Below are 72,089 nucleotides of genomic sequence, written 5' to 3'. Positions count from 1 at the left end.
AAAGGCTGAACAAGGGGAGTGTGGGACCATTGCTGAATGAGAAGGTGATTTAGTGACAGCAGACATGTACAAGGCTGAGGTACTCAGTGCTTCCTCTGCCTCAGTCTTCACTGACAAGGTCTCCCAGGTGTCTGTGCTCAAAGCGTTGAAGGAGGACCATCAAGCAGTAGCACAGTTTGCCACAGAGAGATTGTTTCAATCTCCATTCTGGGAGGGTTTCCAGACCTGACTGGACAAAGCCCTGAGCAACCTGGTCAGACCCCATAGCTGGCCCTGCCTGGAGTAAGAGGTTAAACTAGAGACTTCCTGGGGTGTCTTCCCTCCTGACTTATCCTATGATCCTATAATTTTTTAAAAAAACAACTTGCACAGATGGATCATTAACGTCAGGTCAGAAATATCTCAGTCCACTCAGCCAAACCAAATACCATCTGTTCACCAAAGAGGTGGAGCTGACAGAAACAAGGGTCATGGTTTCAGTTTTCTATACTACGACTACCTGACTCAAATTCACAGTTAAACTCACACATCAATCGGTGTATGACTTGACATACGTACAAGGAAGAAACCTTTGTTTAAGAGTTTACGGATGCCATGAAATAATTCATTTGAAGAAACATAGAGTAAACATTCTTATTCGGAGTTTCTACAAATCTGCATTAATCTTACCAAAATGAAAACACCAATGAGATAAATAAGTATTTTTGCATGAAGTCTGCTATTAATAAAGTCGAGTCTGAGTTCAACTTCATTTATACATGCAATTATTTAATTTTCGGGAGAGTGGAGAGATAGGAAAAGTTGAACAATAAATCCTCTTTAGGATTCCTATTTGTCAGCATGTGTTAAAAATAGTTTTCTGAGGATCTTTTTGATATTTTACTTCTAAATGTATTTAGGAAGTTGATGAAACACAGTATAGCCTGTGTCAATTCACATCAAGTTCTGGGCTGTCTTCTTGCCCTTTGAATTTTATCTTAGCCTTTTGGAGAAGGCTTTGCCACTTTAGATGGATTTTTGGGGGAGCTGACGATCAGTCATTTGCTTTCATTTGGAAATCTCAGAGTCAGTCTCTCTTTAAAGGAATATGCACAACGGTGCCACGCTGTGAATGAATAACCAAGCAAACAAAAATGAGAACTGACTGTTTGTGTGTAGTTCCATCCTCAGTCACGAGACTCTCCTCACTCTCCAGATGGCCCCAACACACCCAAGTTCATCTTTGCTAAGGGTGCCCTTACCCCCCCCCCAGCTGACTTAATGCAACAGTGCCTAGGTTGAGACTGTCTCTGACACCATCTTTACGCAACACTTTCAGACTTCCCATCAGTCCACATAGTGGTGCCAGTGGCTGAGAAAACCAAGAAATAGGCCATTTTATTGGGAAGAAGCATACATAATTTCCTTAGCATCTTAGGTCTTGAATGGTTTTCCTTTCTATATAATTCTTCTCTTAACCAGTACCATACTGGTCTTGAGAAGGTATAATTTCACCAGCAATACTTAATTAGCCCTTTCCAGTAAGACAAGAGGCATTATAGTAAGAGGAAAGGTCACTGGAGTTTTGGCATATATTTCAGAGGTTTAAATGAAAAAAATGTTTGACAAACCACTCAAGAAACATGTTTCTTCCATGCAACTCACAAGCAGAAAACATCAAAGTGAAAATACACAGGCTAAAATAATACACCTTCATTTTTTTTCTTGGTTTCATTCTCTGGCTTTTGGACAAAACACAGCTGTTTCTGAGATGCTAAACAAAAGACAGCTTTGTTATAACTAAATATATCCCAGATGGGAGTGTCTCCATGCACAAAATCCCACACTTGGTGCATGGTTTTGCAAGGACTTCATTTAGAGATGCTGATATTACAGAAGAGTTTATCGCTGGGCTGTACAGCAGCTCCCTACCTCCCTCAAAATTCTCATAAATGCACCAATGCCTCTCATCTACCGCCTTGTTCCTGCAGCCCAAGGAGTCGCACAAAGCTACGTGTGGTACGGGGCTCTGCTTGGCTACACTACAGCGGCAAGTCCTCTTCCTACTCTGAAAATCACAACAGAGTACAACTTTGGAAGATGCTATGTAATTCAAACCTTCAACAGGGACAAAAGACTAATTATTTTGCTCTTTAACAAAACAATACGAATGTTAAACATCAAGAAACCTTCCAAATCGGACAATGCTTAAAATAAATGAGCTGGCTAGTTCATCCCAACAAACTTTCAGTTTACACTGAACACGCAGCTACCTTTCTAGAAGACTGCTATTTGCCTTCCAAGAAGAATTGTCTGTCTGAACAATACACAGTTCACAGCGCAGTAAGGAAAAGCGAGTTCGAGAAGTAAAAACACACAAAACATAAAGCCAGAGGCCACCACTAGGTGGCAAAATGGTGTTTCCAATAACACCGCATCCAGGTTCGCCGGCACCGGTTTTAGAAACCTTGCTTGCCAAAACAGGGATGGTTAGAAATAGATAACGCATTGAAATGTGGCAGCGCGTTTCCCTGTGCTAGCAAACCACCCTCAGTCTGCAGCCGTTCCTCACGCTGTGACTGACGAGATCTCTCGTACTGCGCAGCCAGTCTCTGGCAGAACCCAACAGCAAATATCTGCTCATTTGCATGCCCAGCTTCCCAGTTTGATTTCCATCTGACATAACAAGTTTGGTGAGACAGCTGATACTAATCACTCACAGCCATAGGCTTGCAGCCTACAAACCCCTCTTACATTTTTTTCTCGTCTTGCACAGTACAAGACAGGAACCACTCTGACCTCGGCGGAATTATACAAGTACGAAAGAGGTGAGATGGAGAGAAGAGCTTTCATAGGTAAAATCTAGGTAACATTTTGAAGACGTTGTGAAAGAAAATACAATAAGTTTTGGTACTAGCAGATATATAATGCAGATTTCCTCTCTAAACTGGGATGGGATGCGGTGCTTTGAGCTGCTGAGCCTCACCGCCGCAGGCTCAGAAGCATCCAGCGCTCCACAGAAACAGGGCTGTAATGTGCAAAGAGGGCAAACACTACACTGCAGGGAAGCCATAAAACAACTGCAGTTAATATCTAATCTGAAACTCAAATGAAAAAGGCATTGTGGGACATCCTTGAATACTGTTAAGGCCATAGGACTTACCACTGCTTATTCCTCTTTCCTCCTGGCTCCTAGTTGCTGTGACAATGGAATAACCTTTTCTCTGCAGACTGTTGGCCAGCCAACACCAGTATGTTCCCATTTATTCCTTTACAGCGTGCCCTGTCCACTTCACATTTGTCTGTTTTCTTCTTTTCAGTCTGTATTGGTCTTGGGTCACTCCTTTATCTGTTCCACAAACTAAATTTGCCTTTATAAACCTGCCTTAGCTGCTGAGACCTGGCTTTCTGAAGAATCACCATGATATAATAGACTTACAGACTACAGAATAATCTGCAAAGGGAAAACCGTACTAAAACGGCTGCAAATCAAACAGAAGCCAAGCACAGCTTTCTTGGCCTATGAAACTTTTTTTGTTCACCAAGAAGTTAATAATTAAAGTAAACAGGAGGACGTGAGTTTGCTCCAGTCTGCGGGATGTTCCCTGCCTGCCAGTGAGACGACGGGCACGTGGCAGCGGGCACTAACCAGGCCTGGTCTCAAAGGCAACTTCTGTCTCAGACAGTAAAAACCCTCTGACATCTTGTCTACATGTTTTCCATTCTGCTGTGCCCTGTGAAATCAACACAGTGTACTAAAATGAGAAAATATAATGAAGAGTATGCATTAAATATGCTGTGGTTCCAATGCACATCCCACAAGAAATACCCTCAGCTCTGCTCTGCAGCCAGTGACGTCTTATCAGCCCCATGTACAGACATCCAGCGTCACATCCCACAGTCCTTCCTGAAGTCATGAAATTAGGTCATTAATGGATGGACAAGTGCAAATGCTGAGAATCAGGAAGATGAAATCAAAATGAACTGGCTGGAAAACGGAAAAAAAAACCTCCCTGTGAATACTTCTTCTGTACCTACTGATTCAAATTAGTTAATGAAAGATTGTCATTTTGCAAATTCTCACCAAGATATCATAATTATATTGTTGGCTGGCATCTGTGCCTTTGGTTTATACTATGAATCTCTCATAATAGACTTTTAAATTAATATTTGATTCTATAATTACAGTCTTCAGGGGAAAATTCTCCTTCTACGTGCAATAGAAGATAGCTGCTGTTTTGGAGTGGGGACTGTATGCTGGGCTAAGCCTGTATGTTCTGTTACTGACCAGCGGCTATGACACACTGTCTCCGTTTTAATTTGAGGTAAAGCCTCATTCACAGATCATTTTGAACAAAACATTAATGAACCCAAAGGTAACACTCAACAATTTTTTTTCTCTTTATTTTTCTTGTATTTTTGGATTTAATTCCAAAGCTTAAATATACATCTATACAGCAGAGAAGCAAGACCCATGTTTGATCTGCTTGTGAAGAAAAGTCAGAAGATAGGACGCAGATGAGTAACATTCAGTTTCTGGATTGATAAATGCACATAATTTTTGCAGAAATACAAGCAATGTTATAGAGTCCATGGTTCAACTTCAATATACATCCAAATTGTTTCCAAGAAGACAAAGAGAGTTTACACGACTGTGGCATGGTAGGTAAATGATTTTCAGCATATCTACCACACTTGCCAGTATATTTCTGACAGTATGTTTCTGAGAAACAAACTGGAAAACAACACAAACACTGATAAAACTTCACTAGCCCCAGGCAGGCTGTGTCCTGTGTCCCAGGAACAGAGGAACTGCTGTTATTTATGGAGTACTCACATTACAGAAAATCAAAGGAATGACGGTGCAGTAAAGACTGCACTGACAGATGCAGAGCTAAATCAGTCAATATTATTGTATATAATTAGCCTAAAAAGTCACATTTGTAATCTAGTAGAAAACTCTCTTAATTAGGACATGCTAATGTAGAGGCTGTTCTCCCTTGAGAAGGTATACTGAATAAAAGACTTTTTTTTTTTTTTAAATGTCTGGAATATAAAAATGCAAATGAAATAAAATACTGACCTTCCTGAAAATAATATTGACTACCTTATGACCTAGCCTGATGTTTTGCTTTTTCTACTAATCCAAATCAAGCAATATCTTTGCAAAAGCTGGAGACTAAAAATGCAGATTTCGTTCTTATTGAGCATCTGACCTAACATCAGCTGATCTCTTGGCATCAGCAGAATGTATGTGCATTACACTGAAATTATGTCAGTAACGGAAAACAGTGGTTTTGATATACTCTAGGCACTTCACTGATATAACGCATCATGGTTATCACGGGGTGATTTTTGTAGACGTCTGAGTTTTAGGCCTCTGTCAGAGCAGCTCTGCAGAACCCAGGCACAATTTAGCTGGTGGTCTCCAGAGCCTCGGAGGTGACAGGGTTCCAGCTCCTGATGCCAAAACTATCAGGCTGACAGCAACCATAGGCAGTTTTGAGCAAAAACAATTAGCACAGAGCTGGTCAGAGAGTAAGAAAGAATCCTGAAGTCCCAAATCCAGGTGAGATCAAGGGATAACTAGTTCACAGCAGCCTGGAAGCTTCCCCTCGGACTGGACGGCATTTTGCGTGTGCCACACTGCGTCACACCTCGGCACTGCAATGGACAACTTGTTTGGCCTTCTAACAGCACATCAGCTAGCACAGACTTCCCGTGCTGGCTGAAAGTGATTCATAATCTGAATGATCACAGTGAATCACTTTAATAGATATACTTGTGTTTATAACAAAATGCACACAGATAATGTAACACTGCCTGTAAAGACACAACATTGTCCCTTAGTGTTGTATTAAACAGTTGAGTGCTTTCAAAAATTGGAATCTCAGAATATGTGACACTGCACCATTTTATAGTTATGTTGGAGTGAGCATTCCAGCAGAAGTTAATATTTGTTCATTTAAATAAGACAAATTCATACTTAGATGTATCACAGACACAGCTTTTCTCACAAAACTGATAGAAATCAGAAGCTATGGCAGCTGTCGCTTTGTCTGCAGCAGCAAGGTCACATGCAGAACCTTTTGCTGATCACGCTGGTTTACTGTAAACCCAACGCTCCTTGCAGGCCACACCTTGTCCGCACAGATTTTGTGAAGGTGTTTGGGCTGCAGCCTGTTACAGTGCCGCGTTTGGATTCCTTGTCCCTGGGACTGAAGGGGACCATTTCCAACCAAAAAAAAAAAGTAAACTCAGATACTTGGGATGAAAACTATCACACTTCCACACTAATTAGAGTTGCGTTAAGCAAATGAGTTTTTTTATAGAGCTTGCCAAACAAGATTTGTTTGATCAGACTATTTTACGTTTACAGAGGAAGTCAATGACCTATAAATACAATGCACGAGAAAGGAAAGCCTAGTAGTCCTAAATTTTCCATTCTGTTGGTGGCATTCCAGACTAGGCACCCCTCAACCCCTTGGTACAAACATACAAATCTGATACAAACTTTACAACATCCACAGCCTGATACAGAGAACATCTTGAATGTATTTTATTTCCATAGTTTACTCGTGGAGTTGATACTCCTTGAAATCACAGACCTATGCGTTGGCATGCATTTGTACGAACCCCAAAAGCCTGGTCCCTGTCCACCCCGCAGCTGCAATCTGCACATTGCCACAGTTCTGGTGCAGACCTAAAGAGTTCACACAGCTCATCTGGGAAGTCTCAGGATTCAGTCCTGCCTCCTGCTTAGGGCCTCCTGCTCCTAAGCCCTGCCAGCTAGTATAATTCTCTGAGGATACACGGAAATGTGGTTTGGAGTCAGCTACTCCAGCTGGATTAATAGTTCTCATGCTATCTCAGATGAGCGGTGAGGTGCAATCAGCACTCCATTAATTTCTCTGAGAACTCCTTTTCCTCCCTGTGGGGACGCAGGCTTGAAGAATGCAGCCACAACAAAATAAAGACTCTATTCTTAATTTTAAAACCATATCCATATATGCTGCGCGTAAGCACTTAGTTCACAGAAGAAACACGACATTTTCTAGACTGTAAAGCTGAAACATTTCTTTGGGCATGCTGTCAAGATCATCTATTTGAACTAGTGTCAGTCACTGTTAGAAGCTACACAATGTGCCAGTTGTTTCCATTCGATAGTTTACTGTGTACTATAAATAAGAATGCACAAAAGAAGAAAAGATGCAATTGTGTTTAATCTTGGACAGTTAAATGGAGTGAATCATTTCTGTCTTCAGATTTCTCTTTACAGTTTTTATATTATGGAATTATTTTTCTCAAAGCTTTCCATCAAAACACATAGCTCCAAAATGGCAGTTGGCATAAATCAGTATTGCTGTACTTACAGCAGTGGAATTCTGTTTATTTGTACAGTTGATAATTTGCTCACAGAGTTAATGTGCCTAGACATCGGCATCCGTAGCTCGACGCCATTAAAATGTTCTAGAACATTACCAGTGCATATAAATAAAATAAGAAAACATTGTGACTTTAGCTAATTTTGAGGGGTTTTTCTCAGTGGAGACACAAGAATTTGAACACACAGGGTAATGTCTCCACTTCTGGGGTGTACTGTGGCACTTTGTAATAAAGCTTCATTGCACTGCAAACTCATTTACAATGCTTTACTACAATTACATGTAGATCTCTTGTTTTACTACTTCAATTGTTTTACTTGTTAGCTCCTACGCAGTCCTATATTTTCTCTTCCCTCACTGACCACATTTTCAATCGATTTTCCTGTCACTCGGGTTAAGTGGGATTCAGGTCTCCAAGCTCTTATCACCTGAAAAGTGGCGTAATCTAGGCCAGTCCTATAGGTTTCCTCCTAACCTGTGTGGAGGGACTGATAAATCTAGGGGGTGACTCATCTAATCCCCAAATGGTTGAACACAACAGGAGACAAACTGTCTTTCTATCTTTCCCATTGCTTACACAAAGGTAACACTGACTAGATAAATTGCTTAGCTACCTAATTCTAGATAGCTAAAATAAGAAGAAAAAGAATCTTAGTGATGAAAGCAGAGCTTGGACATAGTTGACCTACCTTTAGCCACTGTGGCTGCACAGATACCAGCATGCACTGCAAACCTATTGTTGGTGAAGAGAAGGTTAGCACGTGGGCAGCCCCAGGGTGCTCTCTCTGGACTCCCAGGGTACCAAGAACAGGTCAGGTAACTCAAGTAACTCAAGTAACATCAGCCATGTGCTGCTGACAAGTCTAGTGGGCCACTCAGGAATCGAGGTCAGAAAGACGGAGAGCGTAGGCTGAGACAGACCGGTGGTAGTCAGAGAAAAGTGGTCGTACTATTGCACATCAGGGTTCGCTGACCTGCGCACATCTAGCTTTTACTGCCCTGGGGGAATGTGAGGATTCTTTGTGTTTCTCTATATACAGAATACTACAGTGTGTGTTCACATCTGCTACATGTCAATATGTCTCAAAATAAACTTTGAATAACATAGCTCCTCTTGATACCTTTTGCCTTAAAATGAAGACACGTTAGCAGGAAGAGCCCAGGCTTCTCAGTTATGATCCCTCCTATTTCTTTCTTCACAACCTAGCACACTCACTTGCTCTCTTCCACCAATTATGACAGCAATTAAAGTGAATAGCTCACCAGCTTCTCTGGTAAACAGCATTTGTTGGATCTAGACATGTCAGTGTATTACTGCCCTCAGCAGTCATTGTATTTTCATTGCAGTAGGTTATTGCATCTGCAATAGGAGGAGCAAAAGTTAATGTATGTCAGCTTCTCAACTGCTACAGTTCACTGCCAGCCACGTTTGATTAGAAGGATACTGGGCAACAAGGGGGAGAAAAATGAGCTGAACACAATATTCTAACCACAGCTCTGTCAGTTGTGTTTGCAAATTGTTAAGAGATTTGTATTATTTTACAGAAGAGTAATGAGGAATTCAAATGAACTCTGAGAACTCAGGCTATAAGCCAATAAAAAGGACAAATCTGATTTCTTGCAAATAATACAAAAAAAAATTAACGATGTTGTCATGCTGATTAGCTACAGTTTGGGTGAATAACTGGGACAGAAGAGATGTGTAGAATTTGAGGCTCTAGCAAAAAAAAAAAACCTCAACAACCCTTCCATCCTTCTCCTCCTCCTGCCATCTCCTCTCCTGGGATGTGAGACACGGCCAGTGACAGAATCGGAACCAGGTCATGTATCTGGGGAAAGGTAGCATAAAGCTGCACAAGTTAATGATTAAAAGCCACCTGATGGAAATGGGAAAAGTCACTACAGGAAAAGTATTCATCATCTGGCTCTGCAACGAAAGTGTGAAGCCAGACCAGGTACACAGAAATAGTACTGGAAAGGAATGATTGCAGTCAGAATTTTCCTTTCCCATCATTAAAATATTTCTGTTGTTCAATGGTAAATAATATACTGCGGGCAAGAGCTATATACAGGACAGCAATAGGGTAACAAAAAGCAGATTATACTTTTGTTATATTTGATTCTAATTGACAGAAGAACAATGACAGGCATTTCTCCAGTATTTCATAACTTGTTGAGAAGCAGAACTAATGAGGTTTTCTGGAATCAATAGTGGCAGTCAACAGCACTGGCCCCTTTTGGGCATGTTTTTCACACTAACCATGGTAACAGCGTTGAGTGTTTCTATTAACGGTAACTCTATGTCACTTGCCATACCATGCATTATTTAATGACCTTTCTCAGATATGTGATTGCTTTTCAAAATCAGCAGGTGATTGGTAAGATTGTTTGATTGCATCCCTTGGAGGTGGCTTGTCATACCAGCCCAGCTTTTTGCAGTTTTTAAGAGCACAAGAAGACATGAACTAGCTAAATAGAGAGGGCAAGCGTTCACACAATGCCCAGAGTGGAAACCTGGAGGGATTTCATAGTAATCTGATGCTCAGAGAGCACAGTAATATAAATGACCAGTTCAAAGCCATAGAAACAGCTGTAGAGTTTAGTAAAAGGTCCTGTGGTTGTCTGTTAGCTTCTCAGTTTGCACAGATCATTTCCTGATGTTTTTCCCTGATTGATTCAATGGCTTGATCAGTTTTTAGTGACAGTATTTGATTTCTACATCCTTTTCAAAGTTTCAGTGTAAAATCAGAAGCTTTTTGCCAGACTTGGTTGTTATCCCTCATTCCTTCTTTTCAGCTGTGGCTGTTTATTTATTGGATTATTCCACCTACCCTCCAGCTATTAGCTATATATTGTCTCCATAGCAATCCCTCTCTTCTCCTCAGCACAGAAGCAAAAGGAGAGGCTTAGTAATTGTGATTTTAGATGCAAGGTGTCATTTGAATTCTTTCAGGAGTGTAAACAGCAGGGGATATGGCATTTCTGACACATCCCTGTGTGCATTATTTTTTCCATATTCATGTTTCACCAACCATTTGCAAATTTTCATTTAACTTGACTTAGGTTAACGTTGGCTTTGCTCCCATTTTGTAATTGTTAACAATATGAACTTAATAATACCACATTCTTCTCATCAGGCTGCTTTCCTCACGCAATTTTACATTTACACTACAAATCTTAAGGGCCTTTACAAATTATCTTTCCAATAATGTGGGGGGAAACTACTTGGTTAAACTCGCAAGATAACAGGTGAATAGAACTCTTTCTCCACAAACCTTTGCCATAGCTTTTCTATCATCTTGGCTTTTTTTTACAGCAAACCAGTATTGTTAACATCAAGAAAGTTCACTTTCTCTCCACAGCCAACAACAGTTGGTATACATCATTTTTCTTGCATCACTCACAATTAATCCCACACTTATGGGAAAGAAGATATTTTTGTACGCGTATGTTGAGAACGTCATGCAAGGGATTGGATGCTCTGTTTCTGCTTCATCCAAGTTTCTGCTTCTATGTTCAAATAGTCTTTGTGTACTAACAAGAATGGCACCCTACATTTAGAGTTTATTACAAAGAACTAATCTGAGTAATGTACACACGGATCACTGATTGTAATGTTGCTGGATAGCAGCTGAAACACAGTAATGATATCTATGTCACCATGAAGTCTTTTTTTTATTTTGTAACATTATTTATAGAGAGAATTAAGTGCGGATGTTTTTTTAGAACACAGCAAGCTTAAGGCTATACCTTGGAGAGTTTGCTGTCTAGCACGAGCCTTAACTAAAGGTTATGTAGAAACACAACAGCAGGGGCAGACAGGTTTATATATTATAATGGGGTGGAGCAACTAAAGAGGGTTCACAGAGAGAAAAATTGATAGAACAGGTAGTTACATTTAATATGGGAAAAGCAAGCTGTGGCCAAAAAAAAGGTCAGCGAACTATAACATTTTCCATCTAGGAAGAACCACAGGGGAAATTTAAATGGAGGCTAATGACCCAAAGTGAAGTTTGGCCAGCATCGTTAAGACCTATTTTTGAAAAACACAGCAAAGGTTACTGTGTTATTAAACACTATACTTCTTTCTCAAAGTCTGCACAGGTTCCTTCAACCAAGCCAAATGAAAAGGATTAAACTTGCACTTTTGCTTTACCTTGAAGTAAATAAATCCCACTATCAGATCGTCTGTGTAGCAAGAGCATTATCTGAAGTTCACTGCAATTCTTTAAATATTAATTATGAATTCAGTGGGATCAAGATAAGGGTCTAAATGAGATCTCTATACCCTTTCTGTCAAAAAATGCTACAGTTTGAAGGAAACCTTGCTTTTCTCTCTATATCTTTCAGTTCATTCTCATGCAAGTTCTACCAAATTTTGTGACATTTTGATATATTACAGTTGGAAAGCTCTTTATTAATTGATAAGTATATTAAACAAAATTAAAGAAGGAATCATTAATCTGTCAGGCTCTTGACTATTTGCTGACAACCAGTGCTTGATTGCTTTATGACTTCTTTATACGTTTTTGGCAATGAACTTACTCGATACTACTTTCATAATGAACACATTTCCTACTGTCAAGGACCTTTCGTTCCACAGTTGTACACACATATGCAGAGATGATGCACTGGTTCAGTTAAGCATCAGGTACCAGAGTTCTGTAAAAAGATGTAGTTCTACTTATTTATGTTGTTTCCCTAGCAGTCTATCCATACAAGAGCCCACAAGGAGGAAAGGAACTTGGAAGAGCAGAGAGAGGGTTTGGAAACAAGACATCTTTAACAAGAAGATCAAATTATGGTTTATCTTCACTCCTATTTAATATTACAGAAGAGTTAAAGCTTAAATCTTTGCATATTTACTGTGTTAAGAGATGGAAGTATTTTGGAATAATTCCCTACCTAACTAGGCTTTGGAAAAAAAGGCTCTAACAAAAAACAGCCTCAAGAGATTAATTAGTATCAAATCCAAGATGATCATGTCAGTAACAGGCACCGATTGACAACTTAAGTTATAAAAACATTTCTTATTAAACAACACTTGTTCAATGTTCAGTGCTCTTTTGAATCAAATTTAATTTTCACTCTCCTCAGATTCAGCCTTTTGTGTGCTTGTACCACAGACTGACAGCATACACATCTCAACAAAAAGAAGTAGTAACCAAAACTAGCTAGCCTCGAAGCAGAAAAGACTGCATGACAAGTAATAGAGGCCCTTTTTTTTTTATGATTTAGCATTAAAAAACCTGCTTCTTGATAAAAATCACCACTGTAATTCAGTTTATACATATTAAAAGCAGGAACCTAAAGGCAGATATGGAAATCTTGCCTTTAATACAACTTATAATTCATTTCTTCACCACTATAAAGTATTTTTGTGGCTTTAAGAAGGTTTAAGGAGGAAAAAAAATCAGAGTGAATAATAAAATAATGCCTTAGTCACACAAAATCAAAATACTAATATTTGCAACACCAGTTCGTATAAACAAACTATTTACTAGCCTCACCTATAAAAAAGTTTCCATATTGATTTCTTTTTACATAGTTGTCCATGACAGTATTTTGGAATGTTTACTGGGGAACATTAAGGGCCAGCTCTTCTGAAAGAAGAGATACCACAAAAGGATAATTAATTTTAAATTATATTAGAATTCCTGTATATCAGTAATTACCTATCTTGGTCTCATCCTGGAAGTGAACAAGAGAGTGCAAAGGAAGGTGATAAATTATCCTTAATATCCACACATTTCTCTTCAGGCTGCAGTGAAAAAATAGCAGTAGAGACAGCAAAGAAGCTATAGCTCCCCTGCAGCAGATTTTTACACATATATATATGTATCTAAGGCTCTTCAGTGTACTTTATTTTTATATATATAGAGAGAGATATATATTTGTTAGTAAAGCCTTTGGCTTTTACAGTATAAATGAAGCGCACTGAAACACCAGATAGTTTAAGACCTTATTACCATTGGGAGAAGAGAAAATTCACACTGCTGCAATGTGGTGTTTACCGAGTCAAGTGTATTTTTTCAGATATGTTGTTGATATTTTTCTGTGAAATTACTGTTTTGGCATAAGAAAGAGCAAATAAGCATTAACACAAAGTACTGAGAAACATATTTTTGCAGTGGAAAAAGGAGAAAACAAGGCAGAGGTTGCAGGACGCTAGCAGTGAGTTAAATTATTTGGATTTGCGAATTCTGGAATTCAGTTCTGTAACTAAATTAGTCTATAGCTATTTTAGAGGCACAGGAAAATATGTCTAAATAAAAATACATGTATTCCATATAGATCAATAGCATATATGATCATTAATCCGTAGTTTCATAAACCATTTACTATGTATTACAGACATTTTTACAAACAGGTGTGTGAAAGTTTGAAGACCTCCCAGATTTTTATCTTCCTATTAGTATTTAGCTTTTGGACTACAAACAAATATTTCTAAATTTGAATATTAGTAATTAGAAAATTGATCAGCATACTGAAAATGAAAGCTTTTTTGTCCGTCTTTTTTTTTATTTCAACTTGGCTAAATGCGACTCTCGTTCTGCACAATGCCAAACATTTCTGTGCTGGCGGATCATGACCCATCTGCATTATGTAACTGTCAAAAGCCTGTCTTGGCCTTGGATGATGTTGAAAGCGACTATTGTACGGAGGGTCACTTGCCATTTTTATGTAATTGTCCAGAGAATGTCCTAGTTCACATTTAAATGACTCTATGATACAAAATTTCTCCCAGCATTCAATCAGGCTTTTGTCTTGCTCTGAATAGATCCTATTAAAAAGCAGAAATGTATGAATAGATACCCCACGGCCTGCTTCAACCCACTAGAAGCTGCAACATGCTTGTGAATAAACAATGTATGTATATGTATAAAGAGGAAGTTAAAATGAAAAAGTTTGGTGTGAAAAATAACATTTATATTTGGATAGGCTAGGCTGGTCTGGCCAAGGCAGTACTGCAACACCTGTTCCTGAGAAAACTGCCATGTCTGTATGAGATGGTGATTGCTCCTCGGCCCTGAAATCTGGGTTGTTTGCTCTCTTATTACGGCCTTAAACAGTGCACAGCAAGCTATGAGCATTCATTACTGTTTTGTACTGCAGACACTAGCAGAGGCTGCCTGGGTCACACAGACACTTTCAAACCGTGCTGAGGAGCCAGAGGGGCTCGGGGGCCAGTTCTGCAGTTCAGGCAAGGTACCGCAGTACGCCCCACCTTATGAGCCCCAGCTTGAAGCATGGTCGTGCAAAGCGCTTGTCTTGCGTGGCCCTGTTCGCTCAGAAACTGCCATGCTCCTGACCACTGCATCACCACAGCGTGGCCATCCCCACTGTGAAATAACTCACTATCAGCGCTGGTCACGGTGTCCTTTGTCTCTGTAATCTCCACAGTCACGTCACGTATCAGCATCACATGTTCACCCATGATGCCACAAGTGGAAAGCACTATCTGTTCTCTCCCCAGTTCTCATTGTCAGTTTTATCAATTGCATACACCATCCTGCTTAGATATCAGATGAGAGACTGAAGAGTCAGACTACTCTGCGCAATAACATCACTACAAAGGTGATTTTTTAATGCCAACACAAGCTTTTATTTTCTGCCAGTGTCCAAGATCTGAAGCTTCAATAAGAATCAAAATTCAGCAGCCAGATCCAGTAAAAGGCTTGGTAAACCTGGTAGATAGAACCATACTGCATACTTATGTGCCCATACTGTTCTTTTCCAACCATTTTTGAGTGATTTTAAAACAGTAACATAAATCAGGCTTTGAACTATAGCTGCAAGGCCTATAAGCCGTTAGGCTAACACTGAGCTTACAGAGTTCAAAGGAACATGGAAGTTGCCGGGTATCTCCACCACATTTCATAATGAATTAAAAGGTTGCTTTTACTTAAATTACAGAATTCTGTATCACAGCTATCTGTGGAAAGTCACACAGCTTTATTCTAACTAAGGGACAATCCTGCTGTTTTGAGAACCAGCTTCACTTGAGATCTTGTGAAAGATCTCACTGAGGCAATTTGTAATCTCTAATTAGAAAAGATTTGCTACAGTTCATTCCTAAACTATTCCTAAACATAGGTATACTGCCGTTAAGGAAGTATAAAAACCAGATTATCTAGTTTGATTTTCCATCTATCACTGGCCCCTAAATTGTGTCCTTGTCATCTGAGAGATAAAGTTTTGACGATCTCCTCAGTGCATTGCCTGGCACGAGGCGGCTGCTCTGAACCCTCGCCTTTGTCTCGGTAAAACCCAGATGCGCAATGCCTTCTGAAGAGACTGTGAGACACAGCGCAGCCAGCTCCTGCTGCTGCCACTCACGGTCCTCATCCTTTTTACTAGAGAAGTCTCCCTGGGCATTTTTATGATGACTTACACATTGACTGTAGACTTGCAACTTCCTTTTTTTGGTGCATCTACACTAGCTCCGTAAGTAGTATTTCAATAATGGTCTCATTAAAACTTCAACAAGAGGTAAAATTGCCCCTTTGTACACTTCTCCTTTGTTTAGCTATATAAGCATCTGGGTTCTTTCCCCCAGGGTCCAACATTACAATCATTCTAGGTCACTCTATAATTGCCTTAGCCTCATCATTACTTAATGTTTTGTTGGCCTGTGTGTCATATGCAAGTTTTATCAGATATGGTACGCTAATTAATTCAAAGTTATCAAGCACAATGCTGAACAGAACAGAAACGAGTCCTGTTTTCTGCAGAGCTCTTCTACAAATCCCATCCATCGGTGGAAATCTGGACAAAATATTTAAATAAATGTCACAAATGACAAAAATACACACCTATATAAAGACACAAAATTTTACGTATGTTTTTAAAATCTGCCAGCTCACTTCTCTTAAATCACTCTAAGATCTGAATCATGGGTAAAGCATATTGCTGCATTTTCAATCTGAATGTCATGGAATACATAGCTGAAAACCTTACAAGCTTTCATCAAAAAATTTAAAATATTTATTTTGGGGAAATAAAATTCAGTAAAATGTTCATTGGAATTGATTTCATTCCTACCTTTTGATTCATAAGGAGTGAACTGTATATCTGTTTTCTGTTATTTTGACTCAGGCTGCCCAGCCTACTGTAGCAGGGGATACCTTGGCAGCACTATTGGAATGTTAATGTCATTTTTTAAATAATGTATCATATGTATCTATATGGTACATTATTAAAATCTATCTGCATCAAGAGGAGCGTGGCCAGCAGGTCGAGGGAGGTGATTCTGCCCCTCTACTCTGCCCTGGTGAGACCTCATCTGGAGTACTGCGTCCAGTTCTGGAGCGCCCAGCACAAGAAGGACATGGACCAGTTGGAGAAGGTCTAGAGGAGGGCCACAAAGATGATGAAAGGGCTGGAGCACCTCTCTTATGAGGACAGGCTGAGACAGTTGGGGCTGTTCAGCCTGGAGAAAAGGAGGCTCCGGGGAGACCTTACAGCGGTCTTCCAATACCCCAAGGGGGCCTACAAGAAAGATGGGGAGAGGCTGTTCAGTAGGGCCTGTTGTGATAGGACAAGGGGTAATGGTTTTAAAATAGAGGGAGGTAGATTTAGATTGGATATTAGGAAAAATTTTTTTACAGTGAGGGTAGCGGAATACTGGAACAGGTTGCCCAGGGAGGTGGTGGATGCCCCATCCCTGGAAACATTCAAGGCCAGGTTGGACGGGGCTCTGAGCAACCTGATCTAGTTGGGGATGTCCCTGCTCCTTGCAGGGTGGTTGGACTAGATGACCTTTAAAGGTCCCTTCCAACCCTAACCATTCTATGATTCTATATGTATCATCTCATTGCTACTTTTAAATAAATAATATAATAACATCACATCTGTTTTTGTAGGATGATAAACTCATTTTAAAACCCTACTGTTTACACATTAATTGAACATACTTCAGAACATCTCTGGAAATGAAAAAGCACAATATAGCCCAAACTCACGCCAACTTTGCCTAACAAAAACAAGAGCTGTGATGGGACTTACTGTTACTTTGCTCCAATGTGCAACGGAAACATAGATCGGTGAAAGAGAAGGCTTATTTAACATGAACAAAACCTACCAAATGAGTCAGTTTAGAACACACGAGAATGTTATAAGGTTTTCGGGGTTTTTTGTTTGTGGTTTGGTTGGTTTGGTTTGAGTTTTTTTTTTTTAAATTGCATTTTGTGGATTCCAAACCAGTTTGCTCACAAGCTATCTGGTTTCAGTCTAAGACACAATTCTGGGGGGAAATTGCCCGTTGCTGGCAGGTCTGCTCTGAAACCAGAGCCTCAGGCTCCAGCCCAGCCCACCCCTGGGAGACTGCAGGAACTGCAGTCAGCCCCAGGAGGTGGACTGCAGCTATGGTGGACTTGTGAACTGCAGCTATTCATTGACATAGTAATTCTTATCAAACAGCAAATGAGCTGGTAATGCCAAGATTTGTCAAAGTTTCTGAGCTGACAAGTTTTGGTGAGCAGTGAGCCCTGTGAGCCTCTGAGTTTTCCAGTGATGGGCAGCACATCACCCAACAAGTGCCTGTCCATAGCCTACCTTCCCTGCCGCGCCCGTGGGAGGGGCAGCTCTTCAGTCACACCATAAAGCACACTGTCATGACGGCATTTAAAATATTGCTACATCTTCTTTTTTTTCCAAGGCAGATAATGACCCATTCCGTGTGCCAGCACCGTACCTGCTCGTGCCTCCATCCATGACCAGCTCCCCATTTCTCTGTCTGTTCTGTATTCCTCTGCTCTGACTGGAGCTCACTGCTTGCCTGGACTTGACAGCTTGCCTCTGACTTCTCTGACCCTAGCTATAATACTTTGCTTTCTTTAGAGTGCCCTAGATGTTTTTCTGATCACAATTCTTGTTTGCAACTTGGCCCTGCTAATTTAGGGGATAGTCTGAGTTCTGACTCCCTGGTCTCTAATTCCATTTTCAGCTTTTCTAACCAGTGCTTTGCAGACCACTTTGCACTGCTGACTTGGATTGCCTGACCTTGGACTGAGTTTCTGTTAAAGCTCTAATCATTAGGGCAATGGTCATTCTGCGCACAGCAATAGCGTTCTGCAGTACAACAAACAGTACTCAGTCTTTCCTGTTTAAATTCCTGATAGCTCTTTCTCATCTAAAAACATTTCCTGTTTTTGTTCCCTTAGATAGTTTTATCAATACATAGTTTTCTTAATCTGGGTTCCTCAAATTCTTGCAGCAACGGCTCACAACTCAGTTTTATAGTTCTGCTTCAGTTAGGGAAATATCTGAATCTTCCAAATGCCTCTCACGAGAGAAGCTGAAAGCAGCATCTACTTTCTTGGGAATAAAGCCCAGATACACTAGCCAAAACTCAACACTGCAGAATAAACTGTGTAGAATTGTTTGACAGACCGTTCAATCAGGTGATCTCACGATAAAGACAAGGAAAAATTACTTTTGCATACTGGTGAGCAGAAAAAATTATTTTGTTAAGCAAGGTTTTTATTTCTGGATTCTTTTACCACTTTCTTCAACACTGTGGAATCCAAAGTTACAACCAAGTCTTATGGATATTGATAACAGTATTATTCTTTCATTACAGTGAACCTGGGATTTGGTATTAATAATGACAGTATTGAGCTAATATATATTATTTTTATCGCTAACCATAACATTTTTAAAACAAAAAGCTAATGAAAATATTTTCTTGTTATTTTACAAATAGATTTTAAGCCTGTGTCAATATTGCATATTTATACAAAACATTGTTTGTGTTACTTGATTATGTTCTGTTAACACAATTGAGTCTGTAAACTTTATTCATTAAAAAATCTTGTCAGAATCCTCCTCTGGTCCATGTGATTTTGTTTTTCTTTTTTTTTTCTGTGAGATTTAAACAGATCAACAGAATGCTCCAAGGCAAAACTTTCTAGCTTTCAAAGGGAAGATTACATTCAAAATGTAATTTATAACACCATGCACCATTAGACTTAATGTATTATTCAGCTAAACACCATAATGGTATTCAATTCACGATGAACATTAAAAATTAATAACTTTGCTACTATTGATTTTCTGTATTCTGCACAGATACTGAGAAAAGTGAACCAGTTTATTCGAAAAGAAAGTAGCAGCCCATTATTACTACAAGCTCTAAGGATGTTGAACATGTAAACAAACAACAGAATGAATAACATTACCCAGGCAACTCGGACTAATTTATATAAAAGTGAAGTTAATGCCAAGGCAAACAAAAAAGCACTGAAATGCAACCAGCTACGGCTGGGTTTACTTGTTCCTGTTCGGAAGATGAAGGATTAGAAAAGATTTCCTGTAATGACACTAATACCTGTTTTGCTTTGAGTAATTATCCATTTTATGTAAATCAACAAAATGCAACCCATCTTGCCACAGCAGTAGAGAATATCCTGCATATTCATCCACACCGCTGTGATGATAGGAAGTGTTCTGCTTTTGTTAGGCAATTGAAGGAGAAACTTAAATGAGAGAATTACTCAGTCCACAGAAACACAGAATTTTGAATGGAGATAGAGATTAACTTAGATGTTATGACTTCAAGGCCTAAACTATTAGTACATTTTTCCTCCCAAATTGTTTAGAATCAGATTTTAGACAAAATGTTACAACGACTTTCTTCATTTACCCATTGACACAGTAAGTGTCAGCATAATCTGTCTAACTACGCAAGACTGGATTTTGAAAGATGCTGAGCACCCTGGCTGTAGATCAGGAATGCACTTAAACACATGTGTAACTTGAAGCACTTGAGCAGTTCCAAAAGAGAAAATCTGGCTGTACTGGAGTACAGTAAAGGTAAAGTAACAGTAATGATAACATTTCCATTGACTTCAGCAAAGCCAGAATTTGAATAATGAACTTTGTTGCTGCCACTAAACTGCTTAAAACTAAGCTTTGCTCATAGAAGTAATATATTTTATTTAGATCCACCAGTGTAGCTAAGGAAAAAAAAAAAGACAAGCTTTAGGGCACACAAGCCCTTTTTCAGAAGCAGCAGAGTTCAAAGCTAAGTAGAATCTAAGAGCAAAAGCAAGTATAGATGTCAATGTAACTCTGGATTGAATCTGGGACCTTGTATAACTGAGAATGAACAGGAACTTTCTGAAGATTCAGAACGCATGTAAACCACGGCAAAGCCCTTCCTTCAGACCTGTCTGATGTTGCTGTGCAGCAACAGTCACTGAAAGGAGTCAGGCAGTTTTTCAACTTTGTTCTTTTTGCATCTTCTGTAATCAAAAGAATCCTATAGAGTGATAATAACAGAATCTCAAGGTCTAGTACTGAGCTTTATGTCATCATGCGCAGGGAAGAGAAGAATAAACCCATTTTAATATATATTTCAAAGTTATTTTACTTAATATCTGTTGATCAGTACTCACAGTTATGGAACTTTCTAAAATTGAAAGACTACTGCCACAACCCACACATAAATGCTTGCAACTTATTAAAAATTATTTTTCGTTTACATGTAAATATCTTCTACTTTTCATTTGAAATAAAACAAATAATATTTTTTTTTATAATATGGTCATTATCTACTCCATTCAATCAATAGACTTTACCTGCAATTTATTTTAAATTTGCAATTATTGAAAAAGTTTCTGAATTTCTGTAAGTAATCAGCTGATAGGCTTTGTCACCAAAATGGTTGTTGGATTTGTAGTATATTTATAACTAGGAATTAAAATATTGTATTAATACATTATAGAATCTATTTCTCACAATATGTAATCATAGAATCATGGAATGGTTTGGGTTGGAAGGGACCTTTAAAGGTGATCAGGTCCAACCACCCTGCAAGGAGCAGGGACATCTCAACCCAGATCAGGTTGCTCAAAGCCCCGTCCAACCTGGTGTTGAATGTTTCCAGGGATGGGGCATCCACCACCTCTCTGGGCAACCTGTTCCAGCATTCCACCACCCTCATTATTAATGTTCATATGCAATTTTCAAATGCAGTACATGAAAACAGACTATTCAAGCTATCTACTCATAAGAGCTGCCTTTCAGAGTACATGTGAAGGCACTAGATACAGCAGTCAAAAAGTTGTTATATTTTCTTATAGTTACTCTGTGCTTATGTGAGAGAAAAATGGAACATTCGTGAAGTAACTTTCCTGAAGATCTTGTTTAGTAACTCATCTTACATAGTTGCTTCACTCACTATACTTTAGTGAGTGAATAAAGATGTTTATCTTAAATTAATTAAAAAATACACCAAGATATGACGACCTAGCATCGTAAGAGTCAACACCATACTGATGGATATTTTTGCATAAACACTGATGTTTACTTGGTACAATTCAAAATTGAAACAGTCACTGCAAAAAAGATTTACTAAAGCTTTACACAAAGAGTATTATGTAATTTTTGCTGACGTGACAATTGCACATGAATAAACATATTAATGTATATAATTTTTACTCACACACAATAACATTCACAAACACAGCAGGCAGTGGGTCACCGAGCTGTTTCACACTTACTGTGAAAGAATTTTAACACATCCATACCTACAAAGGAGCAAAGAATAATATAACTGCCCAGACCACATCACGAAGAGGCAAATATTTCATAATATTACATGTTTATCTGATTTTTTGTGGTATATTTTACATATAATTCATTTCTACTATGAGTATGCTAAAGGCATTATGTTCTGAAGTTCTACAGGACTTTGTGCTGGCCCCTTAGACTATGGAAACAAATGTTTCTATCTCTCTCTCTCTTACAAATTAATATAATCGTTATTAATAACATGCTAAATTTTTCAATGACATCTTCTTTTGTTTACTTATACTACGAAATTCATATCATGATTAGTTTCTTGGCAACTCTGAGTTAGAACAGATAGTAGATTATATAGCTTCTTTTGCCATAAACATTGAGAATTAAATCTGACAAAATAATCTTTCAAAAACATGCAGACTGCACAAAAATAAATCTGCCTGCTGAACATTTGTTCCTGGGTCTATTATGATCTAGACAGGTCTTATCTACAGTGTTTTGAACATGAAATAATCAACTTACAGACTCACACAACATGTTGGAAACATGTTTTGGAAAGGTTAACACAACATGAATTAAATGTCAACTTCCCTTCTGCCCCATTGCTGAGCCTTCTCCTAGCAAACTGCATGCAGTCCACCTTCAAGGACTCTGGATTACACTGTATACATACACAAAGCTGATTCTCCTCCCACATTACTGTAATTAGCATGGCCTTCATTTAAATAAACAGAATCCTCACTGTGTTTCAGGGCAGCAGTGAGTACGAGGTCGTACATAGCACTCACTGGCCTACATGCCTCTCTCCCTCTCAACAGCAACATGCTCACATAATCTAGATCTTGGAATTGCCTTGGAATTTCCCAAGGCACTGACAAGAACTACGTGCACCCATATTCACAAGCACCATTAGTGTTAGTATGCTACCGAGTTACAGCTTAATCAACTCAGTATTGTTCAGCTAGGGTGTTAAACTTGTTTTGTGGTTCCAAGAAAAATTTCACTTTGAATTAACCATGCAAAACCTCTTAGTCAGAAAGGCCATTCACAAAGGTGTTGCACATGACATCCGAAGTCTGCTCTGTTATTAGTGACATTGCTGAACAAGGACATTACTGTAGCTAATTAACATCTAAAGTATCCACTATCTATTAATGAATCACATTAATGTGAGAGGAGAATCAGCTTTGTGTACACATACAGTGTAATCTAGAGGTTCTTGAAGATGGACTGCATGTATTTTTCCAGGAGCAGACTCAGCAATGGGGCAGAGGAGCACTTGATGTTTAATTCATATAGTTAATTTGTATTTGCTTACTACCTTTAATGTCTGTTTTACCATTAGTTCATCTGTTTCAATTTCAAGTAGTGTAATACAGCTTCTTACTGTTGGCTGATTTAGATACGGTGCCACATGGGACCACAGCGTCACATTGGAGGCCCCTAGTTAATCTGGAAAAAAATGGGGGTTACTAGAACTGTAAAGAAGTCAAGAAACTGGCTAAAGGCAAAACTGCAATATACACACTTTAAAAGTGAAACAGTAGTATGGAAGAAGATACTTTGCATTGCATCTTGGTAACATTTTGTTTTCTTAGCAGAAAAATAAATAAAATAAATCAGCTAAAATTTTATTTTAGCTTAGGCACTGAGTTATAAATATGCATATAGTTGCAGGCTTTATTCAGAAACTATTTTACCTTGGTCTATTCACTTTTCCAAAGATAGAAATTGAAATTCTTTCCCACTTTCCTCTATTTATTTCATAACAATGATATTCAATTTCTCATATGTCATTTTGTGTACTGTGTCTGGTTAAAGATGAGAGCAAGTTAAGGTGGCTGAATCAGATGATTTAAATTAATCTGAAAAACAGCAAAATAGAAAGGTGAAGGCTGATCATTGTTCCCACAAAACACTGTATATTCCATACCAAACACAAGAAATGCTATCTATTAAGCTGATGCCATAGCAGCTAAAGATAATCTCAGAGCAAAATAAGCCCAAGAGCAGGTGATGAGGACTCAAAAGGAGGTCATACCAGACAAGAGCTATTTGTTGTTAAACCAAGCAAAACAACAAAATCTCTTGAAATAATCCTCTCTCAGGATTGAGGCCACAAAACACACACACAGCTTCTGAGCAATCTCCCAGCTTGTCAGATGGAGGAAAAAGCTGTATAACTTCAGGGATGAAATACTCTGACTCGTATAACCACACTGCTGTGAAGCAACTCTGATCGATGCGTTAGACCAAACACATTCCTGGCATTTTGGAATAAAACTGATAGATGGTGTACTGCCCAGATATAGACTATATTTAACAGTAGAATATTTTAGATTATAAGAAAACACTTTAAGACACCAGAAGTGAACCTATACTAGCTCTGGGTGTAGATTCAGGCCTCCACTGCTCTAGAACATAACACCATGTAAGATATGTTGTAAAGCATTGCACCGACGAACTTTGTTCTGAATACTGGGAGTTTCTTGGCCACAATATTTAGCACAATCATCCTTCAGCCTTCTTGAGCACTATAAAAAGAGTATGCATTATTCCGTGATCCTGAGATCTTCTATTGATGCAAAGGAACTCTAGAATACAATCCTTTATCACATGGGCCATTATTCCATAAGCAGAACTAAACAACTGACATTGGTGAACACAGTTGAAAAGAGCTTTTATTATTTCAAAGGAGACTGCATAAGGAAATAACATTGGTGAATTATACATAACCTGTAATGAGTATTTCTTCTGCTCTTGTGAAATTAAAAATCAATAGAAACTGGCTGCAAATTTCCACAAAAGCAACATGCATGTCAGAGAAAACGTGCAAGCAGATCTTCAGAAGTAGCCCTGTTTTCCGTAATGTTGTCCATGCACAAAAAGGTGTAACAGGACTGTAACAGGACTGTAACAGGAAAAAGGTAGTAGAAAGGTCCTTAATTATGAAAAAAAAAGGTGTTTTTAAGATAAATAAGACTAAAAGGAGAATTAAATCTCTTTATAGCACCACAAAGATGATAAGAGGGCTGGAGCACCTCTCCTATCAGTTCAGGCTGAGAGAGTTGGGGCTGTTCAGCCTGGAGAAGAGAAGGCTCCGGGGAGACCTGATAGCGGCCTTCCAGTACCTCAAGGGGGCCTACAAAAGAGACTGGGAGAAACTCTTTAGCAGGCCCTGTTATGATAGGATGAGGGGTAATGGTTTTAAAATAGAGGGAGGTAGATCCAGACTGCACATAAGGAAAAAATTTTTTACACTAAGGGTGGTGGAACACTGTCCCAGGTTGCCCAGAGAGGTGGTGGATGCCCCATCCCTGGAAACGTTCAAGGCCAGGTTGGATGGGACTCTGAGCAACCTGATCTGGGTGGAGATGTCCCTGTTCCTTGCAGGGGGGTTGGACTAGATGACCTTTAAAGGTCCCTTCCAACCCAAACCATTCTATGAATCTATGATTCTGTATTTACGACTAGCTAAATGTATAAAAAGGCAGATACTATAGAGTTCTGTTTTCCTGCTATAGGGTGATTAAAAGAAAGGGAACTTGGGCCTATTTCACTCTTTATACTTAGGGGTGTTGTGACTGTGTTAAAAGGGTGAGAAGGGAAGAGACAGAACCGTAGCAGACACGTTCAGCTGAAAGTATAAAAACGTGTGCACTAGGCACATGATTAAATGAAACAAAAACCATACAAACTTGGGGTGTCCTACTTGTAGTATGTCCATCCTTGTAACATTTACCTCTCATTATCACATATTTCCATCTACCATAATCTGTTTACCACTTTCTTATCCGTTAATCTGCACACTTTCACTTGCCAACATACAAACCACATGTTGTTTATCTCAGAAATCATTCTTATCCTTTATTTCCAAACCAAGAAACTAATCCTAAGCTTACTGATTTTCCTCTCCCCTCTTTCTGTTCTTTCCTGAGCAGCAGTCTACATCACTACCTCTGCCACTTTGTGACAGGACACACCAGGAACCCAAAAGCAAGACTTATGTGAACTGAAGCGTGTTGTAAAAACTCTTATCCCACAGCAGCAAGGATAAGAGAACACAAAATGGACTGTGTATACGAAGCACTCAGAAGAAATGGCTGCTAGCAGAAAAGCAAATCATACCTTTCGGCTGCCCAGCCATTCTCCATAGCCGTAGCATGATGAAGATGGCCAAATAAAATGTCTCAGAGGTCTAATGAAGTGTTAAGAGTCAATGTTGTTTGGGGTTTCTTTAACAAAGGATTATATACCATACTTTGCTAGGGTCGAGTGCATGCTTACCAACTGGAACATGTTAAAACCATTTAAGTCACAGTTTAATGGAGCATTTTCTATTTCATTTTATATCATTAGTTATGGATTATTCACCATCAGAATTCAAAAACCCCTGTAAAGAGGAAAATCCAACAGATCCAATAAAACCTGAACATTTGATACACTTTTCCTTCAAGATTAAGTATTACAGAAAAAAAAAATAATAATTTACCAGGTATAGTAGTAGCTGAATCTAACTTAAAAGTCTTTGTACTGTAATGCTAAAACACCTGCTGTACTGTAAGGTTCTGCTCTTTTCGAGCTTGTCCTGGGGGCAGAAATTCTTGAGATCCTATAGAAACAAAATATCCTCAGGACTCACTGGAGAAGATGAGCCTTGATTTAACAGATTTGCCTGGTGAACTCGTGTCTTACGAGACTGAAGCTTTTGCTGAGATTCACAGAGTTTTCTCTCACGTGCCAGCTGTTTCATCTAAGAAATTCTGAGAGATGTACTTTGTTTCAAGCTGGCTGTGCTCGCAGGTTTGGGGGTGGTGGTGGTGGATAACACAGTCATGCAGAAGCTCAGCTGATCCTGCTTTGAGCAGGAGGTTAGACCAGATGATCTCTTGAAGTGCCTTCCAACACAAATTTTTCTGTGATCCTATTATAAGGTAAAAGGATCTTTCTTTGGTAATCCAAACAGCTCAACGCGTGTGTGGTGCGGGAAAGAGCAGGGGACACCGTGTGTAGCTTTCTGAGGGATTTTACATTCAAGCACAAGACAAGCAAGCAACACAACACCCCAACACCCGCAGGTAGGATATGGCTATGAACAGTCCTACACGTGAGCTCTGAGAGAGCACCCCAGGCACACGAGGAGAAAGCTGACCAAGTAGTTTTGAACCAAAGGCTGGGATCGCTCTGCTCAACTTTCTCTTGGTGGGGGACAAATGCTGCTGGGCGGCGCCATTCAGGAGCAGAAGGCCCCATGGCTGCCCCAGGCCCTTCCCGGCCTCCCCCTCCTGAGGGGACGCTCTCCCTGCAGCCCGCAAGCACCCACGGCCGGGGCAGGGGCTGGGCCCGAGGCCCTTTGACGGAGCTCGGCAGCGAGCACAAGGCAGGCGACAGCACCGGTAGCCCCAGGCGACGGAAGCGGCACCCAGGCGGGGCCGTCGCTGAGGAGAGCGGCGCCCTCCTCCGCCGGTGGAGCCGCCCCTGCGGGCATGGGTACAGCCCCGCCCGGCGCGCCCCCGCCCCACCGTGCAATGGCACCGCCCGCACGGAACCGTTTAAACTCGAGCCCTCCGCCCTTCCCCCCGCGCCACTGGCAGGTGCCCGCGATGGCGTCACACAGACGCAGCACGAGGCGCAGGAAGCTGCCCTCCTCCCCCGTCTCCAGCCTCATTCACGTTCTGGTTCCCTTGCGCTCCCCGCCTTTCCCCCCCCACCCGCCCCGCGCCGCCACCAACGGCTCGCGGATGCCGTGCGCACGCGCAGCCGCCCCGCCCTTCCCCCCCGTGCACGCGCTCTCCCCCTCCCCCCGCCCCCCTTTCCTCGCCGCCGTGTGGGCGGTGCGCGCGACCCAGCGCCTCCGGAGGGGCGGGGGCGGTGCCGGTGCCGCGGGAGCAGCCGCCTCTGTCCGGTGCTCGGCCTCCGCCGGCAGCGTTCTGTCTGCAGCCCACTGCCTTGCGCCTTCCCCCCGGGCGGCTCCAGGCCAGCCTCCCCACCCCCGGTGTTCTCTCTCTCCGCTCGCTTGCGTGCGAGGTAAACCCGGCGTGTGGCGCCTCCGCCGCCGTTTGCGTTTCAGGTGAGGGAGGGGGGGGAAGGCGAAGAAGAGCGGGGAGGCTCCCACTCCCCCTCCCTCCTCGGCGTCTCTCCGGCGGCCCCGGGCGCGGAACCCCGCCGCTCCCCGGCTTCTCTTCCCGCGGCGGAGTTAAAACAGCCCCCTTCCCAAAATGGGGTGCACGCTGAGCGCCGAGGACAAGGCAGCGGTGGAGAGGAGCAAGATGATCGACAGGAACCTGCGGGAGGATGGCGAGAAGGCGGCCAGGGAGGTCAAGCTGCTCCTTTTAGGTGAGGGTCCCCCTCAAGCACCCCCCACCACCACCAGCCCGAGGGTGAGGTGCCCCCAGCCCCGAGGTGAGGGCCCCGTGTAGGCGAGGGCGGGGCGGATGCCCGCCGAGCCAGTCCGGGGCTCTTGCGGCCCCGGGGATGGCAGAGGAGCGAGGACCCCGTTCCTCGGGCCGGGGGGTGGGGGTGTGTCGTGTCCCCCCCCGCCCCCTGGGTAGGGCGGCGGGGGAAGCGCCGCTCTGCCGCGGCGGGGTGCGGGCTGATGGCCCCTCGAAGGGTTCGGGCTGAGGGGAGGTGCAGCAGCCTGGGAAGGCAGGTGGGCGCCTGGGCGTCTTTCGGGGTGGTTGGAGGCAGGGCCGTTCTGGGGAAACAGCACGGGGCAGTTGGTCCCGCGGGCCACGAAGGGGATAATATCCCAAACTTGTGGCGTGGATTCTGTATGCCTCTGCTCAGAGGAAGCAAATTTTCAGTTGGAGGATGTTTGCTCTTAATGTTTCTTGTAGACCTGAACATCTCCTAAACTCTTGCTGTAAGAATCAAGTGAAGAAAGCATCGAAGGAACACAAGGCGAAGCACTTTTAAACTTTTTTTTTGCGTTGTTTTATTTTTGTGGAAGTTGCTTATATTGCTGAAATCTTACAACGGGAGGTACAACCTTGCTGTGGGTTCTAAATGTATAATAGTGACTCACATAATATGCTATCATGTGTTCTTGAGTTTTACTCACAAGTACTCAAAGCTAGCTTTTTTGTATATTTTAAGCAGTATGCTCATGTGTAAAGATAAGTAATGTAAGATTATTTTTAAAAACTGCAAGAAAAAAAGGAAGCGAGGTTTTTAATTAGAAAAAATTTAGTCTTGTGTGCAAGACTGAAACTACCATAGAACTTGTGGACAGCTGAATGCTGCAAGATTTGCACTGTATTAATGTTGATGGGAGTTTTGCAGTGCATGCCGTGTAGCTGAACCAGACCGGATCCTTCTAATCCGGAGCTAAAAAGCTGTTGAGTTGCATCTTTTCTCGTGCTGCCCTTCCCTCCCAGAGCTATAGTTTCAGGCAAGCTTTTTAAACGATTGGCCAGTCTCTCACTCCCCTCTACATTGATTTTGCTAGATTGCTTGTCTGCAGTGTTCTGTGCTCTACAAACATTGTAGTAGATCTCGAAATAACTTCTTTCTGTTGCTAAATTCTGTAATAGCTCCAGAAAGGTACAGGAAGCTGAAGCACTTTCATATATAGCTGAAGAGATGAAACAAACCTAGTATGGGAAAAGCAAATGTCCTGAAGTGTGTTTGTAGATAGAAGATTTTGCTTGTGAGAGAAACAATTAAAGCTTTTATTTTTGTTTTCCCGGAAGTGTTAGGCTTTTGGTTGGTACTGTGCATGGTCCTGTACACCTTTGGAATCTTCAGACTGTTGCGAGGGAAGGTTATTCTGTATATGATCAACAGCTATACTGCAGAAGATGTTACGGTCTTTCTCAGAAGTAGTGAAGTAATGCTTTCTGTATCTTCTGTCAAGGCATTTAAAATGATTTTTCAGTATTTTGCTGTTCTGTGTGGAACTTTCAGTACATGTAGTTTGGGAGTCCTCTTCATAGCTTTCATCATATTCTGTGGATACAGATAAAGTCTAGTTCTACAGAAAGATGCTTTGAATTTGAGGATGAATTTTGTCCCTATTTTCAGTTGTTTAATGCTCTTATGTATAAAGTTCTATGTTACGAGCTTTTATTTTAAAATTTTATGAATTCAGTGTTTCTAATACAGAGAAGCTTTTGAGGAAAGTATGTTTTTCTGCTGGAATCTCATGAAATCTTAGAATATGGAACAAATGCTCGAATACATGTGTTTTCTCATAGTGTTCTGAACCGTAGCTCAGTTGGCTTAAAATTTGCCCGTTCATTGTTAAAAAGAGATGTGAAAACTAGCAGGCTAACTTATTTTAGGACCAATGCTTCAATAATTATTTAAACAAAAATTTCCTAAATGTTTACTGAACTCAGAATGATATTTATATATATATATGTATGTTTATATACACCCGCTGATGCATTTGCATGTTTCATGTTTCTTGGAATGAAAGTTTTTCCTGTTACTTTTCCTTGAAACTGTGTCAGATGTCTCAAATGTTATGTGAATGCTTTATCTGATGGCAAAACTATTTAAAGTTACTTCCACTAGAGTCACTTTGTTCTCACCGATCACTTTCCTGATTGCTTGTTCAGCCCATATGTCATAGTTTATCATCTACTCAGTTGTACTCCTACATCTATTTATGGACTTGTTCTTTTAAAAAGATACTGAAATAAAAGGAAAAGTACAAATTGTGGTCCGCTGCCAAGAAAATACAGTGTGTGGAGAGGCATCTAAAATACCTTGCTTATGTAGAAAAAGAGCATGTAGCTGTATACCTGTGGACCCAATAAGATAGATTTATTCCAGCATCTTTAAAAACTATATTTTTGTGTGATGATTACAGAATCCTGCTGAAGTTTGAGCTACAATGCTCAATTGAGGGAAGATGTGTTTATGAAATGTCTATTTCTAGCCTTTAAATTTAATTTGTTCCATTATATGCTTTTCTAAAGATTTTTCTGAAACAGGAAATTGCAGTGATTGAATTGAGAGAGATTGATGTGACATTGCTGTAGCTAAACCATGACTTTGTGAACAATATCAGTGAACAACGTTAGATTTGTATTTTGTTGTCCTGTCTCTAGGAAGAAGCAGACACATGTGAGCCGTGCAAAATACAGTTAACCTGGATTATCTAATTTATTTTGTCATATCTGTAAATTGGTGCATCACTTCATACAAACTTGGCTGCAGGTCATCTGGAATAAAAATACTGCATTCTGAACATCATCTGATGTTCAGGTCTACAAGAAGCATTAAAAGCAAACATCCTCCAAGTAACAGTATTTTAGTCTTGTAAGTCTGTGCACTTCAATGTGCTGTCCTAACAGCAGGAGAAGCTTTTCTGGAAAATTTCTGAATGCCATCCTCATCATAAGCTGAATTTGAGCATGTGGTTTGTAAGCCAATGGAAATGCTTGTTTATACATGGAATTTGGTGACGTTATTTTTTAAAACCATTAAATAAACAAGCTCCTTTAATTTCAAATTATTTTAATTCATTGTGTGACAAAGAAATACTTAAATTTCATGGGAACTCAACAAAAAATGTAAGTGCAGTCTAGTATATTGTCCAAAATTTAACATTCAGAAGTACTTTTCCTTAAGCACTTTAATATTTGTGTCAAGTGAACAGATCCTAAACTTCTGTTTCCTAATTGTTTGAAGTAATATTTTATTGTATTTTTTTTTTATAGACAAGCTCATATTTAGTGTGGGTGAGATTATTGAAAAGCAATGTGTAGTTTTGCTGGCTTCCAAGTAGAAAAAGCAGTAGACTCAAGTTGTTTTTCTCTTCCATGGTTCCTCATTTTAACTTTTAGTGTTGAACAAATAAAAATTCCAGTGATGCTTGCAGAATGAATGTAATTCTACTCATGTTGGGAGATGGTGGTTCTGTGTGACCGATCTGTGTGTGCTGCATTAATACACATGTGATCCAGATCAGGTGTGGATTTGCAAGTACATTTCTGTTGAATTAGCTAAAGCACATAAGGCTGAATTTATGCCAACTGTGGGAGAACAAGCAGTACCTCATTTAGTAGAAAGCCTTCTGGTATGAGGTTAACTCATCAGGTTTTATGATTACATTCAAACCGGCAGCATGAGTTTATAGGATTAGTGCTTTGTCTTGTGGATTATCACATTCTTCGCCTAATATAGCAAATTTAGTGTTCAGGTTCTTAGTATCTTGAATTAAAAACGCAATAGATATGTTTTAAGCATTCTTTAGGAGTGGATCTTGGGATTCAGGAGGTCACAGACATGTATTTGGCAACTGTAATTATCTGTTTTCTTTCTGGATAATCACATTTGTAGATTTAAATTCAATGAATACCTTAATACTCATACCAGCAAAGCCACTTTTCTATTCCTGAACAGATCCTTGTAATTCGTATTGGAACATTGACATGTCACCTTCTTAAAGATACCTGGTGTTCAGCTTAAGACAGAGTACTGCTCTTAATCTTTTTCATTGCAGTTCTTCCTGTTCCTTAAGGCAGCAACAAGAACAATTCTGTTCAGTTGTTCTTTAAATCTTCACTTCTTGGGCATCTTTTTCTGGCTGTTTCTCTTTTGTTACAGGCCTGCATCTTTCTGTCTGCTCGGTCAACTAACTCCCACTGCATACTATCTTTTCAACAGCATGATCCTCGCAGTCCTTGGCAATACCTGCCTTCCTTCAGACCTGACTGCACATTAGACTAAAAAAAAAAAAAATATATGCTGTTTGTACCATTACTTGTATTGCCTTTCCTCCAGAGTATTATCTTTATATTTGCAGACAAAAATTACTTTAGAAGCTCTCAAAAAAGCCTTATTCTCACCGAGTATTGCACATATTGGAGATGTTGACCTCATCTTTGTAAGTGATGCCAGCCTAGTTTAAAAAATTTCTGACAAAATATTTCCTATTTTGCCAAGGAGACAACTATCTATAGATGTTTATGAAGTTCACCTCTTAAAAGCTGTTTTGTGATAACTAAAAAGAAGGGGTGGGTTTTCTTGTTTGTCTGCCGCCCACCCCCTTGTGACTTTCTGCCTGTCTGCTTAGATTTAGCTGGAGTTCTGAACTAGGAGCTCTTGCGTTTTGGTATGGTACAGCTGGACTCTGGCAATCAGGATGTTACATATGTGGACTCTTATATCTGACTTTGTTATTAAGTGAAATCCTCGAGTCTTTGTACTAAATGTAACAATAATTTCCAAGAACAAAGTCAAAATTACTAGATTCCCATAGTGTAATAATCCCCCTTGCTTTTGTGAAAGAAGGCTCATGGATGTACAGAAAACACAGCCATTCAGTTATGGTTGTGTTTGTATAATTGCAGTTTGGGTTCTTTTATGCTTGTCTCTATTTGAATGTTGGTGTAATAATTTACATCATAATATTGATCTTTAATGTGTGTATGGGCTTCTTCACTACTTCACAAATTATCTGTAGTGATTTTAGGTCCTCTGTTGCATTGTTATTTTAAATCTTCATTTTTGGAATTTTCTCATAAAATTACCATTTAGGATTGTATCACGATTTTAATTCTTTTTCATTTTTAGGAAGAAGTTACCTTAGTACATGGTGTTTTAGAAAGGGCTAAAGAGAAACTGTACATTTTGTACTGTGTCATGATACTAGTAATGGCGATTTTGCTTTTTTGTCTCTTGATTTGAAAGTGCACTTATGGATGTATAAAAATTACTTTAACTTATCTTTTGCATCGGGCGTTAAGGAAGAGTTGAGTAGTCAGACCATCCTAAAGTCTGCCTAAATATTTTGAAATCAAGCTGTGAGTCTGGCTTCAGGGGGACATGAAATTCTGAAGTCAGTTTTGCTGATGAGCTTGATGGATGTCTGCAGTGTATTCCTGTAATATGCTATCTGGCAAATGTCAAGGTAAAAAAAATGAAAGTAGAAAAGAGATATTTAAGATGTTCCGTTAAATGTGAAGTTTTTCTGCCATGGAAACGCTGAAATAAAGATCTGAACTAACTTGATATTAGCTGTTGAAAGTTTTTTTTTGGTTTGGTTTTGTGTCGTGTCGTGTGTCGTCCCCGTCCCCCCCCCCCCCAAGATGTATGTAGGAGGAGGTATATTGGTGGAAACTTGCTATTCTGAGGTTGAGTCTTAAGTCATTGTCCAGCTTTCCTGAGGTCAGCTGTTCTATTTATTGCCCTTGTTTGCTTAGTGTCCTACTGTTACCTCAGGCTTTGTGTAAATTGTTGGTTTGTTATTCTGTAAATGGAACACAGTTGACTTCATCTGAGAGTTTCTTTATCCAAAAAGTATTTGAGTTGGTAATGTATAAAGAAAGCAGTTAGAAAAATCAGAGCTTTGGACTTGTGAGAGCAAGACATTTTGAGTGCGCTGTTCAGAACAATGCAGAGTTTTTGAAGTGGCTTAACTTAGTAACGTTTCTGAGCAGAAGGACAATTAAGATATTGAAATTTATTAGACTATCAAGACAAAAATAAACTTTTTGCTGAGACACTTTTGTGTACTAGGAATGTGTGCTTTTGCAATAAAAGATTTGAACTAATCTCTTCTTAACACTAAACATATTTTGTTCTCCTTATTCATTGAGTAGGAGCAGACAAGCCAAAGTAAGACTTCTTAATGAGAACCGGAGGGGGAAATGAAGGAATGATAGGATGTCATAGAGTAACCATCCATGTTTGTGAGTGTTCATAACCCTTTCACAGTGTAGCTGTAAGAAGTGTTAGAGTTGGGGATTTGGAAGCTGTTTCCCATCGTCGTGGCCTTGCCCTTGCAATTTGCAAAACTGCAGAGCCAGTTTCAAAATCTCTGGAATTATATGTAGCTTGAATATGTAACAGGGTGTAATATATCATGTATCTGTTTATGCTGTCCCAGCAAAATGGCCTAAAAATCACCAAGTGTCACAGGTACCCATATGCATTATTCTTATGTTATCTGTTCAGGTCAAATTTTGACTTTCTGTTTCACTTTAGCTTAATTAATGGCTGGCCCCTTCTTGAAAAAGCATATTTCTGTGTAGTTTTCAAAAATATCACTTTATATCATTCTTTCAGGATCTCAGCTGATGGAGGTAATTAACATAGAACATTTAAGAACCAATTATTTATACAAGAGATTTGTTGTTAAACATATGATAGGGAAATAAATTACTTTCCTTTCTTAGCTTTGGTAATTGAAGGGTCATTAAAGCTCTGAATAACACAATTTATTTTACATTTAGGTATCAACTTAATAAATCAAGTAGCAGTGTTGACATATATCTATGTATTTATATGGGTGCTGTGTGTTTATATTTAGAGGTGCATGTAAACTGCAATATTATATATACTACATAAATTGATACTGAAATTAGAAAATACATATTGTAAAGCTATTTTTTAAAGGAATCAACATCATTAGAATATAAAGTGCTTCAATTTATGAAATAAACTGTATCTCATTACTTTTTCATATATGCTTTTTAGAAAGACAGTATTGCATTTGAAGTGCGTAATATACTTAGCAAAGGTACCTGATTAAATCTTTAGTGAAATAAACAGTATCTAGGCAACTGGAACGGATGGGAAGTCTTTACAATCACTGCTCTAAACAGATTGCTTTTAAAGAAGAAATCAATGTACTTTCATGAAAATTCCTGTTAAAGCTGCGAAGCAGGTTTATAATTTTTAGTATCTTCTAGAATGTAATATGGTCTGTTTCTTGAAATGAAAATACTGTTGGAATCAAATGGCTACCTGTCTTCCCTTTGCAAAGTTGACAAAATAATTTCTTGCATACAACTGTATGTTTTTTTTTTATTTTACATGGATGAAGCTGTTGTAGTTGTTTGGCTCATAATATGAGTTGTTACCCATCACGATTGTAAGGATGTTCTGAATCTGAGGGGGGTTTCTGTAGTTTCCAGTAAAACTCAAGGGGTTCTTGCTTACTTTCTAAATACATATCAGAGTGCTGGAAATAAGCAGTGCATGTTGTCTAATGCGCACGTGGGCTGTTCTAGAAGCTCTGTGTTGCTAAAAAGGAGAGTGCTCTTGCAGCATGTAACTGAATGGTTTTACCCCCTCCCTGCTCTTTGGCACTTTTAAATGCTTAGTTCAGTTTTGTGCTGGTTTGATAGTCAAATTGGCTGTCCTATTTGGATGTAGTTTGCTGATAAGAGTGGTCAGTTTAACTGGTCTTTCCTAATGGTCTGATGAGGGCTTGAATAAAAAGCATGATGAGGAGCAGATACGTGTTTTATGCAAATAGAGTACTGGAAATGCATAGTAGCAGCTGGAGGGCAAAATGGATGCAGAATAGGGTTCTTTCAATTTTTGCATTTCTGTGTCTACAGTTTATTTCAGAATTGGCTTAGGTGTAATGTAAAATTGTATTCCTCTGCAAGGTCCAGTTGGTAGATATGTTAAACTCTGTTCAAAACCCACTTATTTTAAAACCTCATTGCTGGAGTAGGAGATAGTGCCAGTCTTTCTCAAGGAGTGTGAGGCACTTGATCAGAAAATGGAGGTAGGAGTTTGATTTTTTTGTTCCAAGTCTGAGGAGTTTCAGACCTATATTTCCTTATGCCATTCTAACTTATAGGTCATAGGCTTGACTGGGAAGAATCCTCTTCTACCTAGCACTTTGTGATGAATGCAGGATGGTAGTGGACAAGAAGTGTAGCTGCCAACTCAGCGTCCAAACAGTACAGAGGAGAATGGAGGCGTTAGTCTCCAGTTAAAACAGTAAAGTTGGACTAATATTATAAACGGAATACAGTGTGAAAGTAGTATTGGAATGCAATTTTAAGACTTGCTGTGACTGGAGATAAATGTCTTGCAATAACAAAATTGGGAGTAAACAGGATGATTGTCTTAATATTTAATTAAATAAAATCTATAAATACGTACTTTGAATGCTCATTGATTTCAGAAACTACCAGTGATGTAGTGTACAAGGGTGGACAGAAAATAAACTTAAGTCTCATTTAAGTGTTTTCGGTGTTCCTGATGGCATTAAATGTTTCTTGAAGCGTTTTGAAAGCGGCTTTAGCTGCTGTATGCAGATCCAGTTACTGATCCTTAATAAATCCGGTAAACTCCTAGCAAAACCATTATATGCTTTCTAAACCTCTTAAGGACATTGACACGAGTCCTTCTAATATACTTTAGTGCCTCAGTGTTTGCTAGCAAAGGCTGTCATTTAATTCCTAGACGAGAGACCACTGAAGTTATTTTCTCTGTCTGCTGTTCTAGAACATAGGACCTTGTGGTGTTAGATTATATTGGGCTTTGACAGATACTTGTTTGAGGCCTAATAACCTGCTAAGTATGTAGGTATTGATCTTATTCCTTGCTTCTGGCCTTGTTGGGTGCAACTGCCTGTTTGAATGGATTGAAATTTTTACATGCTTCAAAACTTTCTCAGTTTAATTTGCAATCAGTTAAATACAAAGTCTGTTTAAACAACAACAAAAGGCCAGATTTTTGTTTCAGTACTGTTAACCACAAACAATATTCTGCTTGTAGGTGGCTTTGTGTGGAAAATGCATGTGCATGTAATGAAAGAATATGGTTGAGTACACACATGAATTTTCTTTCCTGGTTCAAATACAAATAAGAGTTCCCAAAATGTTTACTTTTGAAAAAGATCAGTTTGGATAGCTAGATCTTGTCATTTAACATTTCAGTCTGTGTCACTTCAAGTCCTTACAGTTTTTTGGTGCAGATGGAGACCTTTTTGCAGTGGATTTAGTTCAACTATCAGTATGCTTACTCTCTTTATTTGTGTGGATCTTAGTCCTCGAGGTACAAGATGAGAAACACTGTTAAGCATGGATGAAGTCTGAGAATTTATGTGAACTAAAGTTTATTGCACTACTTTTACAATAATGGGCAAACTTTTAGTATAACTGCATTTGCCCTGGTGTAAACTTTGGCGGTACCCCTTTATCTCATTTGCAAATAATGCCTTGGTGTTACAAGATGAGTAGAGCTTTGAATAAAATCAGTTGAGATGTACAAGAGAGATCTTTTTCCTGTTTGGTAGGAGTGCACAGACTTTGCTTTCTGATTTTCTATACTACTATACTGTGCCATCACAGCCATCCATGGAGTTTCCCAACTCTTTGTGCAGTTACGTAGTAATATTGAGGTAGCAGGGACAGTCAGATCTGTCACAATTGCAGATAATACAACAGCAGTGTTGTTCTGAATTGCAAGTGGAGCCTGAGATGAAAATATGCTGTGAATTCCTAGTTCTTTTGTTGTATCTCTCCACCACAATAACCAGAATGAAGTATGCCTTTGTTGCAGTGGGGAATTTTTTTGTAAGTATCTGATTGTGATTGATAGTCTGCTTAGTAGTAGAAGTTCTCTCTGGTATCTGTAACTGAATTTACCATCTTTGCACACCGTATTTATAGCTCAGTGAACCGTAAAAGGCCAACCACACTGTCAAGAAAAATGTCAGGGCACTCTGGATTTCTAGAGGTTTATTAGATATATATTTGGAAGTCTGGATGAGGCATGCTGTACTCTGTTGGCAGAAATTGACAGTAACTGCCTTGGTAAACAACATAAGAGCAAAGTAGGTGATTCTTTCTGTTAGAGCACTCTGACATTTGTCTCGTGTAGTGTGGTCATACACAATATCCGCTCAAACTCATGTTCTGGAAGGTCTTTAATCATGTTCTTTCATATCGTGATTTCAAATTATGTAGTGATTGTTTTTGAGCATACTACTATGTATGGAAGAAGATAACAACTTAAATTTTTTAAAGTAACAAATTTAAATCTAATTTTGAAGAGAAGATCAGTTATTTGCTGTTAGTGAAGTTCCATTAGAAACACTAATAAGTTTCCGGATTTTTACTTTTGAGGAGGTTCTCAAAGCTTTTAGAGGATAGTAGTGTTGAGGCTGGCCGTTGATACATTCTAGTAGTCAACTGATAATCTTACCAACCTGAATTCACAAACATTTTATCTGCTGGTGGTGTGGCATGTAGTAGTCAGGCAGCAAGTGTGATTACTATGTGGTTTTCATCTCTAAATGTACATCCATTCCCTTATTTAATTTCTGGTATAAGTAAGAGGTTTATTTCCAAAACTTTGAGTCTCAGCTTGTCACGGTCCTGCTAGGTTTGGCACCTGACACAAAGGAAGCTATGCCTGTGTCTTCATTGAAGAAAATGCTTTCCTATTTTAAAGTACCGTGGTACTGACCTTATGTAAGGCAATAATACTGTTTTTTAAGAGATCTCTTGTATATTCTCAACAAATACAGTTTTTTTAAAGTAGATTCCATTGCAAAGTGCCATATTTCCTTTTGAATGTTTCACAGAGTTGCTGAAATATGACACTTGGGATCATACTGGTGCTCTCCTTTATAGTGGGACAGTAAGGCCACGGTAATGTTTTATATTAATTGTTTTCTTAAATGATGGTTTATATATAATACATTTTGTTGTGTGCTATTGATTTCAAATGTCTACTAAGAGCAATGCTGGAGACCTAGGAAAGAAATACTGAGTTGTAATGAATTCTTGATTTGTTAGGGAATTTACAAAAGTGACAGTGGTTTATAGGTTTAAATGGTTCTTCCCCTGTAGCCAGCATGCAGCTACTGAAACCTTCAGAATTATCTCAGATCTTTTGTCTGAGTCAATGTTATAATTTTAGAATCTGTCACTCCTGTGGTTTCAACTGGTGATGTAATTTGGAATTCACACTGTATTACTACATGGCTAAGTTACTGAAATATTTTCTTCCAGGTATTATTCACACAGCTTCTTTCTTAACTCATTCAAAGTTTCCTGGCACATTCAAATTCCAGTAGCTATGGAAATTCCAAGACTAATGCCACCCTATAACTAATGAGTACTGTCCACTTTTGGGTGACTATATGAAAACAGTTGGGAAGGGGAAAAGGAACATAAACTCTGTCAGTGGCAGCAGCTGCCCCAGCGTTAGAAGAGTACAAGACTGTGGTAGCTAAGAAGCGTAACTTCTGGGTGGCTTCAAAAAGGGAGAGTGGGCACACAAGACAAAAAAATCTCTGCAAGGAGATAAAGTGGTGTGGGTGCTTGTGTCAGAGAGTGTTTCGTTTAGTGGTCAACTTGTCTTAGTGAATGTGTAGCAACAAATTTCCACTGTGGGTTTCTTGTACTAGCACTGATATATTTTGAATATAGCAACAATGATTAGCAGCTTGAAATCTCATTTAAGCCTCATGTCTGGTAAAGTGTCATGAGGTGATAGATTTCAAAGATTATGCTTCCAATCTATCTGCTTGCCATGTGCTTTGTAAGAGATTACTGGCTCCAAGGCAGAAACAGTAGAAATCCCTGGGTGTTTAGCTTGTGCTGTGACCAGTGGCAGAGGAACAGGCACCATTCTTCTTGTGCAGTCTACTGTGGAATGCTAACATTTGACTGAAGACTGGATAGGAGAGTTGTGGAGAGAGGACTTTACAGTAGGTGAATCAAACAATTTGCGGGTCAACGTCGTTTTATTTTAGATTTTGCATGTATCTGTGTTCAAGTTAATCTGGTGCAAGACTCCTGTTTTACAGTCTGAAAAGCTGACAAGCATCCATTGAAAGTTATTTATTAATTACTCTTGTCCATACTTGAACTTTTTTTCTGGCAACATACAAGACTTCTGTTTGTAGGTTCTGTTCCTTTTTCCAACTTAGTTGGTGGTTCAAAGCCAGCCCTGTTCTACTCTTCAGTTTTCACCTTACGCTTCCCATAATTTTTTTTTTTTTCCTTCCCAAAATTTAGTCTACAATTTTTTTCTGTTAGTGTTGCGAGGAGTATATTTGTGCTGTTAGGAATTGTTGTACTTGACAGTTGGTTTCCTCCGAAGAGTGATACTATGAACTTGGAGTTTGCATTGCTTTTTATTTTGGTATTTGATTAGTTTTGGTATTTGATTAGTAAGCAATTAGCAAATACTTCACAAGTTAGAAATATTACTGTTAAGATCTTGGCACTTACAAACAGCAATTTCTGTGCTTAGGTGCATAAAACATTTGTTCCAGAAATGTATAGTTCTGGAATGCTTGTTATGTAGGCAGTGTGGGGGATAATAAGTCATGAGATACTATGAGTAGTTTAACATTTTTGCTGACCTCTTATTTTTGTATCAAATACATATTTCAATTCTTTTTAAACACACACCTGCTCCATTTGGAAAGTAAGAGTATTGAATCTGTCTAAAATTGTATTTGCTACACTTTCATAATAATGAGTCATAGAATCACAGAATCATTTATATTGGAAAAGATCCTTAAGATCATTGTGTCCAACCAAGTGTATCTTTTTAATATTTTTTAGTAAGTTCTTGTGTAACTGGCCAGACAGCAGCTTGGAGAATCAAATATTGCCCTAGCTATTTCTTAAAATTATTTGAGCTTTGCTAGCCCTACTTGATTCCTTCAGAGCACTATATGGGAGGTTGGTACATTAAATGTTCTTTCGCTTGTTTAGTCCCTTTTACTTAGCTGAGCTTCAGATTAACTGCGCCATGGATGGTGCAGTGGGGTTAGTCATAGGCCTGGTTTATGTGCTAAGTATGAATTCACTGAGTGCTCTCATAACTCATACTGGATCCAGGTAAATGCTGCTTCCACAGTACTAGCTGTGGAAGTATTGACATGTGAAGGTAGAGCATGATTACTAAGCTTTGAGGCAGAAGACCCTTCAGATTATAATGGAATCTATGGGGGAAAACATGGTTCTGCTGTGTCCTGTGTTGAAGTGTGCTGATTAGGTTGGACGTGCTTTGCTTGCACACTTTGTCTGTCTGCATAATGAAGCATAAGGTTCTACCTGTTTTCTGGCAAGCAGATGTAATAAGAGTATTAGACTTAGTTGAAGTTATATTGCTACTGAACTATGTGAATGAAAGTTTTGAAATTCTGTGCTATAAACTGGATTTTCATAGGATGTGTGTTGCCCTCTTTTTTTTTTTTTTGTGAGGAGTGCACAAAGGACATTGTGTAAGAGAGATGAAAATACTTGTCAGTTATTAAAACTTCCTTTTGTCAAAGTGATACCCTAACAGTTAGCTTAGACTTTCATTTAAAACTAAACAAACAAAAAATCTCCACCATTATTTCAAATTTGGACCTGACACAGTTTTTTTCTAGTCTGAGCAGAACTGTCTTGTCTTTTTATTAATGTTTTTTATGTTACGCATAAGTAGTCCCTGAGCCAGTAAGACTATTCAAATTACTGGCTGTCATGAAGCTAAAATCAATTATCACACTTTAGTAGGCAATAAATAGCATCCTGTACTGGATAATTGGGGAGTATACAATCAAGTCTGGCTAAATTTGGGTAGAGTTTGGTTGTGAGAGTACAGCTAACTGACATTTTATATGCATCTGTCACATGAAATATTTAATACTGCTTGCTCCTGTCTAAAACTTTATAAAAACAGAGTAGTTCTCGTTTTGCTGTATAGACAACTTATTCACACTGAGATAAAGGAGGAAAATTTTACAAATGCATCCATCAGAAAACCTGGCTGAGCTCTGCGTTCAGGAGTGCAAAAAATAATGAATCTCCTTTCAGTATGGAACAGTGAGTAAAGTGTAATTATATTACGTACCTCACAAAGATTATTAGGCAAGCTGCAGGGATTCTAGCATGCAGTTAAAAAAAAAAAAACAACCCAAAAAAAAAAAACCCAAAGCAAGCAAATGCAACTGTTTTATTTATTTTCCATTAAATAAAATAGAGAAATACATCTTCCAGGAAGTCACTGTTGATGTTAGGTACTCTGTAATAAATGACTTAAATTTTTTTCATATGTATTATGAGTGTGGTTATTTTACTGAGAGGGCTTTTATGAGAACTCTGGGTGTTTGGTACGTGTGAATTCTAACACAATAGAGGAACACATGTCTGACTTGGGAAGAACTGAGTAGAAAACATATCACAAAATAATTAAATTTTGATACTTTCACCAGCCCTGACACTGACCTTGGTTAGTCAAATGTGGTAATTTTTTAACAGAAAGATCCCTTCACAAGGTGTTATAAATTAAATTCTGTAGTAATATTTCTTGTCATCTCTGAAATTGTGTTGAATGCAGGTGTATATACATTCTTCAAATTGTTTGAATAAAAATATTAACCCAAAGCAAATTATATAATTTCATTAATAAAGCTAATCTTGAAACTTTTATCACCTATTTTTGCTTCAGTGGATAATTAGGTATTTACTGCTTAAGTGTTAATTTGCTTTATAAATGCTTCAGTTGTCCCAGTAAGAAATTACTTTCATACTGGTATCTTTGTTTTCTGTTTATATCAGTGTTCTGATATTGAACTTCTGTAACAGCTTAGAGTCTGAGAACTATTGCTACTCTACAGAGAAACTTCTAGGTTTTTAAAAACTAAAGTATTTTCCTTGGACATTAGTTAAAGATGACATTGAGCAATCTTAGATTGATGTTGATAGCTAAGGAATAGAGTAGGCCTATTTAATTCTGTAGCATGCTAGCCTCTGTTGGTGCTGACACTCATTCTACTGTGTGTTGGAGGAAGGGAAGTCAGGCTGCATCACTAGCACTGCTGGGGAGGAGGTGGGACAACTTTTGGCAGCCAGTCTTAAATTTGCTTGAGCCTGTCATAAAGCTGACAGAGAACAAGATAACTTCCCTCCACCCCTCCCTCTTCCCAAGCTTCACATTATCTCTACTACCTTCCCCTCCTGAGTGGCACAGGGGGGGAAGAGGGAATGGGGGTTGCAGTCAGTTCATCACACGTTGTTTCACGCTGCTGCTTCGTGGTCGGGGGAAGAACTCCTCACATTCCTCCCCTGCTCCAGCATGGGGTCCCTCCCACGGGCCACAGTCCTTCGTGAAACTGCTCCGGCGTGGGTCATCTCTTCCACGGGTGCAGTCCCTCTAGAACAGCTGGCCCAGCTGGCCCTCCACGGGCCACAGCTGCCTTCAGGCATCCACCTCCCCCGGTACGGGGTCCCTCACAGGCTCCAAGTGGATCTCTGCTCCTCCATGGACCTCCATGGGCTGCAGGGGGACAACCTGCTCCACCATGGTCGTCACCACAGGCTGCAGGGGAATCTTGGCCAGGAGCCGCATTACTCCTCCCCCTCCTTCTTCACTGACCTTGGCGTCTGCAGCCGTTCCTCACAACAGGCTGGTAGATGTCTCTCAGGATCTTTTTTACATCTTATTCACTTCTCATCTCCTCTCCACTTCTTGTAGCCGGGCTGGACCGAGTCGGGCCCAGTCGGCTGCCTGGCGAGAGGCCAGAGGGTGAGGCCTGCAAGGCCCATGAGGCCTGCGCCTCCCCCTCTGCGCCTCTGCCCCCGCTCAGCTTCTTCACATCTTCTCTTCTCTCTCTTTTTTTTTCTGTTTTCCCCTTCTTAAATACGTTATCGCAGAGGCGTTATCACGGGACATTCTGCTACCAATTGGCTTGGCCTTGGCCAGCAGTGGGCCTGGCCGAGTCCATTGAACAGAGGGGAGCGACTTCTCGCAGTTTCCTACAGAAGCTACCACCTTAGGCCCCCCCTCACTAACAAAACCACGACACATGTATACCAGCCCCATAATCAATTAAGTGACATTCTACTGTTTTGTGTCTCATTTAGTGGGTGCTGAGGAGGGGAACAGTATGTGGTACTCAGATACAGCATCGTGAATACTGACTGCTGAGGAATAACAGCATCTTTTGTCTTGTTGACTGCAATTTTGCCAGTGCAGCAGTGGTAGCTGTTGGCTGGAGTCAACCTGAACATCCACACAGCTGCTTTCTCGGGATAAGGAGAAAATAGAAGGCAGGCGAGAAAACTCATGGATCAAGATAATGACATTTTGATACAGAAAGCAAAAACTTGCACACATAAGCAAAGCAAAAAGAAGAATTAGTTCCCTGCTTCCCACTGGGAGGCAGATGTTTGGCTTCCTGGAAAGCAGGGCCTCAGTGTGCGTAATGGTGGTTTGAGAAGACAAACATCATAACCACAAATGCCCACCCTTTCTTCTTTCCCTGAGCTTTTACTGCTGAGCACGGCATCATGTGGTATGGAATATCCCTTAGGTCAACTTGGGTCAGTTGTCCTGACTATCTTCTCAGCCTCTCGTCCACCCCAAGCCTACTCACAAGGGATGGGGACAGGGTGGAAAAGAGAGAAAGCCTTGATGCTGTGCACGCACTTTTTAGCAACAGCGAAAACACCGGTGTGTTTTCAACATTGGTTTAGCCACAAATCCAAAGCACAACACCATATGGGCTTCTGTGAAGAAAGTTAACTGCGTCCCAGCCAAACCCAGTGCAGCAGCCTGGTATGTGGTTGGCCTGCAACGTCACAAGGGCCCACTGCTGACTCTTCAGGTTGTTGATCCCCACAGTTGTTTTCAGCAAGGCTGTTCACTAACCCATTAGTCCCAAGTCTGTATTGTTGCCTGGGTTATTCTGTGCCACTTGCAGGACTTCACATTTGTGTCTATTTGCTGTCATGAGATTCCTGTCAGCTCAGTCCTGTAGCTTGTTGGGAACCCTCTCAATAGAACGTCTGTTCTCCAACGCTGTGACCACTTTTTGGCCTCGCAGACTGATGTTGCCTGCAGATTTGATGTGGGTGTATTCCATCCTGGCTTTCAGCTTGTTGATTAAGGTGTTAAACTGTATTAGCCCAGTATCACCTTCTGAAGATTGCCTCGTCTGACTGGCTTTCAGTTAGATTTTAAACTGTTAACCACAAGCCTTTAAGTCTGGCTGTCTAGGCAGATTTTAAAACACCTTGAAGTTGATATGTATACAATTTGGTACAAGGATGCTGTGGGAGGTGGCATCAGAAGCTTTATTAGAGTCAAAGTAAATGGTGTCCATTGGTGTCCTTCATCCCCAAAACAAGCTGTTTTCTCACAAAAAGTTATCAAGTTAGGCACAGTTTGCACTTAGTAAATCCATGCCATCAATTCACTGTCATCTTTTCATTCATGTGCCTGGAAATTATTTCCAGGAGTATTTGCTGTATAGTTTGAGGATCAAGGTGAGACTAATTGTCTCATAGTGCTTCAGATTTTCCTTCTTGCCCTTTTTTGAAGGTGAATACAGCCTTTATCAGTGGCTTCCTGCAGTCACAGTGACCTCTAAAGAAAAGAGTTTTCTTTCTTTGTTTTGGAGTTGGACAACTAGTGATCTGTTTGCATTAGAAACACTGGCAGGCTGTGTAAAGATTATGCTCACTTCTGTAAAAAGAAAAGCAAAGACTTTTAAGGCTGAGTTATTTGTTCTTAAAATGTCTTGATTTAGAAACTTCCAGATCGAGACACTTAATTTTGATATTAAAAATTAATTTGTAACGAATGTATTTTTAACTAGGGGAAGTTTTTATTTTGGCTAGGTATTTGAAGTGTAGAAACTAAATGTATTTTCAAAGATTAATAGAAGTCTAACGAATTTTCACACACTTGTTTTTCAGGAGCTGGTGAATCGGGGAAAAGCACAATTGTAAAACAAATGAAGTAAGTATAATGAAATACTATGATAAAGAAATATATTTTATTTGAATAGAGAACTTATTTTTTTTTTCTTCTGTAGGATTATCCATGAAGCTGGTTATTCAGAAGAAGAATGTAAACAGTACAAAGCTGTTGTCTACAGTAACACCATTCAGTCCATTATCGCTATCATTAGAGCAATGGGGAGGTTGAAAATAGACTTTGGTGATCCAACCAGAGCGGTGAGTGTTGAAGTACACACACAGATATACAGCTGAAATATCCATTCACTTTCAATTTTTGTCCATTTCTATTTCCTGAAAAAAAATCTATCTAAAAATCTTCTTTGTAGGATACAAAGTCTGATGGAAAACTGAGTGCCGTTGGTCTTTACGTGGCAAGATGACCTACAGAGCAATCAGTACTGAGTTGATTCACAACAACTGTTTGGTTTAGATACAGTTCTCCAAATTATATCTAAATTTGGAGAACTAAAAATCTGAGCCTGAGAGATTTTGAAAAACACTGAACTATGCAGTCATGTCTTTATTCATATGGACTTGTGGGCTGTTATGTTCTGTAAGTCATTTAAGTTGATATCTTCACATTCCTTGAAAAACACAGCTTAAATATGTAAACATCTAGCTACTGTCTGCACTTCTAAATTAGGTCATAGGCGTAGCAGCGCCTAAAACACTTCCAGCCTCTAAGCTTGATCCTGTTTCATACTGATTTCCAATGTGGAGTATTTTCTTTTACTTGAAGCAGAGATACGGGCGTAGCCCTACTGCTGGTATGCCATTTTTTCATGATACCATATGGATTAAGGATTTTTCCCAAGAAATCAGAGACATTTTTCTAAGCTTTTCTGCATCTTTTCCATCTCATTTCATCTCACATCCTGATTATGAACCACTGAGGGGTTTATTTGCCACTCCACCTGTTGAAGCTGGTCTTTGGCTTATTGTTTATCCAGTCCTAATCCTGTAGTCTTACCTATGGTGACCCTAGTTACATCCATGTCTGGTCAGGAGGTTAGAGGCTCTGCATCTTTCTGTAAAATGTTTAGCTTAAGTGTTTTTGCTTGTCCTCTGGTTACAGGAATCCACTATGTGCTGCAGTGCTGAAATTGATCACTGAAGTTGTTAGAATAGCGTTGAAACTTAGTTTGGGATGTGTGCCTTTGTTTTCCTTCCACAGAATCAGTGACAGAATATGGAATGCTCACCAGTACAGTTTTTGAAGCAGGAACTAGCCACATTATGGCTGTCTTGCAGAAAAGATGGAGGAAGTATTTTTGCTGTTCATGTATTGAAATAAGTACGTAAGGTAGTCAGAGGGATATTTTGTCATATTTAATTGCTTTCTATCATGTTAAGGTTTAATTACAGTTTGGGAGGAGAGGAGGGTGTTGAAAAATAAGAAATTATATGTAAATTCTTCATTCATGACGAAGTTCAAGATCTGATTGTTTTAAAAACCAATTTATAAATACTAGTATACCTTCAGTGACCTTGTGAAATGTATGATGTATAGTTGTCATAAGGAAGACTAACATTAGTAAGATTACTTAAAGGGGATTGTAAAGTTGTATCTGAAATCTAAATCTGGTTGGCAGTCGTGAATTACTGGTTAATTTTCATTTTACTCTTTGATAGTAATTATTTTTATTTTATGTACATATGTTAATTCTACCCGAAACCTCTTTAATTGTAAATATAACTAGTAAAAGCTTCATTTTTTATTGGTTATTCCTCTCTACATTTGTTCTCGTGTTTACTGCTGTCTTCCCTTAAGACCAAAGTTTTCCAGGGTAGCAACAGTATCTTATCGCATACTAGTTAAGAATCTGAAGAGGAGTGATGCCATCCAGAGGGACCTTGATAGGCTGGAGAGGTGGGCCCGTGCAAACCTCATGAAGTTCAACCAGGCCAAGTGCTAGGTCCTGCATGTGGGTGAGGGCAATCCCGAGCACAAATACAGGCTGGGCGAAGAATGGATCAAGAGCAGCCCTGAGGAGAAGGACTTGGGTGTGCTGGTGGATGAGAAGCTCAACATGAGCCGGCAATGCACACTTGCAGCCCATAAAGCCAATCGCATCCTGGGCTGCATCAAGAAGAGCGTGGCCAGCAGGTGGAGGGAGGTGATTCTCCCCCTCTACTCTGCCCTGGTGAGACCCCACCTGCAGTACTGTGTCCAGTTCTGGAGCCCCCAACATAAGAAGGACATGGACCAGTTGGAGAAGGTCCAGAGGAGGGCCACGAAGATGATCAGAGGGCTGGAGCTCCTCTCCTACGAGGACAGGCTGAGAGAGTTGGGGCTGTTCAGCCTGGAGAAGAGAAGGTTCCAGGGAGACCTTATAGCAGCCTTCCAGTACCTAAAGGGGGCCTACAGGAAAGATGGGGAGAAACTCTTTAGCAGGGCCTGTTGTGATAGGACAAGGAGTAATGGGTTTAAAATAAAAGGAAGCAGATTCAGACTGGACATAAGGAAGAAATTTTTTACACTGACGGAGGTGGAACACTGGCACAGGTTGCCCAGAGAGGTGATAGATGCCCCATCCCTGGAAACATTCAAGGCCAGGCTGGATGGGACTCTGAGCAACCTGATCTGGTAGGAGATGTCCCTGTTCCTTGCAGAGGGGTTGAACTAAATGACCTTTAAAGATCCCTTTCAACACAAACTCTTCTGTGATCCTATGATTCTGTTTGTGCAATGGAGTCCTCTCTGAAGTGTGGTAGTTAATGCTGGAAAGAGGCAGATGGTAGACTCATGTTACTAAATACATAGTAAGAGAAAACAGAGGAGGAGTAAATTTAGGTGTTAGCGGATAAAATGACTAACAAGAAGATTTTGAGAGCTATTTTATATATGGTATCAATTTGAAGTCATCTGACTTCCTTGACTTCAGAGAGCTATATTAATGATGAGGAAAACTTTTGGCAGGGATAATCTTAAAATAGCTCTCCGTCCCTTTGCACTTAGGCAGGTTTTGGTGGTCCAAATTCTTTTTTCATAGCAACACTGCTATGGAACATCAGTACTAGATTTTTGCCAGTTGTAAAGTTGGAAATGGAAAAAGGAATTCAGAGCTCATCAGTCTCACTTTAAAAAAAAAAAAAAAAGTATATTTACTCCTTGATTATTATAGTATAACCTTCTTAATTTTATTCTATTTCATTGTAATTTTGTCAGGTTTTGGCAAAAAAAAAAAAAACCTCCCCAAAATTGTAATTCCTGAGGAAAACTGTTACATTCAGGCTCTCTTGCTTAAATTTCTGTGTGGATTTTGTGAGGCTTTTACTCTAAATGGAGTAAATTTGTTTGGAAAATTGTGTACTCCCATTTCCATTGTAAGACTAATGGTAAAGCAGTGAGTTGAACATTTTCTTTTTTAGAGCTACTGAACCAAAGGAGCACAGATTATACCAGCAGCTTCAGTAGCGGTCAGTCTCAAGATTGGTGTGTCTTCCTTTGTCCTAGAGGGCATTTCAGTCCCAAAGTAGAAGCTGGGTTATGGGAGACATTTAGCGAATGTGCTTTAAAGGACTACAGGGCACTTTGTGAATATGAGATTTGCTGAGAGATGGTTAAATTAGCTTCTTTACATTATCTCATTTATGAAATCTGGTTTAAAAATATTGACACCTGGAGAGGAAGCTGCCCCATTCCCATATTACTATAGAGGTAACAAGAGACCACCTTTTTTTTCAGTATTTCAACTTTGAAAAAGCTGAAATTGATTCTCTTGTTCCACCTTCCCTTTCCTCTCCCCTTATTTTAGAGCATGTAGAGATTAGAGCTATTTGAAACAGTAGATTTTGTATGTTTGAAAGTCAGACCGTGTTAGGTATAAAATGATGTAATCATTCATAACAAAATTGACTGTCAGTTTCTAAGCTACTTCTGTCATGCTTCTTAATATCTTGTGTCTTCTTCAAGATCTGCTGCTTCTATGAGTTGTGGGTCCTTGTCATTTGCATCCACAAACAATATTTGGGATCAGTATTGTTATTCAGGTTTCTTTAATGCGGGCATATTGCTTAAACTGCAGTCTGTGAGATCTGACTATCCAACCCTGTGATCTTTACTGCTCTGTTTTTTTAATGTTGTTAGTACAATTCATTTATTTTTTAATAGTTGTCCACAATTTGTCCTGTGCATGTACAATAGTCAGTATTCTATTAATTTCTTTGACAAGTGTTAATTTTTAGATTTTTGACTGCACCAGTTTTCCAAAGATTTTTTCAACTATGTATCAGATACCTGTTGTTTCTATGTATGACTACTTATGTATACATATATATATCTCTCTCTCTCTTCAAATTTGCCTTCAGTTGACTGAACTGCAAGCCTTTTGCTTTCAGACTCTGAATATCAGTATTACTCAATCCACCTGCAAACAATTTCCCTGCTAGCTGTCATAATCTTTCATTATTTAAGTCTGCAGTGGACAATATCTTTAGAACAATCACTGCTCTCTGTGCTTATCCTGAAAATGTGTTGTTGTTTTTTTTGTTTTGTTTCACAGCTTATTGTTTCAACAGCAAAGGTGACAGAACTATTTCTACAGATTTGCATTTATATCTTCACTTACTGTTTTGTGAGAATAACTTTATATGTTGCTTTTTAAAAGTTCTCTTATTTCTTTTAATACTTTCAATCCTCAGCTCATGTGCCTAAGTCTGTCTTTTCTCCTTCCTCCTTTCCAGTATCATCTGTTCTCTTAATTATTGCATAAACAGTATGTTCTGTGGGTAGTAGTTACAAGCCACAAGTATGCTGATTTTTCTGGCTGACATACCTTGGCATTAGATCACATACAGCTAATAACCAAGGTCAAGCAGCTACCCACAGGAGTGTACTAATGTGGATCTCTTTCTTCTACTCAGCTGCTATCTTCTCTTTCCAATGCCTTACAGGTCTAACATTTTAAAATTTCTTCCCTGTCAGAATTGGGTGAAGGTAGCCAACTGGTCAAACTCTGTTAAAGGAGACTGGTGGATTGACATCCGGTACTCCATGAGCCTCACTCTCAAAGGCAGTCATTATGTATAGTCTTAAAATCCAGCATTTGCTCTCTTAAAAATCTTGATGTTTGCTTGATATCACATTACCAAGAAAACTTGGTCTCTGTAGAACAGTTAAGGTAATGGATATTTGTAACGGATTTATCTGGAAAGCCTTTATGAAGTATTTTTCTATTTCCTGATGCATGATTTGGGAAGAAATGATCATCTGCCACTTTCAAACAAAGTTGTTTTTTGAAGCTTAAGTGATTAATGTTTTCTGCAGTCAATCAATATACATCTGCATTTCTCAAGGTTCTAGTATGCATTGTAACCATTCTGTTCAGTCTGTGGCATTTGGTAAGCAAATAAGGTTAACTTTAGACTTGAGCACAAAATATGTTACTACTTCAGTTTGTAGAAGCTTAGTTGAAGTTATAAACAGATCAGAAGCAGCTTTGTCAGCTAATGAGGAATTTGCTTTACTAGTCATCTTCTGCTGTTGAAAAATGTGGGAATTAATATCCTATGCATAACACTAGAAGCAATTGTTTTCCTTCTCGGTTTTTTTTGGTTATATTCACATTTAGCAGGTTAAGAAAGTAACTCATTTGCTGAATATAGTTCTTAAGTGATAATACTTCTGTTGTATTTCTCAATGTTTTTCTCTCCACTTTCTGTTTATATCCTAAAGGATGATGCTCGTCAGCTCTTTGTGTTAGCTGGAGCAGCAGAAGAAGGATTTATGACTGCAGAGCTTGCTGGAGTTATCAAGAGACTGTGGAAAGACAGTGGAGTTCAAGCTTGTTTCAACAGATCTAGAGAATACCAGCTTAATGACTCTGCTGCCTAGTAAGTACTGTGTGACAAACAAGATTCTCTTTGTCTTGTAAGTAACAGCTAAATGAATGTAAGGGAGGCCTCATCTTTTGAGCAATTCTGCTCCCATGTAGATGGAAAACTCATAAGTATCTGGACAAACAAATTGTCTGCTTGGGTCAAAATGCTCCAGCTGGGCTTCAAGGTTGGAAAAGAGAAGGTGTGGTATAATTATGAATTTGTTCTGACCAGTTGTTTCGTCCTCTTGAGGAAGACAAAAATTGCTTTAACATGCTTTAATAGCAATTTTATTACAAAAACATGACTCAAATACCTGTTCAGTATCTGAACATGGCCAGGAAACTTGATTATGTGATGTGAATCTGTATTACCAAGGAGACTTTGTTCATATTCATAATGGAGTTTCTCCTGTGGTTCAACATTTCTGCATTTTCTTTGTTAATTAACGGTCTCTGTTAGAAATATGTGAAGTAAAGGTAACAAGGAGGATGTGTCTTTTATGCTGGAGTACTTTACTAAAAAAATAAAATAATAAGGAATCAAGGGTGTGAGAACTAAGGTGTGATGGCAGCAAGTAATGGTAAGTCAGTCAAGGAAGAGTCCATCAAGGGAGAGGTAAGATGATAAAGAATGGCATAGCAGTGATACTGGCCTTATAGGGCAATTTTTTTAAGCTTTATAATTCTGAATAAATTTGTAGTGTTTGAAGATGTTTTTTACTTTCCTTAAAATATGGTCCTTCTGTTCTTTAGAATAACTGTACATAAATAAACAACATGCAAATGAGCTAACTGTGAGAAGAGTATTGCTGGAGTAATGTAATTATAGGCATGCTAAATGAATAGAAATGTGATCAAATTGCATTGAAATAATGCTGATACTTCCAGCATGATTGTAATTTGTTTACTGAAGTTGTTCTAAGGGTACAGAGGGTAGTTGGCAACAACCTGAGCTCATGATGACAGATTTCTTGACTTAAGAGGTAGCACTTGTATGAACTTTCTTCAATATGGAGCACTTCATTTGAAGGATCATGTAATTTTCTCTACTAACCTTCTCAGTTCTGTTCTGTTGTTTAGATACCTCTGTCTCCAATTTCATAAAAAAACTGTTCTTCTAGCCATACAATTATATCCTTAAAATTTCTAACTTCTAGTTACACTGAAATAAGAATATAATGCCTTCCCTATTTACCATGGAAAAAGCACAAACAAGATTTATATGGTTTTTAGAAACGCTGGGCTGCTTGGCTTGCATTGCAAGAGTTTTGGCAATGAGAGGAGGCTGTTGTAAAAAGTGTGTGCAATTAGAAATTCTCAATAGAAAATTAATTGTAATGTATTAAGCATTTTCTTAAACACATTAATTCTGACCAAAGCACTGAGTTGTTCTTTTCATACCTATTATCAAATCCAGGGTCATTTTGGGCTTTGGTTATAGTTCAAGGTAACTTGTAATTCTGTAGGTTACAAAGATGAAGGTGGTGGTCTACTTAGTTCAAGTAACATTGTTGTACATGGAACCATTTTTGCATTTTGGGATTTCAAAAGAAGAATTCATTGTAGTGAAGTCAATTGCATAAGTGTTCTTTCGTCTAGGATGAAATATCGTTGTGTCTCTAAAGCTTATTTCAAAAGAAGTTGGAAAATGGAGGGGAAGTGTCTTGGTTTTTGTCTTATCGGAGAGAAAGCTGTTTTGTAGGAGTCAAGCACAGTGCAATGAATATACCTAGAACTTTTGTAATTCTTTGTAATTACCTTGTTACTATACTATGAATAACTGAAAGCAGTATTTATTTTTACCTTCAGTTACTTGAATGACTTGGACAGGATAGCACAAACCAGCTACATTCCAACCCAACAGGATGTTCTCAGGACTAGAGTGAAAACTACAGGAATAGTGGAAACTCACTTTACTTTCAAAGATCTTCATTTTAAGTATGTAAATCATGCTGCATGTTCATCTGTCTGTTATGGTTTCTGTAAAGTTCTAGAAGATGGATTTTCAGTGATTTAACAAATTTATCTAACCACAACTTTTATTTTTTCCCCCACCTCCTTTTTTCTGAAAAAAAATTCCTCATGATTGACTCAGTTTTCTGAAGGGATATGGGAGTTGTTGTAACTCCTGTAATAATTCAGAATAAAAATGCAGATATTAAGTAATAAATGCTTTGGTTTTATTGGAAGCTTTTTGTAGACGTATTTTATATGTAAATTAAATCTTAAAATATTCCATTTTCTGCCATCTTAAATAGCTGGTTTTCTATTAGATTTTTCCCTTTAAATTCATTTGGAGAGCTGGAAGTGTATAAATGCTTGCTGGTGTTGTATGAAAGAGTAAATCTATTTCCCTGAGGAACTAAGTGCAAATATGTGTTGTACTTTAAGGTAGTACTTTATTTTGTGATTAAATAATGTGACTTATCTTTTGTATGCTGTGGGATTTAAAAAATAACGTTAATATTCTGAACATCTTATGTCCAAAGACATTCATGATGAAAGTATAGGTTAGTATAAATGTAATAATATTCTATCTCCTTCTGATCAGGAATAATGAGAAGATAACTCAGTAAAAATCACATTGCATCTGCATTTAGGTTGTGCAGAGATTGTTGTCAGCATGGCTATACAATGTATTTGTTTAATACCCTATAAAATCCATTAGAAGGATGATATAATCACACTTCTATAAAATGTGTAACTTTAAGACAGGCCTTTGGAAGTATTTAGCTGTTATGTTGTATACTTAAACACCTGTACAGCAGATGTTTTAATTTTAGGTGCCTTAGGAGATAGACTTAATGAGTTATTGGAAGGCCTTGAAGAAGTGTACTCTTACATAACATTGAAAAAAACTTTTAAGATTAACTAAAACCATAAAAGGCTTGATTATACCAAAGTGAGGGTACATAAACATGACTAGCTGTGCAATGTTGTGTGGCTCAATTTCTTCATTATCTTTTCTTTCCTGTTTTGTTGTGTATTTAGACTCAGCCTTCTCTGTAAAGTGCTTAGCATAGCTCTGATTATCGATTCTATCTAAAATGCAAATAGCATTTATCTAACCACAACTTTGATTTTCCCCCACCCCCTTTTTTTTTATACTGAGGCATTAAATAGTAATATCTAGTAATATTAATTAAGTCTGTGATCAGACTTATACAACTGATACTTTCAGATTAACATTCAGAAAGCTAGACATTCCAAAGTTCACTCCCTGCTTTGCATTTCTGTTTTGCAGAATGTTTGATGTTGGAGGCCAAAGATCAGAGCGGAAGAAATGGATTCATTGTTTTGAGGGTGTTACAGCAATTATTTTTTGTGTGGCATTAAGTGATTATGACTTGGTCTTGGCTGAAGATGAGGAAATGGCAAGTACCTTAATCTTGAAAAAGGGAATAGTTGTTGGATAGAGACTAAATAAGTTTGAAAAGAAAGCTATAAATGCATTCTTTAAAGTACATACTGCTTTAGAAGATATATCAGTTTTGTGTATAAGGTTTTCAAGAATTGGTGATAGAATTCATGCTTTCCGATTTCTAAGTATGTCCTCATTCTCAGAAGGAATACTATGAGACAAGTATTCTTTTCAGCTACACTCTTATATTTTAAAGGATGCATAAATTAATGAGGTTAGATTATTAGTAACACACATTTTAGTCTCTTTATGGATGCTAGAAATATATAATAAGGAATTGCTTGACTTATCAGGTTATACTTTACCGCATATTTGTTTTCCTTTCCTTCCTCAGTCTTCAGTTTTTGTTTCTTTCTAAATGCTTTTCTCTGATCTCTTTCCTTAGTTGCAGAAATTTTACTATTCCTTCTCCCTTCCAACCCCATCCATTCCTTTCTCTTCTTTTAGATGAGACTCCTCCTATAAAAGTATGCACAGAGGGCTTTTTACTATCTAAGTGGTCTAAAGTGGTGCTTATCTATTGTGTGCGAATCATTAACAAACTTCTGTGCTCTTCCTCATGTTCTGCAACTACTTATACAGTTTGAGAAGGAGAGAGAAATAAAAAAACCTTTCAAGTCCAATGTAATCAAAGAAGGTCATAGCTAGCATCCTGCTACTTAAAAGACTGGAGCTTTGTCGAAGTACTTGGATAATTTTTCTACAGAGGTTTAAATTAGGATAAGAGGAAAAAAAAACCTGCTCACTTGATTCTCTGGTTCTGTAAAGCTAGGATTTTTTTTTAAATGCTGGAATCTCAGGTAGGTGCAGAATTTAATGTTCAATTTCTAGAAGATCTAATTAATATAAGACAAGTTCAGGTAACTCAGCAGCTCTTGTAGAATATCTGTACTGTAAAATGTCAAAACTCACCAAAAATTTCTAAAATATTAAACAACATAAACCTAGAAATGACAAAAATTAAAAAAAAAAAAAGGAAAAATAAAAAGTAGTTGCTTAAACCCTACTCATAGAAGTGTTCTTTGTAGTCATCTTGGCCTCTCGGTATTTCCTTGTGGTAAAATGTGATTCTGTATGCTAGAAACTTAATTTTGTAACTTACCTGGTTCATTTGTAACTAATCAAAAATACGTATCCTGATTTTACTACTGAAGTCTGATAAAATACAACAAGGTGGCTTTTTTTTTTTTTTTCCCCCAATTACAGAATCGGATGCATGAAAGCATGAAATTGTTTGACAGTATCTGCAACAATAAATGGTTCACAGACACTTCTATTATTCTCTTCCTGAACAAGAAAGATCTCTTTGAAGAAAAAATCAAAAGGAGCCCTCTCACGATTTGCTACCCTGAATATGCAGGTATTGGAGGGGAGCGCAGGGGTCAAGTAATTTTTGGTTGAATTACCTCACTTTTGATGCACAAATCAGGAGGACTTTCATAACTCTAGGTGTCTAAAAAAATTTAAATGAAATAAAGTTTAAGACAAGAAGGTTGTTTTGATGGATCACAAATAAAACAGTGCTAAGTCAGGTTCAACTTTTTAACCAGGTGAGATAACGCTGGTCCAGAGATAGCGTTTACATATTACTGCTGCAACTCTTTTCAGATTTAATTTATTTAGCCCATTCTTTTTTCTGATGTCCTCCTAGTTTTGTACTTAGATGTTATTTTTTTCGCTAGCAGGAATCCCGGAGGCTACATGAGAGTTTATTTGAACAAGGAGTGTACATACGTGTTAGAAGTAGGTGGCTTATTCAGGAAATAGGTAGCCAAAGAGGATGGTTTCATTTAATAAGTCTTAGCCTTTTTATGTATCATTTTCATTGTAACTTCAGACTGTTCCATTGTACATAAAATGGCATGTTGGAGGTAAAAAGGTTAGGAAAAATATGTAGGCCAAATATCTTCAATTGAGTTTGGGAAAATACGCCAAACTTTTTAAAGCAAAGATTGAAAGTGAATAACTTGAATGAAGGAAACAAAATGTCCTAATCTAGGTAGCAGTGGTGGGTCATTAATGATTTTTCTGTCTGCCACTGAAGTAAATGGAAAGACTCTTCCTGCAGCTGGAATTTAATTATGTCCTTTTGTTTTTATTCTTAAAACTGTGTCCAAGAGGTTTCCTTCAATATTTATTTATGATATCTTAAAGCGATAGCTGTGGAATTACTCCTCTGCACGTTTAGGTTAACCGTTTCCAAAGAACCACTTCCTTCAAAAGATAGAGTAGGCATCTTAGCATAGAATCATACAGTGATTTGGGTTGGAAAGGGACCTTTAAAGGTCATCTAGTCCAACCCCCCTGCAAGGAGCAGGGACATCTCCAACCCGATCAGGTTGCTTAGAGTCCTGTTCATCCTGACCTTGAATGTCTCCAGGGATGGGGCATCCACCACCTCTCTGGGCAACCTATTCCAGTGTTCCACCGTCCTCATTGTAGAAAAATTTTTCCTTATGTATAGTGTAAATCTACCCTCTTGTAGTTTGAAACCATTACTCCTTGTCCTGTTGCAACAGACCCTGCTAAAAAGTTTGTCCCCAAAAGTTTGTTCTTTCTCAGTTTGAAACATGCTTACTGAACAATTTTTCCTTCTAGGATCAAATACTTATGAAGAAGCAGCTGCTTACATTCAATGTCAGTTTGAAGATCTGAACAAGAGAAAAGACACAAAAGAAATCTACACTCACTTCACTTGTGCCACAGACACAAAAAATGTGCAGTTTGTTTTCGATGCTGTAACTGATGTCATTATTAAAAACAACCTTAAAGACTGTGGCCTCTTCTGAGAACGTACAAAAGGTGGTTAAATTACGTGCCTGAAAACAGGACTTGAGTGTTTGGAATATGCCTGTGCTGTGTAAAATCTACATAGATATACTTACTTCTCTTTTATTTTATTTCTAGGTTTGGAGAACGACTTCGCACAATTCTAATATGATTCTTTACAAGGTGAAAGAAATATAAAATACGTTGTGCTGAATGATAGATCAGTACTGTACTTGCCTGTTTTAACAGCTTTATTTATGTTTGTCTTGTAAATTTAAGCAATTAGTTAACACTGAGATGTCAGTTGATTGTATGTAAACTTATCATTGTAGTAATGTATTTGTATAAACGTTGAATGGAATATTTTAGTAACTTGATGTCCTTTAGAATTTCCATGTTTTATGAAGATACTCTTAGAGGAGACACTTTTTGCTTTTGGATTATTTAAACATCTTGTAAAATTAAATTTTCTTTTCATCTTAAGGGTGCATGCTGCCTTATTCTTTATTTTTGTTGGTAATACTGTATATGGTATTAGTTTTTTTTTTATATTTAAACAGCCTCGTACACCTGCTCAGATTTAAAGAAACATAACCAATAAAACTTGTTTTTGCCTTAAGTTTTGAAAAAAAACCTTTTTATAAATTTAAGATAAATGCAAAGATTATTTTTTAAATTTAAATGAAATCCACAGTTTATGAAATCTGGGCTTGTAGTCTTTGCAGTGCAAAAGTGGCAACACTGAGAAACTGAATTTCAGTTCTTGTTCAACTATCATTGAAGCTGATGGAAATGCAAGAAGGAAGTTGTTAAAACCATTCATATGAATAAAAAAAAAGTTTGAAACTTTGGTCTTTATTCAATGGAGTGAATGGAAAAATTACCTTTAGGTTTTTTTTGTAGACTGTTAACAGAGGATGGACTTCAGAGTAATATTATTTTCTGCTTACTTAAAGTAAAATCATGTTATCTTTAAACTTCTTGCCATTTTCTGGTAATGAAACTAGTTTGATAATTTAATAACCATCGAAATATCAGGTTGTCCAATGTGTCGTGGCACAGTGGTTTCACAGATCAAAGCAATTTCCTGTGGCATATAAAAAGAATCTTCGGTATTTTGCATAGGGTTTTTTAGTGACTTGCACATGCTGATTCTTTAATTTCCTCTTTAATTGTAATTAAAGTCTCACAGTTTCTTTAAATAATAAGTTAAATAATACAATTTTCTTCTGGTTATACTTTTATTATGTAATTTGCTATCTTAGGTACATATCATCCATTGCCTTATGGGTAGTGCCAAAACTGATTTTTTTAATATAGATTTTAAAATAAATAAGCTTTTATTTGTAAATAAGTTCATGGACAGTTGTCTTAACTGTATGTCATCTAGAAAATATGAACATACCAAACTTGGAAATACGATTTTCTATAATTGTTAAAATATTTCAGGCAGCTACAGTACACCGTAAGTTCTTTAAGAAGTAAATAAGTCTTGGAACCTGTTGCTATTTTTCTATATTACCTTAGCGTTTATGTTCTTAGAAGTGTTCAACCAAAATATTTAAGCCATTGTTCTGTTATTTAATTTTTAATTGTGTATATGTTTCATTTAGGCCTCAGATAGCTTGAGTAAAACTTACTGCACTTCTCATTCTCTAATGCTTTCTTTGTTAGGTACAGAATTGCTAAATGCATTTCAAATGAAAGATTAGAAAGGAGATAACTTATTACTGGAGGTTGTTAAATATATTCATACATTATGAACTCTTGCAGCAGTTATGGTAAGCAATCTGTATGTCCTGGGCTGCTTTTAATTGTGCTTTACAGTTCTGGATACATAACTGATTTTAAATCTCATTGAATTACATTGTGGAAACTGTATTTACACCTACGTTCAAGTTGGTTTTGTACTTAATGTAAAACAAAAATTGGGATTAATCAAATTAAATAAATCTAAATTTTGTGCCTTGCTTGAAAGAAATGTTTTTCATTAAATGTGCTGATGGAAATATTTTTGCATTCATCCTGTGGAGATAATTAGGTAGAGAAAGAAGGAAAATGAGAAGATATAAAGTCAAGAGTAAATTAAAAAACTTTTTGCAAGAAACAATAAAATAAAAATAAGCACAAATCAATGACTATTGATTAATTCCTAAATACTTTTTTTTTAACATTGTTCCTAACACCTTAAATTGAAGAATATTTTTGAATTTCGTAACTGTTATTTTCTGAAGTATTTACATCTTAACATGGGAAAAATTTTGCTTGCCAGCCCACACATATGAGCTTGTCTTTTCTGACTTGATGAGCAGATATGTTCCCTTATAGATGCTCTGTACTGGTTGATCAATCTTTGTCCTGAGGTGAAAGTTGTCAGCCTAGGCCACTGCTATAGTAAAAAGTACAGGAGGATTTATGTGCAATAGTGGGAGCCACACACTGAATTTCCACTGCACTTGTAATAGGACTCCACTCCTTGTCTGTTCTGTCAGGAGGCTACTTCTCTGAGAGTGCTGCAGAAAATGGAGGAAATCCTGCAGGTCCACCACTGTCTGAGGAGTCCAGTCTTGTCCCTCAGCAATGTGAGCCTCTGTTCTCATCCAGTTCTCCATTCCTCTCACTTCTTTATGCAGAGTATCCAGGCACACTGTTTTTTTCTAGCTTTACCGAAGGAAGCTCCCTCTACTAGCTTAGCTCTTCTTTCAGATTATTTTAAATATTCTAAATCTAGTATATGTAAGGAATTAGAACCTTATGGAGGTTTCTCCAGCCCCTGTGGTCTTCCGAGCATATAGTCTGTGGTTGAAGTCTCTCAGTAAAACGCAGCCATTGTTAAACATGTAGTTATTTTTAAGAGGCTTAACGGTGAGTAAATGTGGTTTGGAAAAATTGATTTCCTGATGCTACCTATTGAATTTGGAGGAAGTTTGATGTTAAGTGTAGTAACTAAAATGGGGTCCAGCGTCATAGCATGGGAACAGCATACCATTTTGGGTTGCAGTTTCTGTTGCCATGTACACAATTAGCAGCATAATGATTTAAATTCTACATATAACGTTAGGGAGCAAAAGAGATCAATCTGCAGCATGCTGAACAGCATGATGGCTAGTATGCGTCTTAGAATTGCAGAAAATGAAAAGTTTCTGTTCTAAATCAAGCAAAAACGAAACTACCAGGGTATTGGCTATCCTACTGTGTGGCTGTCTCTTTAAATTATTTTACTTCATATTAATAACTAATAGCCTGTGAGTCAAAGAGTAATGCTTGGGTTGTAACTTCAAATCCTGACTGTTTCATTTTGAAAAAAATGTAGAAGGTGCAACAAGAGGCTGAAAGCAGCTCAACCTCAAGTAATTCATAGCGTATGAGAGAGTGCATTCACAGGCTATGAATGAGGAAGATGAGACTGGTGAAAGAGGAACTGCAAATCTAAGGGACACATTTTGTTGAGTAACTTAACTACCAGTCATTAGCTGTATCAGTGGGGGTTTTTTTGTGTTTTTTTTCGTTGGTTTTTTTTTTTTTTTTTTCAGAAATCTAGGGGTTTCAGGACTCTGAAGAACAGGTATATTAAAATTTCAGTTGCATAGGTGCAAGAAAAAAATTTCTAGCTCCGTCTAGAATTCTTGCAAAGAAGCTGCCTTGATGTAGAGGTAGCTAGGAGCAGAATTTCAATCAGTTATATTTCCAAGTCGTGAAAATGTGCTGTATTTAAAAATGGCTGAGTGAAAATGCATTTATCAAGCTTTTAATCCATAACATATTTAGGAGCAGTGCTTTCCAAAGTTGGTCATGGTTCCAGATAAAGTGTTTTTAGTTTGTTTGCTCTGCAGATGATGGGTTTATGACTGTTACCTGACACAGCAGAGATCAGGGTTATTCAGCAGTTTTATTTTAGTAATAAGCTATTTGGATGAAGGCATAATTCAGATTTTCTTTTTAAAAATGCAGTCAGTGAACTGAGATCCATATGGGATAATGTGATGCTATACCATTTTTGATCATACTCCCTTCTGGACTTCAGGAAGGGAAAGAGTTGAGCTGACAGTGTAGAAGTACAGTTCTGCAGTAGAACTGTGTTTGTGTAGTGCAATGCCTCATTTCTGAAAGGAATTTCAGAGCAGCTATTACAGAAGAAAGATAGATACATGTGTGCTGATCAGAATGTGCTATCTGAAATTTGCCTCTGGTTTTAATTACAGTGGAACAAAAGATATTTAAGACCAAATATGTTGTCAGCAGAAGCCACTGCAGCTCCGCAGAGCTAGCCTTTCCCAGATGATGTCTTTATTTTCCCTCCTTTTCTGTCCTTGCACTAATAGAGAAGTTTGGGAAGAGCCGTTGTCACTCTTTCTCACTCATAGGTTGTGCTGTTGTGTAGATGTCTAAGGAGTGGGAATCCTATGGAATGTGCTAATCTTAATTTATTTTGCAGATAAAGAACAGAGATGTCTGTATGTAATGTAAGATGGTTATTATTATGGTAATGTAAGAATATGCAGACTGATTAGAGAACAAGTATACTTAAAACTGCATGTGTTTATATTGAAAAGCATGATGAAAAGTCTAGGAAACAAAGATCCTGATTTTCAGTTATGTAGCTTACAGTCCCAGAGTCATACGCAGTCTGATCAGAAGTCCTTACAGCATGACACAGCACATCTCAGATACCTCTTACAAACAAGTGTCTGTTTCTGCAAAATCAGAATGCAGTTTGAGATGGTACAGTACAAACAGCTGAGCGGGAGACATTTCAAACGGATATTAAGGTACTTCCAAAATGTTTGGCCATTTGTCAGAATAAAGTAGCAGTTATCTAAACTAAAACAAATTAATAATCCATCAGTTTTGCACATAAGCTCAAAGGTGTAACAACTTACCTCAGTGTCGTGGTTTTGTTAGTGAGGGGGGGCCTAAGGTGGCAGCTTCTGTAGGAAACTGCTAGAAGTCGCTCCCCTTTGTTCGGACTCGGCCGGGCCAAGGCCGAGCCGATTGGTAGCAGAATGTTCCGTGATAACGCCTCTGCAATAACGTATTTAAGAAGGGGAAAACAGGAAAAAAAAGAGAGAAGAGAAGATGTGAAGAAGCTGAGTTGGGGCAGAGGCACAGAGGGGCAGGCGCGGGCCTCATGGGCCTTGCAGGCCTCACCCTCTGGCCTCTCGCCAGGCAGCCGACTGGGCCCGATTTGGTCCAGCCTGGCTGCAAGAAGTGGAGAGGAGATGAGAAGTGAATAAGATGTAAAAAAGATCCTGAGAGACATCTACCAGCCCGTTGTGAGGAACAGCTGCAGACGCCAAGGTCAGTTCAGAAGGAGGGGGAGGAGTAATGCGGCTCCTGGCCAAGATTCCCCTGCAGCCTGTGGTGATGACCATGGTGGAGCAGGTTGTCCCCCTGCAGCCCATGGAGGTCCATGGAGGAGCAGAGATCCACTTGGAGCCTGTGAAGGACCCCGTACCGGGGGGAGGTGGATGCCTGAAGGCAACTGTGGCCCGTGGAGGGCCAGCTGGGATAGCTGTTCTGGAGGGACTGCACCCGTGGAAGAGATGACCCACGCCGGAGCAGTTCCACGAAGGACCGTGGCCCGTGGGAGGGACCCCATGCTGGAGCAGAGGGGAGTGAGAGGACGACACTCAGGAACCATAACATCTCACTCTGAAAAAATCTGCTGAGGTATAGTCACAAATTCTGACTCTTCCTCTGTTCCAGTGTAGTGATTCTCATATAATGTGATTAAAATCCATGAAATCTATTCTAAAAATCCTATTAAACTAAGTAATCCTGAGAATGTTACATAGTTTTGATTGTCAGAAATTCTTTTGATAGATTAAAACAAAGATGCAGCTATTCCTGTTTTGATTCCATAAATCACAAACTTAAAATACTTTGTCTGACTTTCATCGAGAGTTTTCTTATTAAAAGAAAAATAATTTTCCAATGAGAATAGTATAAACTTTCTTTTGCTGTAAATTGCCAAAGCTTATGTTTCTTTAATACAAATTATTGTTGGATTTGTTAAATCAAAATCAGAAGCTATCAACTGCATAACTTAGAATATAAAACTGAACACTAACACCAGAAAAAGCATCTCCAGATTATATTCAGTGACTTTATTGTAGCAGACATATTTGAACATGTGTTCAAGATGTGACTTTGGCCTGTGTATTATATCTTAAGTTACCTGTAAGTCAGCAAGGGTAGTTAATTCCGTCCAGCTTCTATGCTGATCTTTCTAATATTTTTAATCTTTAACAAAAATACAGTTTTAGTCCTTCATACTTCTAGGAATGTTATTGTAAAAGAGTCTAATTTGTTAGAAACTGCACATGAGGATTTGAGTACATTTTATCAAATTCTGAAGTTCTTGCTTATAGATCCTGCTAGTATCTTTCATAGCCAAGTTATATTGGTTTGGCTGAAATGTTCTTAGTTTGCCTTGTTTTTCTACTTACAACTTAGTTCTTTATAAAGTTCTCAGTCTCTGGCCTTCTGACTCTATTTAAGGGATGGAAGAAAGTCATAAACTATATAATCTACTGAGACAAGAAGAACACTTTCAAGATGCTTGTAGTCAGTCAGACATATGAGACTGATGTTCTGGGAAAGGTTTAAAGAAAATACTCCGTGATGAACTTCACAACTGCTCCAGTACTTGAAGAAAGTAACATTGGGAGAGTGATGTGGTAAAAAGTTGAGGTTTGTTATGTTCTTGTATGTTTTTGTTGTCTGGAGCTCTAATTGTGAGGAGATTGCAAGGTATGTGCAGTTGATCAGCTACTCACCCCTTTCTCAGGTGAGGCTGTTAGATGTCTGTGTATTCAAGGCCCAGGCAGACTGTTCTTATAAATGTTGAGGAAAAGGCTTGTGCACCTTGCCGTATGGTAACCTAATGTTCAGAGTATCCTTGAGTCTGAAAAGTTTTGAGCTGCCTGCTACATCTGAGGGACAAGTTACTGCTGGTGAAAATGCTTGTTTAGAGTTTCTCTCCAGCCTGCCAGAACTACGGAGTGAGGAATAAAGAGCTACTCAGAAAGAAAGAAAGAAAGAAAGAAAGAAAAAAAAAAAACAAAAAAACAAGAGGCACCCTGGTTCTCCCAGAGGAGTGAACGGAGACAGGAAGGGAGGCAGGCAGCTGCTCTTCTGTTCTCTATTAAGTTTCTATTTGAATGCTCTCAGGGTTTAATAGAGTTTTACAAGAAGAGATGATGGATTTGGATGCTGCTAGGATGCTTGGTATATTAATCTTGAAATGTCCTATCCAGATTCTCAGCCCTTGAAGATTTATCTTCCTCCAGTTAAAAGCCATGCCAGAAAGAATAAAATGGTAATGCAGCTGCAGAATGATAGTTTGCTAGTCTTGAATGAGTTTTTTCTTCAAAACCAGAATTTTTAGTGTTGTAGAGTCTCAAAGATGATCTAAAAGATAAATCCTGAGGCTGTTAAATGAGTTTTATAGTGTTTTAAATATTAAAGTGCAGAGATAGAGACAAGCGATTTCATTTCACTCCATTTTTTACGCCAGTAAATCTGTGAAAGAAAGATTAATGGAGCACTCAAAGTGGTCTGTGTGAGCCTTCCTGAGACCAGTGCTGAAACTCAATGCTTCCACAGACTGTAAGAGAGGCAGAATGAAGCATTTGTATCTTTTGTGGGATTGCAGCAAAGACGTGATAGTGCTTCCTGATAGCTTTACCATTTAAATCCAGTACCTTAGGAGCTGACACCCTTGACAAAGAGGAAAGAAATATTAAAATAGTATCTATCAATGATACAGGACCCTGAACTGCCAGAGCACAAGCGTCAAGGTCTTTTGAGGTCAAACTGTGATGACTGCTGTAGAAGGGTTGTTTACATAAGCTGACTTTCAGTGAAAGCTTTAAAAAAATTAGCTGTTTCATCACTTTCAAAAGGACTTCAGAAAGCAACGAGCAATTCTGTTAGAAATGGGATAATTTGCCTCACTTTGATGTGCAGCATCTGAAGTGAGTTAGAAGTTTGTCAAGTGATCGCCTATCTGCTGGCATGTGGTAATGAGTGTGTCTTCTCAGCCTTTGACAAATGCAGTGCAGCTCAGTTTATTAAAACACAATGAAACTTGTACAGGTATGAAGTAGGTAAGACATCATCACTGAGGACATAATTTGCAAAATCAAAATTATGCAGATTAGGTAACCAAGACTTGTATTCTTCCCATAACACTCATACACATGATCACATTACATCAGCATTTCAGAAACTCATTTGTGAAGTAGATCTATGCCAGGTTTTTGGAGATAGCACTTTTCATTGTCATACTGTACACAGAACCGAGGGGATGATTGCACTAGTAGTATTTTCTGTAGTCCAGTTGCAAGACTATTCAGCTGCCAACCGGCACAAAGTCTGATTTTTTGAAATGCATTTGTCTTGCTCAAATGTGAAGAAGTGCCCTGATGTACGGGCTAGTAAATACTGAAATGATTATTTTTACCTTGTCCTGTTAAATTTATTTCACTTTACCTAATAGTAATTTCTCATTTCTGCAAGGGCTAGAACCTGTATGTACCCGTTACCAATCTTAATCATCCATTCTTTTGCAGCAATGTATGTATCTTGTATGAAGTAAAATAAGTTCAAGAGAAGATCTGAGTTAGACCTTTACTCAGACCCTTGATCTGAACTTGTTTGCCTGTATCCGGAAGGAGTACCCTAGCCAACCGTATTGTGTTGTGGAAGACTACAGCTATGTCCCTCCTCTTCCCTTTTGAATGGTAACAGTCATCCTTTGAGACCTTTTACAGATACCATCTTATTTATAATAGTTTATGATGTCTATTTCAATTTCAAATTAATTTATCAATTATTTTTGAACTATGAACAAACAGGAGAAACTTACAGAGCTCACTTAAGACTGATCTAGTCATCCTTTAGCTCGCTCTTTGTTAATCTGGATGGTCAGCCTGAAAAAACTTTCTGTTTTTTTTAGACCTTCATTCATTCTTGCAATTCTTTCCTGCATCAGTTTCCGTTTCTACTTGTGTATCTTGAATTGCAAAGCTGTTTGTAAATGAAAAGGGTTTAAAAGTGGAAAGATCTTTTTTTAAATTTTTTTATTTTTTATTTTCCTTTTGGTAGGATGGATCGGGAAAGAATATGAAATGAGTGTTTTACCAAAAAATATCAGTTTGAGTAATCTCAACAAGCTTCAAAATTTTCCATTCCCAAAGCTTAAATTACTTGAGAAGTTTGCAGATTACGAAACAATTTAAATTTTTTTTTTTTTTTTTTAAAAAGCAGATTGAAAGATGGAAAATTACATTATCATAGGTTCAAATACCAAAAGCCCCTTTCTGCCTTCATGCTGTTTCTGGTCAGGCTAGAATAATTAATGCATGACTTCTATTAAGTCATTATGTTATTAGACCAGGGAAAGATAGACAAATATCAGAATACTGTGTTCATTCTAGAAGAGCTCAGGTAGCATATTGAGGAAAGGCCATCAATGAAACAGGACTGCAGGAGTGTAACTGGACCGCAGAACACTTTACATTTCTGAATGAGGGCATGCAACTTCCTTGCAAGGTATTTGTCCGTTGTCTGATTTTATTTTGACTAAAGGATACTGCTAAAGCATTTCTTTGCCTCATTGCCAGCCAGAATTCTGCTCTAGAGCATTAGTCTTTGCTGCATTCAGAAAGAGATTCCTAGGAAATCAGTTTTGTTTTTTGCTTTAACTCTGTGAACTCCTTAGGGGAGGTTTTATGTTCTTAGGTGGGCAATGGCCCAAGAGGTGTAAACTGGATATTCTAAGGCAGATCTTTCTTATGACCTGTATTCTGGAAGACAAAATAATGGAGTTAACATATCTATACAGGCTTCTGTGTTTTAAGCACAGCAAATTGGTGTTTATAGCATCTCCTTATACCAGAATAAGGTACTCTGATAGGCTTTGCATCAGCACAGCTCTTCACTCGTGTTCTAAGTAGATGCCTGGCGGTGCTGCATTCTGCCTCTCTGCACTGAATTCTTTGAGAGATGACATGAGAGGTATGGGGAGAAACTACCATCACTTACCTTCCTATGTCTATTAATCCTTAAAATCTGATTTATTTTTTTAGTTGTTGTCAAACAACATGGAGGGAATGCCCCAGAGCACAATAATCGTTAAACAGCATAATCAAAGCGTGTTCTGAGTTACAAGATGAATTTGCTTCTAATGCCAAAGGTTGGAGATAATGGAGGAGTAAGAGCCAAATGACAGAACTCAATACTTCTGTGGGGTATTTGAATAGTTTTGCTCAATGGATCTTTGCTTTAGAACTCATCTGGCTGCTGCTCATTGGAGGCTTTTTGGCTCAAAGGGCAGGTGGTTGGTTTTGTGGGGAAAAAAAAAAAAACAACACAGGTGTTTATAGTCTTGGTGATGCAATGATTATTGTGGACCACAATGATTAAATCATAAAATCATAGAATGGTTTGGGTTAGAAGGGATCATACAGATTATCTAGTTCCAACCTCCCTGCTCTGGGCAGAGATACTTGCCACTAGACCAGGACGCTCAAAGCCTCATCCAGCCTGGTCTTCAGCACTTCCAGGGATGGAGTATCCATAACTTCTCTGGGTAACCTGTTCCAGTGCCTCACCACCCTCAAAGAATTTCTTCTCTATACCTAATCTAAATCTACCTTCTTTCAGTTTGAAGTCATTACCCTTTGTCCTACCACACCAGGGCCTGCTAAAGAGTTTCTCTCCATCTTTCCTGTAGGCCCCCTTTAGGTACTGGAAGGCTGCTATAAGGTCACCCTGGAGAATTCTCTTCTCCAGGCTGAACAAGCCCAACTCTCTCAGCCTGTCCTTGTAGGAGAGGTGCTCCAGCCCTCTGATTATCTTCGTGACCCTCCTCTGGACCCTCTCCAACTGGTCCACATGCTTCTTATGTTGGGGGGTCCAGATCTGGATGCAGTACTCCAGGTGGAGTATCATGAGAGTGGAGTAGAGGGGGAGAATCACCTCCCTCGACCTGCTGCCCTGACTCCTTTTGATGCAGTCCAAGATGTGGTTGGCTTTCTGGGCTACAGGCACGCATTGCTGGCTCGTGTTGAGCTTCTCATCCACCAGTACCCCCAAGTCCTTCTCCTCAGGGCTGTTCTTGATCCATTCTCTGCCCAGCCTGTATTTGTGGTTGGAATTGCTCTGACCCAGGTGCAGGACCTTGCACTTGGCCTGGTTGAACTTCATGAGGTTGGCACGGGCCCACCTCTCCAGCCTGTCAAGGTCCCTCTGGATGGCATCCCTTCCCTCCAGCGTGTCAACGGCACAACATAGCTTGGTGTCATTGGCGAACTTGCTGAGGGTGCACTCTATCCCACTGTCCATGCTGCCAACAAAGATGTTAAACAGCGCTGGTCCCAACACGGACCCCTGAGGAATGCCAGTCATCACCTGTCTCCACTTGGAAATTGAGCTGTTGACCACCACTCCCTGAGTGCGGCCATCCAGCCAATTCTTTATCCACCAAGTGGTCCACCCTTCAAATCCACGTCTCTCCTTGTCTCTTAGAGACAAGGATGTTGTGCAGGACAGTGTCAAATGCTTTCCACAAGTCCAGGTAGATGATGTCAGTTGCTCTTTCCTCCATGTGTTTTCTCCACAGTTTAGAAATGCCATACATGTTTCTTTTTCTGTTTTAGGCCTCCACTTGAAGGTCTGAGTGGTTTTTCAAATTACTTTTTAGTGTAGGCTGCCTGAAATCTCTCTGTAGCTTAAGTTGGACCATCAGCTCTTGAAATAGACTCATAAAAGCTGAGTAGTTTAATGAAGTTGTGAGCCAGTGTACCTTTCTGCTTGCTTACAGGTTTTTTTCCCCCTCTTGTTAGTTATCTGCATCTACAGTAAATGCACTTGCCAAGTAATGCATTGATTTAGGGGGATTTTTATTAGCAGAGGGAGGTTACAGGAAAGGCAGTGAGTGGATCTTGGGGAAGAGGAAGCAGCTGGGGATGCCCATGGCTGTGGAAAATGTTAGAGCTGAAAAATAAGACTTTAACATCTCTGTTGTGAATGCTATTTTTAATGTTCTGGAGAGGAAGCAGATGGAAAGTGTCAGATCTGCACAACATGGAAAGATGAAGAACAAGCTCTTTTAAAGGAATATATAGTCCTTATGGGTAGATCTCTCTTCTGTAGCAGCATCCATGTGACAATTGTATGGACATACACACAGCCTCCGGCTGTCCTCCATGTAACTCCTGAACTCCAAGCCGCGTGCATGATCAAAGGTGGTTTTGACATATGTTTCTGAGCACTTGCTGTGTTGTGTTTTTAAGTGCTTTGTGCACAACTGTCAGCTATATCATGTGTGGCTTTATTGGGGTTGGTACTTCTCTAACTGCAATTCTCAGTCACTGTTCCTTTGCTGATGGAAAAAGAGAACTCCTGACTGGCAGTGGTGCTGGTGGTGCTCACAGCTGGTCAGTCTGATCCAAGGCAGTGGAGTGCTAAGTATGACACCATGCTGAATTAGGGATGAAGTGGTGATAGTACAAGAGGATTTAGAGGACTGCCTAAACCAAACTTTCTAAGTCTTTCCCTTTTAAAGTGAACAAATTCATCCTGAATTGGAAGTTGCTTCATTTCCTAGACAAATTTCCCGCTGTAACAAAGAAGGCAAAATCCTTTTGGCTTTGTTTCCACAGATGATCATTTGAGGTGAACTATCTGGAATAGCATTTCATGGAAATAAGCCATGGGTAAGATTCAATTCCCCACTGTTAACTGGGACACATAAGAAGTCATTCCACAAAGTGAACCGCAGCTGAAGGAGTCTGCAGCATGCACAGGTAACATGATGATTTACCAGTCAGATAGGATTTTACTGCAGTAAATATGCTTGAGAGGTTAGCCTCGTCTTGAGAGGGATATGAATCCTTTTTAGAAAAAAAACCACAAACAGAATCACAGAATCATTAGGGTCAGAAGGGACCTTTAAAGGTCATCTAGTTCAACCCCCCTGCAAGGAGCAGGGACATCTTCAACCAGATCAGGTTGCTCAGAGCCTCATCCAGCCTGGCCTTGAATGTTTCCAGGGATGGGGCATCCACCACCTCTCTGGGCAACTTGTTCCAGTGTTCCACCACGCCCATTGTAAAAAATTTTTTCCTTATATCTAATCTGAATCTACCTCCCTCTATTTTAAAACCATTACCTCTTGTTTTATTACAACAGACCCTATATAAGAACACTTACCACACTTCACTCCTCAAAAAAAACCAGTATTAGAGGTAAGGAGTTTCTCAAGAAACTAGCAAACGTTAATGGTACTAGAATAGAGCAGTAAAATGTAGCTGACACTGCTGCTTTGCTGCCAATATAGACAGGAGTTCTGTATTCAGCATTGTCTGTCCCACACAACTGAATTTTGCTTCCACTAAGGTTAGAGGATGAAGGCAAACATAATGCTGCCTTACCTGTGGCCCACAAAGCCCCATCAGTAAGTGAGGTGAACAATCACCTTCTACCGTGGCAGTACTTTTAATGGATGTTGTCTGATGCATAATGGTTTAGTAGCAGTACGTTTTAGCAAGACGTTTGGTATCCAGTGGGCGTTTGAGATGGCCTCTGTTTAGTCTGATGCAATCAGATCAGAAACAATTGCACCATATAGTAACTAGCAACAAGACTTCCTGTATTAATAGTATGTTTTAATAAATCTAAATAGTTCTACTACACCCATTGAAATCCCACTTTTATTCTG

At 39.0% G+C, this 72,089-nt stretch overlaps 1 protein-coding gene across 1 annotated transcript; it reads left to right on the top strand.

Annotated features, from left to right (window-relative positions):
* Positions 1 to 27,851: 27,851 nt before the first annotated feature.
* Positions 27,852 to 60,330, top strand: LOC104474654 (guanine nucleotide-binding protein G(i) subunit alpha-1). Its single transcript, XM_086745750.1, has 8 exons — positions 27,852 to 28,229; positions 46,304 to 46,346; positions 46,423 to 46,564; positions 52,026 to 52,183; positions 53,980 to 54,108; positions 55,415 to 55,544; positions 56,798 to 56,951; positions 58,190 to 60,330. The coding sequence occupies exons 1-8, from the start codon at positions 28,112 to 28,114 to the stop codon at positions 58,378 to 58,380; spliced, it is 1,065 nt and encodes a 354-aa protein (XP_086601876.1). The 5' UTR covers positions 27,852 to 28,111; the 3' UTR covers positions 58,381 to 60,330.
* The last annotated feature ends 11,759 nt before the right edge of the window (positions 60,331 to 72,089 follow it).

Source organism: Chlamydotis macqueenii, chromosome 1, assembly GCF_036417535.1.
Source record: "Chlamydotis macqueenii isolate bChlMac1 chromosome 1, bChlMac1.mat, whole genome shotgun sequence".
In the NCBI taxonomy this organism is placed as follows: domain Eukaryota; kingdom Metazoa; phylum Chordata; class Aves; order Otidiformes; family Otididae; genus Chlamydotis; species Chlamydotis macqueenii.
This window is presented reverse-complemented; position numbering and strand designations above follow the sequence as displayed.

What these genes read in the sequence shown, in the direction of transcription:
- LOC104474654 (XM_086745750.1), top strand. Translation starts at nt 28,112, where the DNA reads ATGGGGTGCACGCTGAGCGCCGAGGACAAGGCAGCGGTGGAGAGGAGC. An exon ending in ACAATTGTAAAACAAATGAA is followed by an intron (nt 46,347 to 46,422) that starts GTAAGTATAATG and finishes TTTCTTCTGTAG; the next exon opens with GATTATCCATGAAGCTGGTT. An exon ending in TTCAAAGATCTTCATTTTAA is followed by an intron (nt 54,109 to 55,414) that starts GTATGTAAATCA and finishes TCTGTTTTGCAG; the next exon opens with AATGTTTGATGTTGGAGGCC.